The sequence below is a fragment of the Mus pahari genome, chromosome 10 (genome assembly GCF_900095145.1).
Source record: "Mus pahari chromosome 10, PAHARI_EIJ_v1.1, whole genome shotgun sequence".
Taxonomy (NCBI): Eukaryota; Metazoa; Chordata; class Mammalia; order Rodentia; family Muridae; genus Mus; species Mus pahari.
Genome location: NC_034599.1, coordinates 78083834 through 78138833, shown reverse-complemented (window position 1 = coordinate 78138833; position 55000 = coordinate 78083834). Strand labels below are relative to the sequence as shown.

General features: G+C 42.1%; 1 protein-coding gene across 1 annotated transcript; it reads left to right on the top strand.

Moving 5' to 3' along the window:
• The first annotated feature begins 11793 nt into the window (after window positions 1-11793).
• On the top strand, window positions 11794-40864 carry Elovl4 (ELOVL fatty acid elongase 4). The gene is made up of 6 exons (XM_021207416.2): window positions 11794-12127; window positions 29746-29933; window positions 31566-31646; window positions 34854-35025; window positions 36301-36428; window positions 38733-40864. The coding sequence occupies exons 1-6, from the start codon at window positions 12028-12030 to the stop codon at window positions 39000-39002; spliced, it is 939 nt and encodes a 312-aa protein (XP_021063075.1). The 5' UTR covers window positions 11794-12027; the 3' UTR covers window positions 39003-40864.
• The last annotated feature ends 14136 nt before the right edge of the window (window positions 40865-55000 follow it).

Sequence of the window (55000 nt, the reverse complement as noted above, 5' to 3'; positions counted from 1 at the left end):
AGAATTCACACACTCATTTATAATTGAACTGATGTATTTTATGGTGGTGCATATGGTTAGTTTATATGCATAAGTAGGTCAAATTCACATACTTACTCATGCTGGACACGGTAGGTAGTGCTCGTTCCAATTAATAAAACAATGTGTGCACCAGCCTACTAGGCAACTGATCCACTTTCCCATGGGTCTCTGGGAGGCCTCTTCCTGTTGTAGTTTAGTTGGCACGTGTTCCTTTTGAAGGACATCACCTCTACATACTCCATACTCCACCCTCTGACCCAGTTTCTATCAAAAACTACTTGGCACCACTAGTATCACATTGCACACACTGCCCGAAAGCTCTGCACTTGTTTAAAGTCTGTCTCAGCAACTTTCAGATGATTTAATTCACCCTAGAGAGAGCTGGAGCGGTGAAACACACTCACAAGGATGCCATCGGGGCCATGCAAGCCTCCATTTAGTTCATTCTTTCCTGCCCAGGACAGGATTGATTCACACAGACCTTCAAGGACCATGGTGGTACTCCCCGTGACAGACCTCCAACGGGCACTTCAGAGGCTCCAGACATGAAGACATTCCAAGAAGAAGAGTCTGTTTAGCGGAGAACTTTCTGGTAACTGTGGGTCCACTTTGTGACTGAAAGAGATTGACCTCTAGCATTTGTGAAGTCTACAAGAAGAGTTGAAAAAGACATGCCCCCCCACACACATTGTGCTTGTTGAAATATTTAAATGTTCGACTAAACATCTGTAAACTAAAATATGCCCCTTTCCCCCTACTGAAACCAAACCGATAAATAATAGTCAAATTATTTTTGACTATTATATTATATTTTGAAGTATATGTTGAAAGTTATGATTTTTATGTCCTGATATTTGGCAAGATATAAGACACATTCAAATGTTATTATTTCTTTATACTTTAGATGTTTTGTTTGCAAGATCAATAACATGAAAGTATATAATTTATAAATGTATTTACAAATTGTCTTTCTTCATAAATTTTTTCTTATTTTCACCAGAAAAATTTCACTCATTAAATTGCTATAAGTAGCCAGGTGTGGTGGTGCATGCCTTTAATCCCAGCACTCGGGAGGCAAAAGCAGGCAGATTTCTGAGTTCGAGGCCAGCCTGGCCTACAAAGTGAGTTCCAGGACAGTCAGGGCTATACAGAGAAACCCTGTCTCAAAAAACTAAAAAAAAAAAATTTTTTGCTATAAGTAAGATTATCACTGGGTCTAGTGGTTCATGCATGCGATAAGTGTGATACCACCACTTGGGAGGTTGACAAAGTAGAATTGCTGTGAGTTTGAGGCCATGGTGAATTGGTGATGACTCACAGTGAGACCCTATCTGAAAACAAACAAACAAATAATGAAACAAAAATAAATGCAAATTTAAAATGGATTTTCACATAATTTAGAATATTAATACAAATGAATATACTTTAAACATGTCTTCAGAAAAATTAAGCATGATTAGAATTATTTTGTACTCAACTTCTAAAACATAATTTTTCTTTAAATGATCTACTAAAAAGAAGAATTACACTCAAGTTAAGGCACATGAAAACTATAATATAAATTATAACTTACTTTTCAAAATATCTAAGTCTAGATTGTATTATGTCTTCACTGGTATTGTCTAATAAGGATTAGTGCAAACTTTTTTTCATATTTTATGTTAAAAACTTTACCGATATTTAGAAATGTAAAAGTATAGTGCAGTCACTGCAGAAGTGAACAATTTTAATGTTTTATCTAGTCCTATATGGCTAAAATATTATTTGAACTTATGATCAATATAAAACTATCAAGTCTTTTATAGTCTTTTCACACTAAGTCTTAAGAAGTTTTTTTGAAGGGCCTTGTCGGTGGTGTTTACACTGATCACGCTATCAGGTGGGTGAGTCACATTTCAGACGCTCAACAGCAACAGTTTCTTAACATGGCAAGTATTCTCTGGCTGCCTGTGTGCAATTGTTGCAGATATTGCACTCAACAGTGAAGCTTGCAGATCCATGAACTGTGGCATGAAAAAAAAGCAAGAAAATGAGTTTGCACTATGTATGGGAATGACTGTGAACAGAACTCAGCATGTCCTTTTCTCCGCATTTCCTCTTAACCAGCCTCCTTTTTACCGTGGCACGGCTTTGAGCAGTATCCACTGTCCACACAGATAGTGGCAGCGTCCCTAGGCTTTCGTGGGTGTAGGAATTTTTGTCTAAAAAGACAGGATTTTTTTTTCCTTTATTCTTAAGATGAATAGGTTTGAAGTAGGTTTCAAGTTTATTTCCGTTTTTGTTTGTTTGTTTGTTTGCTATTTAAGTACAAAGCTAAGCCACAAACAGGTACAACCAAGACATTTTTATCTCACAGTTACACCCTCCTGTAGGAGTCTCCTGCAAGTCTGACCACTGACTGGGCTAGCAAAGGGTGCGGGGAGGACTTTCTTAGGGAGCACCATCACGAGTCTGGGAGACGGGGGTGTTGGGGACAAGAGTAGGTTCTTATACCTGGCTCCTGAACCCCAGGCCAATGGACTGAAGGTGAATGGTGAGTCTTCCTCGGGGAGGGAGAAGGAAGCCACCCACTCTTGCTCTCACAGGTCAAAACTGAAGCATCCTCCTGGTTCTCTGCCGGCTGCCAGGTACCCTAGTGCCAAACACATCTGGTGCCTGATGCTCACAGGGGTCCTAGACTGATAGCTGACAGCATCTTAATGGGATATCAGGGGCTCTGCCTTGACAGCAGGTAGAGAACTTCCCACGCAGCAGAACCGGGGTTGGGGAGAGGGTGCAGGCTTAGTAATTTCTGGTCCTACTACAAAACCTCACTTTTGAGTAGAATAGAGTACCATCACAAATCTTTCTACACAGACCAACTAGCTGAGCCAAAAAGGAAAACAAAACAAAACAAAACAAAAAACAAAACAAAACAAAAAACAGAAGAAAAGAAAACCGCAAAACCTATAGACATGTTAAGTTGTTTTCTGTGGGATTTTTTTCCCCATTTTTTTCTTTTCTTGATTTTTTTTTTTGTTGTTATTTTTGTTTTGTTTTGTTTTCGAGATAGGGTTTCTTTGTATAGCCCTGGCTGTCCTGGAACTCACTTTGTAGACCAGACTGGCCTCGAACTCAGAAATCCGCCTGCCTCTGCCTCCCAAGTGCTGGGATTAAAGGTGTGCACCACCACCACCTGGCTTCTTTTCTTGATTTTTTAAAAATGTTTTGTTCTTACTATTTTTTCAAATAAATTCAGTGTTTACATTTCTGTCAAGAACTAACGCAGTTTCAGGAGACCTGCCGTTCTTGAGCAGGAGAACAGTGCTTTTCCCAGCCCGCTTCTAGTCTGACTGTCCACCCTGGTGCTTCAAGGTGCCTGGAAAAGCCGCAAGCTTGTGGAAGAGGTTTTTTTCCTGGCCGGGCCTCCGAGCCCCGGGCTCAGTAAGCTTTGGAGAAAGCGAGAGAGGAAGACTAGCCTACTGTGAAACTTTTGCTAAAAAATATTCATACACGTCAGTGTGTACGCCTGTCAGGATGCTGAGGAGAACAAGAGCTTGGAGACATCCCGTCCAGGCTGTGCGTGGGGAAGCAGCACCCTTACACCAGTCTGTCCTTGGACGTGGGGTACGGGGGAGTTCTGGCTTTCATCGTGGGCAGAGCCCGGCTTCCTAGTTCATGTTCAACTCTATTCTCTAAAACCTGTGCCCAGTCTTACACTGTGTGGGAAGCGTGGACGTTCAGCTTGTATGCAAAAAGGTACAAAANCAACTAGAATATAAAAGTTTTGGTAATATAAGGTCATCTGTTTAAGTCTGCCTTGGAAACCGGTAACATATATGTAAATACTATGTAAGACAAAAAGACCCAGGACAGGAATTTTGAAAAAAACTGTCTTGGGGCCATGAAAGTTTCTATTTAAGTATTTTAAGCCTCACTGTGTATAACTGAACACCAGCTAACGAACGAACAGTGGAGATCCTTGTGTGTGCTAATTTACAGGTTGGCGTGTTTGTGTAAGACAGAGCCCTGTGTTTATTTTCATAGGTATGAAGGAGGATCAGAATCAGGGCACATGAGAACAGGAAATGACTGAGATGAGCCAGTCCTCTCAGGACTGTGCTAGAGGACAGTAGAGGAGCTGGGCTTTGAACCTTTTCATAGCAAGAGCAGTATTCCAAGCCTGAAGTGAATGGCAGGGCAAGGTGGAAAAGAGCCTGTCCCCTTTGGCATGGCTGGGAAACTCATGATTTGGGCTGCATGGGATCCATTAACGACTGTTGGTCTAGTTCTTTCACAGTACTCAAATGTCAAAATAAAGATAGAAATGATTTCAGTGGCTGACTTCATCTAAACATCTCAGAGTGCTAATTCTATAGCTAACATTTCCAAGCCTACATTAAGATATATCATAGCTATTTCTTCAGAATAAATTCCCAGAAGTAACAAAATTACCTCAAAAGGTCATATTTTTCACTTTTTATTTATTATTTAAAATGACTTATCAGTTAGAAGAGTTTAAGACTTATGTAGTGGGTTTGGCGAGTTGGCCTGGAAGTTAAGTTTGCTTCCTAATCTAGAGGACGTGGTTCCCAGGACCCACATCAGATGGCTCCAGGGGATCACATACCGTCTTCTGGCTTCCATAGGCACTGTCACACTCGTGGTGTGTGTTCACACAGACACACATGTATAAATAAAAACAATAAAAGTAAAAATATTAGCTTTATGTAGTATTTGTAATGATAAATCAAAGTGTTCATATATCCCTTCTCTAGTTTTCCTTATTATCGAGCATGACAATTGTGTTAATGCTTACTAAAAAGATAGAGAGCCTGAACTTTATGATTTACTTGGTTTTACATAAAGATCAGTCACAGCTCATGTCTCTTTTGCTGTCATAAAACACTGACAAAAACAAGTCGGGAAGGGAAAGGGTTTGTTTCATCATGCTATTCTGGTCACAAACCAATCACTGAAGGAAGCTGAGGCAGGAACTCAAGGCAGGAACCTGGAGGCAGGAACTGGAGCAGAGACCATGGAGAAACATTGCTTCCTGGCTTGTTTTCCACGGCTTGCTCAATTGGCTTTCTTATACATCCCAGGCTCACTTGCCCAGGGGTATCACCACCTACAGTGGGCTGGGTCCTCCCACATCAATCAGTAATCAAGCAAATGTCCCACAGACATGCCCATGGGTCAGTCTGATGGAGACAATCCCTCAATTTAGGTTACTTTTCCCCAGGTGCCTCTAGCTTGTGCCAGAACATCTGACCTTGTTCAGTTCAAAACACAAATATATCACTGTTAATAAACAATCAATTCTTCCTTGCTTACCCCCAAGATCCCATGCTAATCCACAATATAAAGCATAGCATAACTTTAAAAGTCCCACAAATCTTTAAAAGTTTCAAACACTTTCAAAATTCAAATCTCTTCAAAATATCCAAACTCTCTAACTGTAGATTCCAATAAAATAAAAACTAAAATACAAGTTAAATACTCCTTTACTCCAAAAGGAAGGGCATAGTGGGCACAAGAAAAGTCACACCTAAGCAAAATCAATGTCTAGATGTGTAGCTCCAAATCCTGTGAATTCCCAGGAGGTGATTGGTAAAGGTGCTGCTTCCATTGTAATGGGAATCTGAGCTTATTGGAGAAAGCAATTGTTGTCTCAGGACAACCACCAAAGTTAATGGCAGGTGTGAAGTGGATCCCAACTGAGCCTAGGAGTCCCCGGTGTTGTCCAGATGGCAGAGAAATACTAGTTCCATGTGTTGCAGATTAATTTGCAATCAGAACTTGTCTGCTGTTTCTCACATGATGAGAATTTTGAGGAGCAGGACCAAGAGGCATATTAGGGCAAAGCTTCACATCACCATCCTTATCTGGTTTTAATATTTATCTTTTTCATCACTCTGATTAATGTTATTCTTAATAAAAAAAGTTGCCTTCTTATTTCAGTTCTTCAGTGTTTGGGAAGAAGTCACTATGTATAGGACACACACACTTAAGGAGTGGGTATTATGACTTGAAGATAGGCTACCTACAAAAAATATTCAGAGTTTGTGTGTGTGTGTGTGTGTGTGTGTGTCTGTGATAAAAGGCAGGCAGGGCATCATGCATGCTAAGTGTGTATTCTATTCCTGAGCCCCACATAACAAGTCCATTTATACACAATCATTAATATCTACATTGATCCCCAGATAAGTTTATACTGTGGTGCCAAAATCTAATCTCATGTCACATGATCATCCTGACCTCCTTATGCTTCCCTATAACTTTACTTTTTATAGGGAGACTTGCCTTTTTGTCTTGTGCATCCATTTACTTTATAGTTGAGTTCTAGTGTAAATATATGGGTGTATCAGAATTATTGTTTCATTCCACTGTGGGAAACAGTTGATACTGCATATATGCAGTCAATTTGCCTTAGTATTTTAATGATGTTTTTTATTTTTTTTTTTTGAGAATTTTAAACAGTATAATTTGATCATATTCTTTCCCCTCTCACAACTCCTCTCAGATCCTCTCCTACCTACCCAACAGCATGTTATCTCTCAACAAAACAAAACAACTAAAACCAAGAGTGTGTGTGCACGCAATCATGGAGTTCAATAGGTGCTGACCCCCTTACTCCTGAAAATGGAGTCTGTCCTGAGTGTGGTTAATAGACCTAGTATTACTTCAATCAAGAAAACTGATTTGTCTTTCTCAGAAACTATCGATTGTTAATTAGATTCTTGGCTAGGTGGAGGACTTTGTGCCCTCCTCCCTTTCTTCCACTGTGGGAATTTTAACTGGCTTGAACTTGTGCATATCTTGTGTATACAGTCATTGTCTCTATGAGTTCATATGGACACCTGCCCTGCTGTGTCTGGAACAATATTATTTTATTGAATTTGTCCAACCACCTCTGGCTCTTACAGCCACTCTATTTTCTTTCTACATAGATCCCTGAGACTTGAGGGTAGAGGGATGATGAAGATTTAGGGTACAGTGCTCCAAGATCTCTCACTCTCTACACATTGTCTATTCATAGGTCTCTGTGTTAATTATCATCTACCATACAAAGAAGTGTTTCTGATGAGGGTTCAGCAATGCACTCATCTATGGGTATAGACACACATCTTTAAGAGTAGTTCTGGCCGGGAGGTGGTGGCGCACGCTTTTAATCCCAGCACTCGGGAGGCAGAGGCAGGCGGATTTCTGAGTTCGAAGCCAGCCTGGTCTACAAAGTGAGTTCCAGGACAGCCAGGGCTGTACAGAGAAACCCTGTCTGGAAAAACCAAAAAAAAAAAAAAAAAAAAAAAAAAAGAGTAGTTCTGTTCGGGTGTTCATTTAGCAGGACGAATTGTAGTAGGCACTCCCCTACCTACTAGACCTATTAACATTTTCAGGTATGAGCTCTACCTCATAGTGGGCTTTAAATACAAATTAAAAGGGTATTGGTTATCCCAATTGTGCCATTGAGCCAGTGGACATATCTTGCAGGCAGGTTGCTATCCAGCTCTCAGGCTTCACAGCTGAGTGAGATGGACCACTACTTTTCTACAATAGTATCATGAATAGCATCCTCGAGCACTATAAGCACTAGCCAGTAGGGGTGGGGGGGTGAGGCTTGTGGTTGAGTACCAGCTTGAGTTCTCTGTGTCCCTTTACATTAAGTACGTGTAGTCTTCATCAATAGGGTCTTACCATCAGCCGTGCAGGCTGACAGCAATGCCACTTTGTCAGTTTTACTGACTATTCACGTTGGTCAGCAAATGATACTCTGATCCCATTCCATCAGGGTTTTCTGAGATAAAGAGGACAAGGAGTTAAGTATGAGATAACCGAGAAAGGTTTTATAGTGATGACTATGTCTCCTGGTTAGATAAAAAATTAGATGTTGGCCTGGCAGTGGTGGCTCATGCCTTTATCCCCAGCACTCAGAAGGTAGAGGTAGGTATATCTCTGAGTTCAAGGTTAGCCTGGCCTACAGAGGGCGTTCTAGGAAAGTCAGGGCCACACAGAGAATCCATGTTTTGAAAACAGCAAGCAAACAAATAAATATTAACTAAGTAAATAAATAAATAGCTAGATAGATAAGTTATGTGTGAAGAAAAGAAAAAGAATTCCAGCTGGATGTAGTCAGATGTGTCTGACAAAAAATGCTTTATTATGGCTAAATATCCTTGAATGTGCAATTAGGTTCTTCTTGATATATTCAAAATAAGGGTACTAGGGAACTTTCCAAATTGACATACATGCACACTAGTGAGTTTGTTTGACATCCCTACCCTATTGTAGCAGTTCAAGGGGATTATGGGAAGAATTAGTTTAAAAGAGTAATAATCCATCATGATTAGTAAATATGCTACCCACCTCAGAAATATTCTTATAGGATACTTCTTAAAATTCCACAATGCATTTGAGGTCAGTCTGGTCCCGTGTTATATGGAGTGTAGTATTTCTTGGATTTGTCCTGCTTTGTTAAATAAGCTACTACTGAAACTGTGTCTTCTCTGTATTCTTTCTTTTAAGAAGAACCAGAGGAAATGGTTTCCAAGTTCTAAGTATTTTGTCACATAGTTAGATTCTCTTGTGGCAGTCTGTCTTTATTTATTTATCTATTAAGGGACATTTTGGCTGTTTACAACATACAGTGATTATAAGTAAAACTGCTACAAATACCAGTGGGAAGGATAAATATACTTTTATTTATCTAACTTTCCATTAGCTTGAATATTTGAAGGTACATTATCACATGCATTCTGGGTTCACTTGTCTAAGCAGAAATGGTGCTTGTAATTTGATATAAAATTACCACTGATTCTTGGGAGTTAGTCAATTATAAGAAAGTTACCTTTCTCCAGCTTGGTCTCTTTCTGGGTGGTTTGCTACCAAGTGTCACAGTGCTACTGTGTCATTCTTTCCTTTGACACATAATTGTATCTCTTGGTCAAATTAGATTTAGTTTCATTTGAGAATAAATAACTTAAATTTTAAAAAGAGCTGAATACTCTTGTTGGCTCTGGAGAATTTACACATATCTTCTCCCCTCCCTCCACCCCCTCCACCAAAAAAATACCCAGCCTTGAACCACAACTTTCCAGACAGACCTAAGATCCTTTTAAAAGTCCTTGTCCCAGAAGGCCTCTGTGGGTTTTGAGAAGGAGGAAAGAGCCATAAAGATATTTGCAGGTTTTGGGATAGACATAGGTGTTAAGTCAGGCGAGTTGCTAGGTCTCTCACATTTAATGAATCCAACTAAAAGCAATTGCTACCATCGTTTGGTTTGAAAATTCTTCTACCATCCATCTACTTCAGCTCATCACTCCTAATCTGCTTCCAGACATCCTTGGGCATGGGCACAGTCTAGCCAATTTCACTTTACTTCAGTTTTCAGTGCTGTTCTTATTTCCCTCTGCAGCGTCATCAGAAAATCCCATACTGTCTGTGTTTCTACTGCTGGTGACCTCTTGGGTATAAAGATATGCAGTCTTTCTTTCCCAAGTTCTCTCTGTTGCTCCAACAGTTCCTGGGAAATCTCGATTTTATAGTTAGTTAATCCTTGAAGCTCTTCCAGTCCCAACCCATTACCCTACTTCAAAGCTGCTTCTATTCAAAAGACTAAGTAACTTGTAGAGAATACAGATTTATTTCTTACAGTGCTGAAAACTAGGAAGCCTGTGTTCAAGGCACTAGATCTAGTGAGGCTGCTTTTGTTTCCTGCATCATTCCATGGTAAAAAGTAGACAACTAAGAAGTATTTATTCTGAGAGACCAAACTCACAATTCAAAATGCTTTGCTCTGGGCAGTGGTGACTCATGCCTTTAATCCCTGTCTCGAAAAACCAACACACACACACACACACACACACACACACACACACACACACACACCAAACCAAACCAAAAAAACCTAAAAACTTTGCAACTTAATCTATTCATGAAAGTGGAGTCCTCATGATTCACACCACTCCAAGTCGGTCTCACCCCTCTACCTTGCTGTATTGGGGATTAAGATCCAACACATGAACTTCCAGGGATGTTTTCAAACTATAGAAGCAAGCTTTGGTTCTCTATGATCATTGGTATCTGTAAATCACTTGTGAATTAAGTAATATTAAGTAATGGACTGTAATCTTCACACCAAGTAATAGAGCTCAAGGGTGGATACATCCTAAGACTGCTTATGCGCTTGAACAGCTCATAAGTATAAATAAAAATGACTATGCCCCCAAGTAAGGCAGACAAAATGTTAACATATAGTTGCCATTTCTAACTTAACATTGATGGGGCTCATCTGTGATTTCCTTATGTGACAGGCGCCCCCTAGTGAACAAGGAACTCAAACTGACCTCCACTGCAGAAGAGAGGCACCAAGGAAATTCTTGAATAAAGCTGCCTTAACGATTTCACATTATATTAAATAAGCAAAGACAATGACATTTTTGTGAGGTGAGGGTAGGAATCTGTTCTCCATAAAAACATCCAAGACTCCAAGACAATAGAGAGGTAGCAATCAATATCATAAGCAAAGAGAAACCTGACTCATACTCACATTATCAAAGGAAACGAGATTTGACTAGAATTCTTTATAGTTACTAGATTCACAACTAGGAATTGAGCTGTAAGAAATTTTTTAATCTGAGAAACTTCATTCTGGCAAGCAGATTTGACAAATTAATAAATCATATATCATTTGGTTGACTTCAGAATAAAGCATGTAAAGAAGGCTATGGTGGTCTGAGTTACACAACAAATCAGTTATTTTCAATTACCCTTTCTCGCCTAAGCTCTTTCTACTTAAACAACTCCCACTATGCTCTGAAGTGATGTGCATTATAATTTTGTCACCATAAATATTTATGACTTGCTATTTATAGCACAGAGTTAGGGCTCAGGTAGTACTCGTGTTAACAGTGTTGGGCATTTGACTCAGTGACCTTTAAAATAAGCATTCTAAATTAGCCAAGTGGAGAAAAAAGGCTGAAACAAAAGTAGATGGCACATCTGAATAAAAAGCAGATGAACTTGTTATTGGACCATTCACTGAAATCTTGCTTTATGTCAGAAACTATAAAAATTGCATAGTGTGATTTTGTTGCTGTTGTTACTATTCATAGGGACAGCTCTCTTCTCACAAGTCAATTGCGCCTCAGCATCACCCTTTCAGATTGACCTGAATCTCATCTGGCATAAGCGGACTCTTTAACCTATTCTTATGGCTCCATCTTCTCTGAACTACCAGTAGCCTAATTTGGTAAAATTATATTGCTTTGATCGGCCAGTGTCCGTTGAGAACGCTGTTTTCAGTACTCACAGGATTTAACTACATGCTAATATTATTTATGGGGTGACCACAGACTACTCTTCTTTGCCGCTGCTTAAGACAAATGACATTCCTTTACAGTGAAACCACCCGCGTTTCCTTGTCTGGGTGACAAGCACGTGCTACAGGCGAAGACAGCAAAAGCACAAGTGATGGAGGTGAATGACAGGCAAGGACCAGAAATGCCTCGCGTACTTCATCTTTGCCCACAAACTCCCACTTTTCTCCGTCCGGTTTCCCACGTTGCGTCCGGCAGAGCAGAGGTAACCGTGGGCAGGAGGGCAGGGGAGGAGGACTGGGTATGAGGTGTCCCCCTGCGGCGTTCCTGTGGCCCAGGTGGTGGCCTGGGGCTGGCCTTAGCGCGCCTGCGCAAGCCGGCCACCACTCGCGACCGCAGCATCCCCGCGCCCCGGGCGAGAGGAGGCGCCGCCCCGCCCCGCGCGGCCACGTGATGCGGGCGAGGGGATTGGAGCTGCCGCAGCGCGCGGCGACAGAGAGGAGCAGCGCTGGGCGCTCGTGGCTGGTCCTCCTCCTCCGCCCTCGGGCTTCTTGTCTCTGCTGCTCGCCGCTGCTCGCCGCCTGCATCCCCAGTCTCGGCGCCTGGAGGAGGAGGAGGAGACGCGACTGCCAGCAGGGTTCCCGCCGCAGTCGCCCACGGTCCATCGGAGCCTCTCTTCTAGCCGCTGCTCGCACCTCTCCGCGCCAAGATGGGGCTGCTGGACTCAGAGCCCGGCAGCGTCCTGAACGCGATGTCCACCGCATTCAACGACACCGTGGAGTTCTATCGCTGGACCTGGACCATCGCAGGTACAGGCGAGGGGCCTCACCCATTTCCTCTCCTCTGGGTGCTCCTTGGGCTGCCCACAGCTCAGACGCCAGTCCCCGGCCTCAGCGCTAGGCAAGGCCCTGCGCCCCTTACCCAGCGCCTTGAGGCTGTTGGGGGCGCCCGGGTCCCCGCAGATGAGGCGGCGCGGGCGCCGTGGTTGTGCACTGGTTAATCGGATGAGAACGTCAAGGCGTCCTTCTCCCCCCCCCCCCATCCCCCCCAACACTCCCATCTCTTCAGCTCCGCGGATGCAGGAGCTGAGTTAACCAGATGCTACCAGTGCAGCCGAGGAACCACCCCGCCCTGACGCCCGCGTTTCCCGAGCTCGCCTATTCTCTTATGTACTGGTACTCCTTATAGCGAGATAGAGAGGCCTGGAGGCGGACGAGAGCTGCGGACTATACCTGTCTCTCCGCTACTTCAGCTTCCTTGAAGGCTTTGACAAACCACTCATTATCTTCTTCCATTTAGCTAACCTCTTTGCAGTATAATTTCGACTGAAAAGTGAAATAGCATTGTTTAGCTTCTTGAAGAACGTTAGTTTTTTGTGGTTCCCCAGTAGCAAATCTGTTAGGCTACCCTCTGCGAGGGCTTTGCGCAGTGCAGTGCCGTCAGGGGGAGGGGAAAGAAGGCAGGCTTTGGGCTGGGGTCTCCGCAGCAACACCTAGAGGTTGACCCAGAAGCCTGCATTAAAGTACAGTGTACTGAAATTAGCGAACTTTCCCTTCAGCTGTTGAGTTTGCTGAACAGGGCTGTCACTGAGTGACTTAGGTAGTTTTCCTAGCAGAAGTAATTGTAACATAAATGTTCACGTTTTAACATTTCTTCACTTGCTTTGTTGTTTTAAAAAGTTTCCGAGACCTTAAATGTTAAGTTTAAAAGATCTTAGGGGATAGTTTGGGGCTTTAAGTTTGTGTTGTGTGTTTGCAGTGTGACCCTGTATTCTAGCAAAGGAGGGTGTTAACAATATAGGTTATGATGGCTGTCTTCTTTAGAAGTGAAAAGTTTCTTCTGTAGTTTTTGTGTGTGTGTGTGTGTGTGTGTGTGTGTGTGTGTTTTGTTGCTAGGGCAAACGAGACAGTGGGTTATATATAGCGTGATACAGAATGAAATTTGATGTATGTGCTGTGGACAAAATGCTTGCTGGAATTGTTTCTGTATGAGACAAATGCTTTTTCGACAATGGAGGCTTCATTGACTTGTTTTAAAAAGTCAAGTGATATTTCTCAGGAGCTCACACATCTGACTGTAGGAGAGCTGTTCCCAAGCCCCGCAGCTGGCAGTGGTTTAAAGGCAGTTGTCAAGGGACGACTCTTCCTTGAGCTTTACTTTAATGCTATCACACTGATACCTGCAATACCTGGGGAAGAAGCACCCTTCCCTTCATCTCTGTGATACTGCTGTGAACATTGCATCAGAACTTCCCCTTACACAACTGCACAGAGCTGAACATCAGACAAGCTGGCTGGCAGGTGGCGATGCGGTTGAGGTTCTCCAGCTACCTTGCATCCAGAGCCACACCTAGGCGTTCTCGGTCCTGTCTCTCTCGGCTCCTTCCCATTCAGTAGTGTTCTCATCTCTCCAGAGCCTCAGAAAGAAGAGTTGAGAGCAATGCTAGAATGTAACCTCCTGTGGTGGTTCATTCCTTCCGAATGATTCTGAAAAAGACAGTGAATGGAGTTGGGGGTTTGTGTGAATGGAGTTGGGGGTTTGTGTGTTCACTCATGTGAAAGCTTGCACCTACACTTCTGAGGGGCACATAAAATAATACACAATGATGGGCCAAGCTTGAGAAATGAGTAGATGCAGGGACACTCAGGTGACCTCTTACTAGCAGGTCAGTGGGAAGGTATTTATCCATGTTCTAAACTATCCACTTACGAAACCTGAGACTGCTTCCTTACCTCTGCCTAGAGCTGCCGTGTGCAGGCAGAGCCACTTCTTAATCCACCAGCAGCTCAGGGGCTAGAGTCTGGGCCTTGCTGCAGTGGAAGGAGGACCATTGTTCATGTCTGTTTGTTTGTTTTTGAACACACCCGGACCCAGAGCTCCTGTCCTTCCTCCCTTTACGTGTGTGTGTGTGTGTGTGTGTGTGTGTGTGTGTGTGTGTGTGTGTCACTCCGTGTTCCTTCTGAGAGGCAGGTCACACTGCTCCTCTTCCATGAGCACTTGCAGTATCTGAAAACCTGGCTAAGGGGGCTGCAGAGCAGAAAGGGAGGTTTCTTCAGCATCGCTGAAGAAAAGTGGATGAGTCAGATGTTTGGAAAGAGGGAAATAAAACTGGGTGGGAGACAGAGGTACTCTTGGGAAATGGTTGTGACGAAAGAATACAATTATTCAGGAAAAGCAAGCTGAGCTAGGCGCCGTGCCCCAAGCGCCTCGCTGTAGGTGGATGCTGACTTCTCTCCTTTTTACTGGTTCCTTGGGTTTTTCTCCCCTGGAAGTTCCTACCAGAGCACAAGTAAAGTAATTTAGTTTGGATTATCTTAATAAGAAGGTTCCAGGTTTGTAGAGTGCATTGGACAGCCTGAGACTTTTTTTTTAAAGCCTTAAAACAAATATAATTTCAAACTCTGCCATCAAATATTGCTGCTTAAGAAAACACAGCCAAAGGGAGATCTAGGAACCTGACTTCTTTTCAACAGCACACACACACACACACAGAGCAAATAATGAATTTGTTCACTTGTAGGAACAAGTCACCTTTATTGTGTCATTGACACTTTATATTTTGAAATGTAAGATCTAAAGGACTGTGCTTTTAGAAAAAATAAATAAAAATGAATTTGACTTTCCTAAACTAAGCACTTAGACACTTGCAACAAGAAAGCTGCTTTTGCTGCTGGGTATCTCAGAGTTAGCCTGAGGCCCCTGCATTTGCTTTTTCTTTTCTTCTCTGGTTTTACTCTGTATGTGTGAACAGGATTAGACTTAAAAAGTAACGAATTAAGCTCTCTGTATAAAAATTTAAGCTGACACATCTAAATAGATTCCCCCCTCTGATAATCGCTACATTGTCCACTTTATCCACTGTGACCATTTTTCTTCTGGCTGCTTAGTTCCTTCCTGGAACATGGGTACATGCTTATGAGTCCCTGAAGTTAGAGGCTTAAACAGCAGAGTTATCTGGGTTCTTGAGTTTGCTTTGGAAGAGGCAGAAGGGAAAGAGGATGAGACCAGTGGTATAGGAGGGAGGGTGTCTCCTATATGATGAGGACAGACTTCAGAAGCCAGACTTGTATAAGTTAACTGCAGGTAGGTCACGTTTAGTTCTCTAGTTCAAAAATGTACTTGCCAGGTGAAATCCAGGTCAGGGACAGAGAGAATAGGAGGTCACTAGGTCAAAGCTCACCAAGCTCTAAGGGAGTCACTGGCATTCTGTTTCCATTTGAAATTCTGGATGGAGGGCCTGGGGACAATCAAGAGAGTCCTTCTCTACTGTCGTCTCAGTGGCCTCTCCCTGTGAGTCCGTGGCAAAATCAGCAGCCGACTGACTAGCTCTGGTTTCTGATCATTAGCAATTTCTCCCAGGCCCCTTACCCCAGCAGTGAGCGAGCTGATGGGAGACTAGGGCAAAGGTGCCAAAGGTAAAGAGGGCAGGGGCTGAACTGGGGACTGAACCAGGAAACTGGGACTTTGAATGGGCCAGTGAGTCACTTGGACCTGCTGTAGGCGGGGATGCTTAATTCAGCTGTACCAAGCTGGAGTCAGGGGAGGTTTACCATATGACTTGCCAGGCTGTAGAGGAGGAAGGCAGGTTTTAAGTGGTCTACAGCATGTTGATATTCATTTTATTTGACATAGTTAATGTGTAGCTTTTATTTGTGTTAATTTCTAAAATAGGTTTTGTTTGGATTAGATGGGAAATCTGTCTGTCTGTCTGTCTGTCTGTCTGTCTGTCTGTCTGTCTCTCTCTCTCTCTCTCTCAGCAAGGATTAGGGTTTGAGGTAGGGTCATGATGTGTGAAACCAGCCAGCTCTGAGCTCACCGTGTAGCCAAGGCTAACCCTAAGATCTTTAAGGCTTCACCTCCCAGTACTGTGATTGCAGGTGCACACACTAGCCCAAAAACAAACGTGTGGGGAAATAGCCAGCTTTTAGGCCCTCCCATGGTCAGTGTTGTTACTGACCACGTCTTGTCTCAGTCTCTCGGAAGCTTCTGTGAGGTCCAGACAACTTTAAGGGGGTTGCTCTGTTGATATTTTCCCTCTACCTCAGTCTGACTTGAGATAGCACATACCCTTGGACTTCAATGGCTAGTTCTCCCATACCCTCACCATCCACAGCATATAACAGAACACCTTTCATGGTCAGATTGTAGTGGGGCAGACAGAGTTCTTAGATTGGTGTCATTTGCTTAGAGAGACAGGTTTTAAGATTATAAAGGTCTTAGACAAGAGTTTTGTCATCTTGTAAGGTACAAAGCACTTGGTCATCCTTTTTAAAATTCAAAGTTTTACTTTTCTCCAGTCATAAAAATAATAATGCCACATGATATTATTACATATGATTTCACATACATCCTAAATAATGTGGATGACTTTACATGAGTATGGTTTCCCCCCCGGAGCCACTATTCTTGGATTGAGTGTATGTATCCTCTCAGAGAAGAGTTATTTAATGAAGTGTGTCTTTCCTCACGTTCTATGCCTCCTTTTCCCTCAGATATTACAATCTTTTGTTTATAAAATAAACCAAGGTTTTTCTGTATCAGATATTATTTAAAAGTCATGGATTTCCAGAATCTGCTTCTGGATTAGCTTCCTAATGTGCTCAGGCAATGCTCCTCTGCCCACAGTACTCTACCTGTAGCTCCAACTAGCTTGGGTAAGTTCCTGTTCCTCCAGTAAAGGCAATGTTTGCCTACCACTCTGTCCTTAACAGTGTTCCCTTTCTAGTTTCCCTTTTTTTACTTCTTCAGATACCATATAGCTCTGCTTCCCAGACCATTGCTTACATGGTAGGCTAAAGCAACTGCAAGTCCCCTGACATCAAACCTCATGTTTAGCAATTACTTATCTTGTGCCATTTTAAAAAAAAATGACTCTAGTCCTAAATTATATAAACCATCATTATGATCTGCCTCTTCATTTTATGGTTTCTTCCTCAACATACCCAAGAGGATCTCTCTCTCTCTCTTCCTCTTACGCAAATGGCGAGAGATGATTTGCTGACTCTAGCTTTGGTTTTCAGTTTTGAAAGAGAGTCTCACTGATACAGTCCAGTCCTTGAACTTGTGAGTTTCCTGACTGCTGACACTATAGTCAGGTACCACCACTCCCGGCCATCTTGCATAATTTTGATTAGCGATTGATGTCTTGGGGTAATAAAGTTTTAGATGACACTAAATTGCAGATGGGTGCCCCACCCCTTTTTGTGGGGGGGGGCGGGATTGAACTTCAGGCCTTCACACATGCTAAGCAAGCAGCATTCTAAGCATTTTACTATTAAGTGGTTTTTTGTTTGTTTTTGTTTGTTTTGTTTTATATTTAGCCCTGTAGAAAGTTGGGTATTTTTGTTTTTTTAATTATCCTTATCGGTCATAATTTCAGTTGGTGCCCACTAAACCTAATGGATCAACTATCAAATAATTTAGTCACTCATGACAGAGGTACATAGTCAGATAATTACTGTTTGTCTTTCATACCTGAACAAGCATTGTGAGGTGGGGATTGAGGGTAGCAGGGCACTGTGGGTGGAAAGACTTAGGGTCTGAGAATCGGGTGGCCTGGCTTCAGTCATGAGGCCACTGCTACCGAGAGTGAGAGCTTGAACAGGTCCCTTTCTCCAAAAGTCCTCAACATTATTCTCCTGTAAATCCAGGCAACTTAATTATGTAATAGTCTTTAGGATCTTCCTGGATCCATAGTTCTATTGTGTAGACCCGGCTGGCCTTGAACTCACAGAGATCCACCTGCCTCTGCCTCCTGAGTATTGAGATTAAAAACATGTGCCACCACTGCCCTGCTTGATCCATAGTTCTGTATAGATGCAACTCTTCTGTTCTTTGAATAGAGAGAGAGCAATTTCAGTGACATATATGTCAGTCATTAATTTGAAAATCTTTTTTTTATGGTTTAAATGCTTTCTAAAACCTCCTTAGTACCTCCCCATTAGTAAAAATAGTACATTTGTTATTAGCCATTTTTTTTTTTTTTGCTTGGTCTTGCCTGTTCTGCAAGAGTCATGTAGAGGAATAGTGAAATAAAGGATAGAGACACTGGGCAGTTGCCTGAAACAGCACCGTGTGATGCTACATCACCAGCGCTGTGTAATTATCTCAGTATTCCTTGAATAACCACAAGTGAGCTAACTTGCTAAAAACGGGAGCAGAAACAGAAAAAGTATAAATGATTTCAATTACATAGTAATTCTATCATGTGATGTGCAGCTTCTAAAGATGGCTTCTTACGAAGTCTGGGCAAGTTATCAGTAGTTGTGTCTCTTTTCTTAAGGATTTTATTTTTACTTGTGTGAGTAAAGTGTGTGTGTGTGTGTGTGTGTGTGTGTGTGTGTGTATACACGAGTCTATAAAGTATATCTTTGGAAGCCAGAGAGGGCACCAGAGCCATTGGAACTGGAGTTACAGATGGTAATAAGCTACACATTTGTCTTAATTAGGTTTTGATTGTGGTGAAAAGATACCTTGACCAAGGCAACTTTTATAAGGACAACATTTAATTGGGGCTGGCTTACAAGTCCAGAGGTTCAGTCCATTATCATCAAAGTGGGAGTATGGCACTTTGGTGCATAGCAGGCATGGCATGGTGCAAGAGGAGCTGAGGGTTCTATATCTTTTCTGAAAGCCATTAGGAGAAGATTGACTCTCATGTGGTTAGGAGGAGAGTCTGACTGCACACTCCCACAATGACACACATCCTCTAACAAGGCCACACCTCCTAATAGCGCCACTCCCTGGGCCAAGCAGATTCAAACCACCACTTCTAAGTACTGGAAATCAACTTGGTTCCTGTACAAGAGCAGCAAGTGCTCCTAGCAACTGCCATCTCTTCAGCCCCAGGTCTCTTGCTGCTGTCTGTACCATGTGAAAACTTAACTATAAGTACATGCCATCCACCATCAGCTCCTCTGTGTAATCTGCTTAGCAAATTTTCATAGAACAATAACTTAAATATAAGTCTAAACTTAACGTTATTCGCTTTATTTTTTTCTTTAGGAAGACACCTACTTTTCTATATCATTATTAAACTTTTCAATGATAGATATTTTCTATTTGATAATGTCCAACAAGTTTGGAAAGCTTGGCTTAAGATACTTATAAAACTGCTACCATATGTATGCCTCACAGGAAGGGGAAAGCAAAAGAAACTAAATGTTTTTGATATAAGCGTGTGCCTCAATGTATCACTCTACTTATTTAAAAACACTTCTGTCTTTTTCCCACAGAAGGTTGTCATTGCTAAGCAAATATCTTAGTGTGGTGTTTCCTGTTTTATTTGTATCTTGGGGTTTAATAAGATGAAATTCATCAGTTCCACTGAAGGAATCACTTTCTACCTGATGAAGCCTGTGTGATTCTAAACGGGAACATTTGAAGGAGTCCACATTTCTGTTTTCATTTTTATTTATCAAATGTAGACTCAGGCACACATCTGTATGTTAATGCATTTCGTGTGTGTGTGTGTGTGTGTGTGTTAATACATCTCATAAGTGTGTGTTAATACATCTCACATCTTGGTCATTCCTGTTGATCGTTGCATTGCACCATAGTCAAGAGGTAGAAACAGCTGGACTATGCCCGCTGATGAATGAGCTGGTGAACACAGTAGAACATGAAGATATAAGAATACTTTTCAGTGTGGAAGGAAATTTCTACACTGTATGCGGATGACCCCAGGGGGCATTGAGCTCCAACACAACAGGACAAAGCTGTGTCATCTTAGTCACATGGGCTTTCTAAAGTAATTAATAGAAACAGAAATTAAAACCATGTTTGGCAGGGCTGGAAAGAGAACCAACCGGCTGGGGAATTGGTGTTTAAGAGGTTTGAAGTTTCCGTTTTGCAATGAGACACTGGTTGTGGAGATTGGCTGTACAACTCTCTAAGTGTGCTTGCGAGTGCCAGCTTGTGTAGTTAATGCACTTACAGTGGTAAACCTCATGCTTCACACTGAGGAAAACTCGTTGGGACATACACACACGCACATGCACATGCACATGCACACACACAAAGACATTATGAAAAGGGAGTGGGGACCTGTGGAAGTGAGAAGTAGGGACTAGAGAGGGAATGGGGGGCTGTAATTAAAGTGTATCATATGCATGTATGAAGGAATCAAAATGAAACCCATTATTATGTATAACATAGCAAGAAGCCCACGTACTGTAAAATTAATATAATGGCATTCCTAAACTTGATCTTTCTTCAGTTTTGGTTGTTTCTTCAGTTTGGTTGTTTTTCATCTTAATGTGAAACAGCTTTATACAGAGAAGACAGTGCGCCATCACCCGACCTGACAAAGTGCCTGCTTGGCCAGCAAGCGGTGAACAAGGAGGCAGAAAGATTCGGCTTTGCTTTTTGCTCTAGTTTTACAGAACTCCTGGAAGACAGGCTTGAGACATCTTATTTCCTTCCATCCACTTACAAATCCTCGAGGTTCACAGAAGTGAGGGAATGGGCTGTGTCAGTCCTAGGCTCATTTCATCCTCACACCAGCCAAGAAAGAAGCCTTCAGGCCCCTCGCTTAGGCATCTTTCCAGTGGATCTTTCTCACTGCCACCTGACCTACATAGCATGACTACATTCTTATGCCTGCGAGATACTAAATCTGACCCAAATCATAATACTGACAACGATAACAAAAAAAAAGGCAATGAAGTGCTCAAAGATGCTATGAGGGCTAGTGTATAAAATTAAACTAGTGGGCTAGAGATGCACCGCAGTTAAGAGTCTTGTTGCTCTTTTAGAGGGCTGAGGTACAATTCCCTAGCACCTATATGGCATCTCATAACCATTATAATTCCAGTTCCAGGGCATCCAATGCCTGCTTCTGGTCTCCATAGGCACCAGCCATTTGTGCCATGTACAGACATATATGCATACATTTTTTTTGAAAAAGAAACTGAAAAGTGGTATTTTCTTAGGTAAATCTGTATGTTGACACTACATATGGGAGTATATATTTAAGATATAAGACATGTGTGTCCTAAGATGAAATTGTTTCCACAAGATAGAGGTGTTGCTTGTTAATTTATTATGTTCAAAACAATTATGAACTTATTTGCCAAATGGCATGAGACAAGAGCTACCAGCTACTGTTAATTAGTGAAAATTCAGGATGGGATAGGATTCTGCCCAGTGAGCATTTAGTTTATAGAAGTATTAAAGACAAAGCGCCCCACCCCATGCACATGCACACATCCATACACACACATGCACACACCCATACACACACATGCACACACCCATACACACACATGCACACACCCATACACACACACACATGCACACACCCATACACACACACACATACACACACCCATACACACACATGCATGCACACACATATGCACACACACATGCACATATCCATCCATACACACACTCAGTGCTACAAGCCCTTTAACAAATGGAAGTGTCTATGTAATTTTCCTAAAGCTTTGAGATCATTGGCAACATTGAGTGTTGTCTGGACTCAAACAAAAGAGAGTTCATGAACCAGAGAGGAGGAAGCTGCTTACCTGCCTCAGGCCTTGACTTGTAGGACACATGGCATCATTCCCGTTTTCCATACCTCTCTGTCGATACAAATGTTTTCCCCACTGCATGTCTCCCTTTCTCTTGAACTGGTTAAGTGGAAGTGCTAGTTCTTTAACTATGAGTCAGGCATCCCTGGCAACCAATGAAGCTCACTGCCATCTGCGAAGTACCTGCTGCGGCTCCCAACGACTCTGTGAGGCTGCAGTAGTTTCCGAATCCCCATAGACTCATTCTTCGTAGCATCCTTTCAGGTTAGGTATTACTTAACTGTCCAGAGATGAAGAAAGGCTTAGAACCACACAGCTAGAGGCACAGAACCGGGGTAGAAGGAAGATCTTTTCACTCCTGTCACGCAGCATTGCCTGCTGTTCATTTATTTGGAGTACCGAGTGGTCACTGATGCTGATGGAGTGCCAGGCGCTGTAGCCAAGGCTTTGACTATCACCACATGTATTTAAGACTTATGTTCTCTGGGTTGTGTGCCATGGTTATCCTCATCTTCTCAGGAGCAAATTCCTAGGTGGTATGCATCAAACACTTAGCCCTCCCAGGTCAGAACTCAGTTTAAGTAGCGTGTATCTTCAAACTCACTCGATCTCCTGACAGTCTTTGGTTTTATCCTCTGCAGCATCCTAAGTCCCCTTTTCTGCTTTCTGCAGGAAACCGCATGTGTTTCCTCCCCTGTAACCTTTACTGTGATAGCTGTTTGGATTCACAACCAACGTACTTTTCTCTCCTCAGTTCACCTCCCCCCCACCATTGGATGACTGGTACATAACTGGGTTAGTACACCAGTTTGAACAGCTCTGAGGTCATCTGCTCCCTCTGGCCATCAGACACTCACCCTACCCCCCCCTTTTTTCATTGATTGATTGATTCATTCATTCATTCATTCACTTTACATCCCTACTGCAGTCCCCCTCCTCTCCTACTCACTCCCTTCCTCCTCTCTCCTCCCCTTTCTCCCCAGAGAAGGGGAGCCACTCCCCACCCCCACCCCCATGTACCAACCTGCCCTGGGACATCAAGTCCCATCAAGACTAAGCACATCCTCTGCCACTGAGGCCAGACAAGGCAGCCAAGCTAGTGGAAAGGGATCCAAAGGCAGGCGACAGAGTCTGAGTCAGAAGGCTCCCATTTCCTAAATAAACTCCCAAGGCTAATCTGGAATCTGGCTAGCAGTTCTTAGACTTGTGTTTTTCTTCTGTTAATTTGCAGATTACACAGATGAGAATGCTGTTAGAAAGCAAAGAGAAAGTGGCTGATTCCTCCAGGTAGAATCAGGGTCCAACTCAAAGAAATCTTGGACGGTGTCTTGGCGGGATGAGGTTTCTGAGTTAGTGCTCCGGGCTAAGAGAGATTCTGTTCCCTACCAGGCCCAGATGATGACACTTCACTGGTCTATGGACCACAGTTTAATAGAAAGGAATAGAGAGAGTATCGCTATTTTCCTTTGTTCAATACTGTAGAAAAGGCAGAACTGTTAAATGGCCTTAAGTTAGTATTAGAATCCAAATAATGGGCCAAGCCTGGAGGTGCATGCCCATAACTCAGCACTTCCCCCGCCCACCCCTGTGTTGCTGATGTTGTCCAGGTTGGCAGGAAATGTGTCACTGTCTTACCTTAGCATCCTGATTAGCTGGTACTATGGGTGTGTGCCACATCCTAGGATCCAGTTCTTGATGTAAGTCTTTTGTCCACATATTCTGTGAACCTTTAAAGCATCATTAGCCACGACTTGTTTCCTCTGCAGACCTGGTTCCATCTATTCTAGGAGTCCAGATATTCTAAAAAGGTTTCGTTTCACTATTTTTTATTTCTGGGATGTGACAGTGCAATTTTACTAGAAAGAAAGTTCATTTTGACTAGTGGAAATCCTGAGCTACAACTACAACCTTTTAGATCAGCCTTTCAGAGAAAAAGTAGACCAATCAGGGTTTCCCAAGGGTTCACTGTGACTACTTGATTATAAGCAGAGGTTACCTGAGCTACTTAAAAACTATGGGGCTACCAGTATCTTATGCTTTATTAAATTTTGTTTTATGTTGCCTTTAAACATGATTTTGAAAATAGCCTTTCAGCATGATTTGAAAATTAAGCTAGTGAGGCCTGGGCAGGATGGCTCAGCAGGTAATGGGGCTGGCTTTGCACGGCAGGCCTGATGACCTGGGTTCAATTCCTGGATCCCATGTATAAAGGTGGAAGGAGAGAACTGACTTCCCAGGGTTGTCTTCTGACCTCCACATACATGGCATGGCACATGTGCGTGTACTGAAAAGGAGGGAGGGACTTTATAGCATCCTTATGGGCTGGGAACACTGTAGCTCATTAAATCTTCCCTTATCAACCCTCAAGGTAATGAGCTCCTCAAAGAAAGAAGGAAGGGACAGAGGGAAGGAGGGCAGGCTGGCGGGCACAGTTGATTCCAGTGTCTGGCTATTTTCTCTCCCTCACCTCCGAGGCTGGTTTGGTGTTCTTTCACCCAGGGTGACTCCAGGCACAGACTTTTTTTGCTTTTTTCTCTCACTCTGTGCACTTGAATTGCTTATGACCTGATGTGAGTCTCATGGCTCCTGTCTCCTGTCTCCTGCCCAGGCGGTCCCTCTGCATCCCTGATGCCTCCTGGCTGCCTCACCTAGGGACCACTTGGGTACATCACACAGGGATGTTTAAACATTTCCTGATCACTTTCTCCTGGGCCTTCTTGCTGGTGTAGTCTACACTGTCCTGACTTTCCCAGTGGCTTCCTGGCAGGAATCCTGAGCCATTTCCCTTTTTTTTCTCTCGAGTCTGTACCTTTTTCCAGATCTATAGCACTTCCCCATGCGACTTTCCTGTTGTCTCCTATCTAGAGCAACACCTGGAGCCTGGGACTCCATCACACCATGCATCACAGCACCGAGAAACATCAGTCTCAGTTGGACCCCAGCTGCAGAGGTGTCAGTTTAGATCGTGGGATGGGCCTGGGAATCAGAGCATTAAATAGCATGTGGCCCTCATGTCTCCAGTAGAGATGGACCTGATGTGGTTCCCATGCTCCCTTACAATCCTCTTCCCCACAGTCTATCCTTCACTGCTACCAGAGTCCTATCAAACAAGGAGAGGAGCTCTGGGTCAGTTTCTCTTATTCCCTTCTCTGAAACAGGATTTCTCTGCCTTCCTGTCTGCCTGGCATATATTCTTTTTCATTGAGTAAAAGTTTAGATGCCTGTAGTTGAGCCATATCTTGTCCACTTTCCCGTCCTGTTGCTCAACTTGGACACTTATCCTGCAGCAGAGCAGTCTGTCCCTCCCTCCTATAAATGATAAACTTTGATATGTCAGTGATGCTCTTGCATGCGCGCACACACACACACAAAGGTAGAATTGTTGTCTTCAGTGCTGTGCGATCATAAGGTACAAAGGGAATTAGAAACAAAACTGTGTCCATGGCATGAAAGCTCATCTGCTGGGTGTGCTGGCACACATCATAACTCTAGCAGTGAGGAAGTAGAGGCAGAAGGATCTCTGTGAGTTCAAGGCAATTGTGCTGTGCACAGGGAATTCCAGGCTAGCAAGAGATATACAGTGAGACACAGTCTCAATAAATAAGTAAGTATGTTTCAGATGGACATATCCCTAGGTTTTTTTTTTATACAGTTAACATTTTGAAAGTTTTGACAATGTGGTTGATTACCTCTGTATGAATTTTTAGCATAGGTAAAATGTGATTATTGTCCAAGCTGACACCAATAAACAGATTGGTCCAGCTTGCTGTGAGCCTCTTGAAACAGTAAGTATGTTTCAGATAGAAACCATTTTAACCTTTAAGAATGAGGCTTGAAGACAGATGCCTGCCATTCCAAACCCAAGATGTTGAGGTGAGAGAATCAGGCTGTGAGACTTTGTCTCAAAAACAAAACAACAAAGTGCACACACTTATTGGGAGTAATACATGAGAATATGAAGAATCCCAGACACATAGAAAGTGCAGCGTCCTTTGAAACGGGCTGCAGCATTGACCAAAGCATCAGTGTGCGTGTCAACTATTCCTGGAGCTTGCTGCTGTTTTAACAAGGCTGGAGAATCACTAATCTAACTCACCTTCTCACCTCCCCTATTCTAGATGAAGGAAACATAGGGGGATTGTGCTATAGCATCCTGTGCACCGTGGCAGGGCCAGTGCTGGAGCTGTCAATCACTGGCCGAGTCCTATATGTTCCATTATTTCTTACTGTTCTCTGGCTTCTTAACTGGGTCTCAGTCTCCCTCGGTGCTTGATAGTGTAGAGCCTTCAGCTTGTGATTTCCCCTCTCTGTCCTTGATAGCCCTCTTAAGTGCCATTGCTTAACGAGAGAATGAGGCAGTTTACCAGCACTGCAAGCTAGACATAGTGGGACACCCTGAGTTCTAGCTACTATTTGGGAGGTGGAGGCAGAAGAGTCAATCTGAACTCAAATGTTCAAGTACAGGCTGGATATCAGAGTGAGACCCCCTACCTTTGTCTCAAAAATATTGAAGAAATGCATTATTTACTCTTAATTGTTGGCTAGTTTTCGTGGCTGGTTTTCTTTGTTTTGTATTTGTCTGTTTGTATAAGCTAATGTGTGTATATGTATTCATATATGTGTGTGTGTGTGTGTGTGTGTGTGTGTGTGTGTTGTAGGCAAGAAGTTGATACTAGGTGTCTTAAATGCTTGACACCTCGATTTTTTGAGACTGGTCCTCTTGGATGGGACTAGATTGGCTGTCCAGCAAGCTCCAGGGGTACGTCTGTCTCTGCCTCTCCAGCACTTGGATGATAAGTGGGCATTACCACTCCCAGTTCTCCATGAAGTCTAGGGATCAGATTCAGGTCCTCACACTTGGATGGCAAGTATTTTATTGACTGAGCCTTCTCTCCAGCCCCTGACCCTGTTTTTTCTAATTTTTTCTTTTTGTACTTTGCTGCTCAGAACTGTCTTTGAAGTCAATAGGAATCTTTTGTGTGGTGAGATAAAAGGGGATACAGAATCCAGGATCTTAGACATTAAGGTCTCTTTACAGCAGAGTTCGTTTTCCTCTCTGTGCCAGGCTGACTAACCCATTAATAATGCATTGGCTCTTGACCTCCATCAGGTAGGTCAGTTTTTGCCCTAACATTTGTGGAGAACAGGACCCTAGAACAACTCTGCTGGGACCTAGAGCAAGACTTTAAGCTTCTGGAGTTTGTCTCCTTCAGGGAAGACCTAAGTTGACGAGCATCCTGTGTTTTATGTGGTGGCTTCTGACAGGGAACCATTGTGTTTATAGGAAGATAATTATCATTGAAGGATAACATGTCTTTGAAACCCCAAACAACTGTGACAGCCATGTGTCCTTTGACAAATATCAGCACAAGTCAACATGATTTAAGCCTCTTATTTTTTAGTTGAAGTCTGGTGGTATTTGACTTGATCAGAATAATCACAGTTACATAAACAGTAGACTTCCTTTGTAAAGTATGAAATAAAATCTGATTGCAGTATTTCCTGGTCCCATGTATGTTCTTCTTAAATTAATGATATCTCCTTTCCCCTTTTTACAAATATATTTTTAACATTATATAGACTTATATCATTTCTCTCTTCCCCTTCCCCCTCCACACTGTCTCATGTGCTCTCCTCTCTTTGTCTTCAAATTCACCATTATATTGTTTTTCCTAACTGGTAGTGGTGGTGGTGGTGGTGGTGGTGGTGGTGGTGGTGGTGGTGGTGGCGGCGGCAGCGATGTGTGTGTGTATATTCCCTGTACGGATGTTTTCAGCGCTGACCATTTGATATTGGGTAACCAATTGTGTTCTTTCCTGGGGAAGGCTATTTCTCTCACTCTCAGCATCCTTAGTTATCTCTAGTTCTTTGCGTAGCATTCAGACCTCATGAACTCCCCCCCCCCCACCATGTTATTATGCCCCTGGGTATCATCCTTGTTCGGGTCATCTTTAGGCCACAATATTGGTGAGACTTCATGGGTATAGCTTCTGTCATTTCTAAGAGCCATCGTTTCACAACTATTATGATCTTTCTGCTCCCTTCTTCTGCAATGATTCCTGAGTCTTGGGTAATAAACACACACACACACACACACACACACACACACACACACACACACACACGCACTTTGGGACTGGGCTCTACAACTACATTTTTATCTGCTGTGGTTTTCTACAATGGCCTCTGTCTTTGGCAAAGAAAAGTTTCTTTGATATGGGGTGAGAACTATGCATATGTATCCAGCCAGACCCTAGAGAAGAGTGTCCCTTTCTTTGTTTTGTTGAGGCAGGGTATTGCTTTTAATTTAGTAGATTGGCTCAAACTCAGTCCTCCTACTTGAATGCTCCCCTACCCCTCTCATCTTTTTGTCAAGTTATTTCATTGAAACTGTAGTAATTATGGCACTTCCTGACTTGAAGGATTATTTAATGAAATTTAATATTTTGTGTCTTATTTTCACCAGACAGTATATAGAAATAGATTAGTGTGTGTTTATGCATTTATAGAGATGTGTGTGCATGTGTATATATACACACAGCTACAAAGGGAGATCCTTTCTTTACCTCTGAGCCACACCCCAGCATGATTAGTATGCTTTAAAACAGTATTCTAATATTTAGTTATCTAATTCAGAACAATTTTGCATATATAGTTGTAGTAAACAAGTCCGTTTTAATTGAGGTTACTGTAATTAACAATGCATTACATTCATTAAGGATGGATTCTAGGAACTGACTAAAGACCGTTTTTCTTTATTTTAGAAATAAACTATGCTGAAAATAGAATGCTAATGTGTTTTGTATTGTCATAGTAGATATTTGATTATAAAAGATAAAGTAGATATTTGATTATAAAAAATGAAATTCTGTTTAACATTAGAAATGTAAGTTTAAATCTTAATATACTTTATATAAAAATAGATTTTTCTCAATCTATTAATTCATTATCATTTCTTATGTAATCAATGTTTTTGTTTTAAAATATTACATTAGCCAGGCTGAGGTGGCGCACGCCTTTAATCCCAGCACTTGGGAGGCAGAGGCAGGTAGATTTCTGAGTTTGAGGACAGCCAGGTCTACAGAGTGAGTTCCAGGACAGCCAGGGCTACACAGAGAAACCCTGTCTCATAAAACCAAAAATAAATAAATAAATAAAAATAATCGCATTATAAAACGAATTGATGATTGCATATTTAAATATTGTAGGCAATCAGTTTACTTTAAATGAAATTACTTGTTCTATGTATATTTACACATATATGAATAAATTAAGTTAAGCATAAAACTGATTTTTCATAGATAATAAAATTGATAACACATTATCAATGGGAAAGTAGCAAACCCATCTTGAATATGGCTACCATTTAGAGAAATTAAAATGGTAAAGAGATTAACTTAATTCCTCAAGTGTGATTGCATGGTAACTCCCCTTTCTAGACCTATTCTAGCTCCTGGTTTCCGTTCCCTCGAACCTCATCAGTCTGATTTGTGCCTAGGTGTGGATATAAAGCACAGTACCACACTGCCTGTTAAATCTCATTTGCTTCGTGCAGAAAATTAGTGTTTCCTTGAAATAATTATTTTTACGCTATGAGGTCTTCACTTCGCTTTCAACTCAAGTTATCTTCTATGTATTTAGTGTATTTCTTGTCTTTGTTTCTTTAATTCTCTGTAAAACGTACCATGTGATTAAGTAAAGAAGTGATTTTCCATCAATGCTTGCAGGACTCAACTGCTTCTGTATTTGTTTTATATACCGGTGTGTTTTCATGGGCACAGTGATCTGTGCTTCCTCCAATTATGGAATTTAGGAATTTTTAATTCCTAAAAGAATTTTGTTTTGTAAAACGTGCATTGCTCAGTAAATTGCATGTTTGATTGTCTCCGCAGATAAACGCGTAGCAGACTGGCCGCTGATGCAGTCTCCATGGCCAACGATAAGCATAAGCACGCTCTATCTCCTGTTCGTGTGGCTGGGCCCAAAGTGGATGAAAGACCGCGAGCCGTTCCAAATGCGCTTAGTACTCATAATCTATAATTTTGGCATGGTTTTGCTTAACCTTTTCATCTTCAGAGAGGTAGGTTTGTTAACGGCACTCTAATAATTCCCCAGGGTTGTTGGAAATCATTTTAAAATGAAACTACCATTGCAGCCTTGCACGGAGTGGAAGCTGTTTAGATAGGACTCCGAAGCAAGTACAGTGTGGCTCTCTCTATACTCCTAGTAACTGCTTTGGCATGGCAACATGCATGCCAAGTGAGGAAGGCTGTCATTAGAGGTGAGAAAGGTGTGTTTCTAGGATGTTTGGCACATGTTCAACATTTAGTGAGCCACAGGAGCTACCCAGAACCCTTCTTCATCAGTTTCAGGACTGACAACCTGATCAAAAACACTTGTAAGTGTGAGTTTCACATTGAATTATGTCTTATGTAATTTGCCGTATTATGTGCTGGAGCTGTTACACAGGTATGGCTGCTAATCACCACACTTTTCTGGACATCAGCAAATTCTCCAGGATATTTTGAAAGAAATCCTGGAGGCTGGAATTGGCACAGTCTTTTCAAGTTGCTAAAGTCTAAGGGATTTGTTCCTAAGAGACTTAGTAAAATTCTGTGTGGGCTGATAGCTAACCAGAGGTATTGAGTACATGAACTCTTCTTTAAAAAAAGCCTCCCAAAGACAACTTAACCTATTGACTCTCAACTTTGTAGCCACTCTCATTTGCTTTATTTGAATACCTTAGTTTAATAGTGACACACCACTTTCGATCAAGATACAGATCAGTAAAGGCAGGACAGCTTTTGACTCAGTTCAAACAGTTTATCTCATCTTACACTCCCAGGTAGCAATTCAGGCAAAGAGAAGTCAGGGTAGGAACTCAAGGCAGGAACCTGGAGGCAGGAACAGAAGCAGAAGGCACAGAGGAACATTGCTTACTGGCTTGCTCGCCGGTAGCTTGCTCAGCCAGCTTTGTTACAGCACTCGAGACAAACTGCCCACAGTGAGCAGACCCTCCCATGCCAACCATCAGTCAATAAAGTGATCTGTATGCTTGCTCACAGGGCTTTCTGGTAGGGGTATTTTCTGAATTGACATTCCTTCTTCCCAAATGACTTAATTTGTATCAAGTTGGCAAAAAACTAGCAAGCACAGCTGCTGTAAAAATTTCTCTTTTACTGAGTTGGATGGAATAGAACTTGCATCCATACTAGTTTAGAAACATTAAATGTATCTTTCCAATAATGTATTATGCTAAATATGTAAGGTCTTGCCTATGCAAGTTTAATTATAGGAACTAATAAAACTAATAAGCTATTATCTAAATAATGAAAAAATATTATCTATTTGATCAGGTGATGTCTTGTTGAAAAAGAGTATGCTTGCTTCTTAGATAGTCTTTATTAAAAGTATAGTAAAGATATCACACAATGGATTTTAGAACATTACATGTCAGTTCAGGGCTGGAAATGAGAAACCCTGTCTCAAATGCAATCATACAGCGTTTGCCCTGTGCATGTGAAGTACCAAGCTTGAACCTCAGCACCACAAACGAACAAGAAAATAACTTTAAAATGTTTAATGCACGTGAGATGTTTTTAAAGAAAATAACTGCTTTCACAATACTTGGAAAGAGTGTGAGTCAAATCTACTATTTTCAATGCTGTGTTTACTAAACCTTCACTCCAAATGTTAATCTTTTTGTCTTCAGCTATTCATGGGATCATACAACGCAGGATACAGCTATATTTGCCAGTCAGTGGATTATTCTAATGACGTTAATGAAGTCAGGGTGAGTAAACCAGGGAAAACCGTTGATGATAACAGTCTAACTTTACAGGTTCTCAGGCCATAAAAAAAATACAGTGTTGTGTGGGAGCGACATGTGTTGAGTGGGGAAGAGAAAGCTCTGCTTTCCTTTAAAACACATAATTGAAAAATCTGTTTTTATCTCTCCAGTGTGCTGTTTCATTGGGTGTTGTAAGAATGAACCTGACTGAATTGCTAGTGTACAATACAGTTCTTTAAAAATAGGTCATTTAAGTGGAGAGGCGGTGGTTTATACCTTTAATCCCAGCAGTTAGGAGGCAGAGACAGGCAATTCTCTGAAACTGAGGCCAGCCTGGTCTACAGAGTGAGTTCCAGGGCAGCCTAGGCTACACAGAGAAACCCTGACTCAAAAAGATAAACACACACACACACATACACACACACACACACACACAAATACACACACACACACACACACACACACACACCAGTCATTCCATATTTGATGTTATTTTTTATTTTTGCCAGGCATGGTAGTACATGCCTTTAATCTTCGTACCGGGGATAAAGAGGCAGGCAGATTTCTGTGAGTTCAAGGCCAACCCAGTTCTTTAGCAAGATCCATGCCAGTTAGAGCTACTGCATGAGACTGTGTCTTTAATTTTGTTTTTAAACTTTTGTGTCAAAAATAGAAACTCAGAAAGAAAGCTAACTTATTTGAAGAAAATATTTTAATTATATAATACTTAGGAAGGCATAAGATAACCCACAGGAGTATGAAATTGGTCTTTATTAAGTTTGTAAAATACAATATAATGCTCCATTTTTCCCAGTCACCTATATTAGTAAAATTATCATTTAACTTAAGTAGAAGCAAATTGTTAAGTATTTAGTGAACTCTTAAGTCTATGGTTCCTATACAGATTATATACAACAAACGCAGTTTGCATAACATATGTGTGTTTTGTATGTCCTATGTATTTGTTTTATATATGTGTATGTATTAATGCTATATATATATGTAATAGTATCCACTGGGAAAAATAATGTAGCATCAATTGTAGGGAATGTAACCAAATTGTTCTAATGTACTTAAGACTTAATGTCCATAGCATTTCCCAGTCACCCAGGTTGCTTGCCACGTTGACTTAATTTGCCCACCTCATGTGTGTGGAGCCTGCATTTGTATGTATATAGTGGCAGGGCCTGGCCTGGACCATAGAAGTAAAACGACAGATTAAGTCTCTGCCTGCAAAGAGCTGCCGTTCTGCCGCAGCATGGAAGGAAGGCAGGTAGTCAGAATGTCAAGAAACAGTTAAGAAAGTAAAGCCCGGGGTGTGGCTGAGAGACTGAACAAGGTTGCTTCATTCAGACTCATAGGAGATAATAACTGTATTGCCAAAGAATCTCCTCAGTGGAGAGCTGGCTTCCTGTTAAAGGTGGGAGAAGGAGAAGGGCTGGCCTTAGCCTTCTTTCAGGAATACACTAAGGAAGAGCCCTGGGGAAGGCAGTGTGTTCATATTATTAGGGTAAAGCCTCAACATTACCGGCCTGCTGATTGTGAATCCACTCTGCTGACACACTCAGACTTCACCCGCTTCCATGAATGGATATCCCACTCTGTCAAATTCAACAGCACTCTTGCAGTAGAAAAAGGGGCTGTTGTGAAAAACACACCCAGGACCAAAGATTAAAAAATAAATACATACATTCTGGTGACTGAGCAGATTGCATTTAGGGTCTTCCCTCTACCCGCCTCACCCGTCTTAAGAGTGACATGGTGAAATAAACGTTTTTTTTTGTTTTTGTTTTTGTTTTTGTTTTTGTTTTTCGAGACAGAGTTTCTCTGTTTAGCCCTGGCTGTCCTGGAACTCACTTTGTAGACCAGGCTGGCCTCGAACTCAGAAATCNNCCTGCCTCTGCCTCCCNAGTGCTGGGATTAAAGGCTTACGCCACCACGCCCGGCTTGAAATAAACGTTTTTTATTCAGACTCTTTTCTTGTGTGCATTGCACGTACCACAACATGTTGCTCCTTGTTTTGATGTCTCCCATTCACAGACAACTGGCACAGTTTACAGACTAAGCAGAGAAAGCATTATATTTGACCTGGCTAGCTTAGAGGTTTCACATGGAGGAAAAAGAAGACTCTCTTTCTTCCTATTGTGCTAAAGTGGATAGTTACTGTATCTTATAGCAACGTAACCATGGACATTAAATACAGTGTTTTACTATGGGGAAACTGAACTATGTCAAGCAAGTTTTCAGCTAATTTTGTGGTAGATGACAATACTGCTCAGACTGTGTACATGCCTGTCAGCCGATAAATACCAGACTTTATTTTGCTTCTGGCCTTTCTCTTTTTCTTCCTCTATGTTTTAAAATTGTAATGTTAGGGAACGCTTATTCTACGTGATGCCTGATTCTAGACTTGACAGTAATGAATTAAGAACTCCAGATTCCCATGAAGCCCTGGGAATGATTGCAGCCCTTAAAATATATTCTGTCATCGAAAGGTTTATAAATACATTTCAGTTGTGCACTGATTTATTCTTTATCTTTAGCCACAATTATTATCGAAAATCTATACAAAGGTTATATTTTGGTCATTGTTAGAATCAGGTCCTTGCAGAATGATTTAAAACATATTCAGAGGTCACCTCTTCCTGGATCCTTAATCCCTCAGTATGTCACATAATCTTTTCATACCATCTGGTGTCTTAATTAGAGCCTGAGAAAAGACTTACTTGTGTAAACAGGATTATATTTGTGACCTAGGAAATATTTGTTGTTTTTAAATTGATCGTTTTAAAGACTTTTACTAACACAGGCTGCATTGATTAGACACCTTGTTGTATAGTTAAAGGAAAGTGGGAGAAAAATGTTAAGAGACTAGCTGTTATGTAAACTTAGGCTCTATAGGACCATCTAAAATACCCACAGATACGTCGCTTTCTCTACAATCTGCAGAGCATCATAGTGTGAGTGGGACAGTGTTCAGCAGCAGGACTCCGCCTGGCTCTGAGCAAAGAAAGCTTTGGGTTTGTTTGTTTTCTGGGTACACGGTTAGGTCTACCTCGTGGAAGAATGATTGCATGCCTTGTACATTTTGTGGGCGATTGCATGCCTTGTACATTTTGTGCGCTGTGCTCGGCGTTTTTCAACCCTGAGTAGCCACCCACACTGTGGCATGGTTTTCTTTTACAATGTGCCTTTCCTTACCTTTTACAGATAGCCGGCGCCCTGTGGTGGTACTTTGTATCGAAAGGAGTTGAGTATTTGGACACAGTGTTTTTTATCCTGAGGAAGAAAAACAATCAGGTCTCCTTCCTTCACGTGTACCATCACTGCACCATGTTCACTCTGTGGTGGATTGGAATCAAGTGGGTGGCTGGAGGCCAAGGTGAGGGACCCACCTGTCTGTCTGAACCCCCATGTATTTGAGGTGGGAGTGTAGGAGTAGATTTACCTTGCTTTCGTGGTTAATCATCTCCATTCGTGTTCATCTCTCTTCTTACAAACTTCAGCTTTTTAATCTGGGAAGAATTGGATACTTAAAGAGTTGCCCCCATGGTGGGCATAAACCACTAAGCCAAAAGGCCAGAAAACAATACCTCTTTGAGTGGAGAAGGGTGCTGATTGGCAGTTCTGAGCTGATAGAAACTGAGATAGAACACCTCATTTTCAGTCCAAGCCCTCAGCTTACTCCTCCTATGATACAGGCCTTGTATGACCTCATTGCTTCCCATTTAAATGAACTTTTACATAGTCTCATTAGTGCTAAAGAGGATCAGAAGTCACAGCTGGGCAGAGATTTGCTCCAGTCTCTCGGGTGGCTGTAGACTAAGGGTGATATACACAGACTGAGCTGGAAACAGCCCTTTCCTCTGGATGCAGGGTAGTGCCATGTGACTGTTGGCAACCTACACATTCCACATTTAGCATTTGCTAGTAATGTTAAAGTGAAACTCTGAGTTTAAGAGAAAATTTGTAAATCTATGTGTGACTGACCCCTCAGCTCATGTCATGACGAAATGCATTATTGTATACACACTTTAATTAATATTCTAAAGAGAAAGGATGTTGTTGAATTCAACTGAGTGGGGCATCACGAGATCTGTGGAAACTAAAAGGATTGACCGCTCCATGTATGCAATGCTGTCATGTTTAAAACCATGTAGAAAGCTAAGAAATGAAGATTATTTTGCCCCTGGTGTGCATGTTGGTGTCTCTAGAGGCGATAATGTAATGCACAGAAACCCTTAGAAGTTCCATAGCCTCTGCATTAAAACAGGGCAAAGGAGGAGGCAGTGGCCATTTTACATTGTTTGCTGGAGCTTGTTGGAGTTCCTCATTTAATAATTTACCACTTCAAAGACCCTTTGCATTTTAGCAATACACATTTCTATTCATAAATATTTTTTTAAAGAAACCCTCAAACCTAAATTGTGTAAAAAAAAAAAAATCAAGCTTACTTTCAGAAGCTTTGGCTTCTCGTTGAGACTAAAATAGAATCTGTTGCATGTGATGTAAATTCAATAGGAAGCGATGTAGAAAGTATTCTAATATGCTTTAATCATAGTGTACACATCATTTTTATAGCAGGATCACTTTTTAATCTCAGCTTCTTCATTGACCCGTAACCATTTGCTTATGATTGCCTCGTATTTCTTGACAGCGTTTTTCGGGGCCCAGATGAATTCTTTCATCCACGTGATCATGTACTCCTACTATGGGCTGACTGCGTTTGGCCCCTGGATCCAGAAATATCTTTGGTGGAAGCGATACCTGACCATGCTGCAGCTGGTGAGTTCAATGTTTTCAATAGTTATTTTCGGTTGTCGGCAAGAAAAAAAAAAAAATCAAAATAGTTAAAATATTTGAAGTGTATTGTTTGTAAAGTGCCCAGTTGTTTTACGTGGTTTTCCGTCACGAAATCAACTTTATAAGCAAGGTACCAGTGTCAAGACTGAACACTTGTGGGTGGACTGGTCATGGCCACTTGCTTTATAAAACCCTTAAAGACTGGATTCACAACCTGTCCCTTTGAGAGAAAGTCTGTAAAACTAGCTGTGGGAAGAATGATTAAAATGTAACTGTGCCACAAAGTGTATCTCATATATGACTAGAAAAAACTGCTTTCAGTGAGTGACTATTGTTTTTCTACCTTACTATTTTATTCTCTTTTCTTGTTCTTGCTTACATTTCCAGTTTTCCCGTGTGCTGTTTCTGAACAGACCACATACATGTAGCAAAGGAAGGACAAAGCCAAGGAAGGGGAAGGGTGGGGGAAGGGATTGAGTATAAGAAGGAGCACTCTTTCTAGTTCTGAACCATGCGGTGCTTGAACAGCAGAGCCAAGGATTTGAACTCCCAGTGTTCCAGGCAGACCGTTCTCAGGAGCTCCTCCTTGTAGGGCTCCTCATTACACCCCAGTGCCTTCATCAAAGCACTGTACAGAGCTTGGGTGTGGCCTGTAATCAAACTAAAAATGCAAATCCAGGCTGGTCCCTAATTTCTAGGCTTCAGAACATATTCTAATATGCTTTAATCATAGTGCACGCATGATTTTTATCAGTGGGATCTGCATTTGGAAATATCCATCTCTGCTTTGAGTTGCCTCATAGTTGCCCAACCAAACAGGAACCACAGCCTTTGGGGAATGCTGGGTGTGAAGGGTTCACTCGTAAAGAAAAGCTCGAAGAAACATCTTCTGGCGCTGTGGAAGCTCATGGTAGAGTTTGTAGAACTTATTCCTCACACCAAGAGCTAGATGGTCCCAAGTACATGAAGAGGTGACCCAAATCCTCTACAGTATTTAGTCTCTTTCGTCAGGGTTTGCCCCTAGGCTGTCTGTGAGCTACATCATACTCAACTACACCCTATACTCAACACACCCTCTTTCAGTGGTACAGGTTCTAAGAGCCATTGTGAAATTACAAGTTCTGAAAATTTGGCTTTTTGCCATGGGAATTATAAACGTTAATATAAACTGAAGTGTGTAGAACAAATTATCTTAATATTTAATGAAATAAATATATGGATAATGCTATCTTTCTCAGAGAAACTATGGTTGACCGTTAACAGGGTGCTGAACTTGAATTTCTGAGTCAGACTTTCTCCAAACACTTAAATAATATAACAGCTTTACAGAAGTTCACCCTCGGTAATGGGACAGAATTTTTAATTCTATCCTGAGACCATCCAGTGACTAGTACACAATAATTGAAGTTTATTCTTCGAACATTTCTATGTTTTGAATTTTCTCTTCTCCAGAAATCATAAAATTGAAGGTGATTCTTTTTTGCATTTATTGATTTTAATTGGAATATAAGTTTTTAAAGAATGGTGTTTATTCAGATAAACTTGCCCATCCATCCCTTACCTGCAGGAGAAAGATAGTGAGCTGGCTTGATAAGCTTAGATCCATTTTTAGGGTGAATGTCTTTATTTGGTGTGAGAGCAGGAAGAGTATTATTGGGGTGGGGAGAGGGAGACCAGTGGGCATGGCAGGGCTGAGCCAATTACAGTGATATGCATGGATGAGAATATCAGTGAACCCCGATTATTTTGTGTTCCTGTCTAAAGATGTAATTTAAAAAAGCCTATATTGAATGTAGCTGCTTGGTGACAGCCTAAGTAGGAAAAAAAAAAAAAGGAAGAAGAAAAAGACCCTACAAATATCATTGCTTCATCTTTTGCCCGCCATTGGCTTCCTCTCTTTGGATGCCCTTTAGCGAGTATTCAAATGTCCAAATTCTGTGCGTGGGACTCCGGAATGGCCGGTGAGCAAGGCACAGCCCTGCCTCGGGAAACCACAGTAGAGGATGCAGCAGATTCAGGAGTCCGCTTTAGATAGCCATCACACCAATTTACAAACCAACCACGAAGGCCCCATGATGGGCAATGGGTCTGTGGCAATCACTAGAATGCCTTTGCTGAGCAGGTGGCATCTGAACTGTGATCTCAGGGGGAGAGAGAAGCAGAGACCCTCAAACAGTAGAGCATAGCTCGCCCCACGGCAGTCCTGTAGGAGACCGTGATGCCGCTCGCTGGCTGTTAGAAGTCTCTTTCTGCTTTCGTGAAATGTTCCCTGCTTCTGTTTCTCAGGTCCAGTTCCACGTGACCATCGGGCACACAGCACTGTCTCTCTACACCGACTGCCCCTTCCCCAAGTGGATGCACTGGGCTCTGATCGCCTACGCCATCAGCTTCATCTTCCTCTTCCTCAATTTCTACACTCGGACATACAATGAGCCCAAGCAGTCAAAAACAGGAAAGGCGGCCACGAATGGTATCTCAGCGAACGGCGTGAATAAATCAGAGAAAGCGTTAGAAAACGGGAAACCCCAGAAAAACGGGAAGCCAAAAGGAGAGTAAATTGAACTGGGCCTTAACCGGTAGACAGTGAGGAAACTCCTGTGTCATTTAAAAAAGTTCAGGGGCAACAGAAGCAGAGGGTCTGGGGTGGGGAGAAAGGCAGATAGGGTTTTTGCCCTTCAGACTGAGTAAACCTTTCAATATATGGTACCCAGATGTTTTATTTATGAAGTTTTTTATTTTAAACGGTTTTTTTTTTTTTTTTAATTAGCCTTCAGGTTGTCCAGACCAAAGCAATCCCAATGTGACCTTGGAGCCTCTCCTCCTGTTCACATCCACCTGTGCAATGGGTGGAAATTTCTCCTATCTTCCATTTACTCTTTCCTCAGTCTGAACTTTAGATGATCACAGAAACATAATTTTATGAAAAAAAAAATTTTTTTTTCTAAATCACTAGTTTCCTATTGGTTGCAAATCAGTTACCTGACATTTGAATTTGGACCCATTTACTGACCCTTGTGGTCAAACCTTTCCACTTCTAGTCAGAATATTCCTTTTGGGATGTAATTAAATTTGAAAGCTCTGCAAAATCTCTGTAGAATCTTAGAGGCCTGATGAGGACGATGTTGATGATGATGTTGTTGTTGATGATGATGATGTTGATGATGATGATGTTGATGATGGTGTTGGTGAAGATAAGAAAGAATAACAGTAAAATCCTGTCTTGTGATCCAAAGGCCACCATGACTTATGGCACAAATCACTGTGGGAAACAATATATCTCTCTCTCTATTTTTTTGTAATGAGGAAGGTAGCCTTTGAATACTCCTATTATTAGCAGAAATGAATTATGAGAATTAAGATTATTGTACGATTGAAACATGAAAGAAATCATGTCTTTGTTAGTACCATCTAAGGTAGTCACATTTACATGCTCTTAGCACTCCGAGGGTGGATTGATTTTTTTTTTTTTTTTTTTTTTAAATCAGGGCTTTCCTTGTTTTGATTTGTGGCTATTCCTGATTTTTTTTCGTACGTGGACATACACCTACCTCTTCTGTTGGAAAGAACATTTAAAATGAAATTAATTTTACTTAAAAAAAAATCAAGGAGTCCTCTAATGTAAATTTTAATTTTAACTTTCCAATTTACTTTTTATTTTATTTTATTTACAAATAGCTCAACCAAACATTTCTGTGATGTTATCCAGCTCTTTCAGTGTGTCTAATTCTGAGCAATGCTTATGTCCCCTTGTGACTATGTTGCAAAAAAAAAAAAAAACTTCCTTGTTAACTAGAAAAGAAGTGTAAACGCATTTTGGTGCAATATCTTGACTCCTTGGTGCTAATGATTGCAAAATTCAGTGCTTGCCGCTACAAGGTGTTACTTATTAATACAAGATGAGAAAAACTGAGACCAAGTAAGATCTCTCGAGTCCAATGTGGTGTTTACAAAATATGTATCTCACGTCATTGAAACGGCGACCGGAAGACTGCAGAAGAGACGATGTTCCACATTTTTTTTTTTTTTTACACAGATTAATTTGTTATGGGCGTCACAGAGAGATCATATGGAAAGAGAAAATGTGACACACATTAGCATGAATATTTCTAAATCTTCCAACTTGTCAAATCTGCATGTGTGGGATGTCTGCTGTTTGTACAGACTTTCAGAACATTTTGTAAATTATAAAGTATTTATTGTGCGTTGAGATTCCTTCCCCCCCCCCCAAAGGCATGCAGTCATGAACCTTACGGAAACTAGCAGCACAGGCAATAGTGCTGTCTAAGAGGGGCAACACCTTGTTTCTTGCCAGTGTGTAATGACTAGAGATGTGGAAATCTTTGCGAACATTCTGTACTGGCTCCCCAGACCCCTTCACTCCCTGCTCTCCGATTTCAGCACAATAAATACACTACAGCTGTGGGAAAAGTGACTGTCCGTCGTTGATTTGTTTCTGCCTTAATTGATTTCCGGGTGCCTACTTCTTACATAGAGAAGCAATGGGGCTGGCTCTTAGGCTCAGAGCTTCCGGTTCAAAGTCTATTATTTTTGTATGTATTCATTTGTTTATTTTTGAGACAGTCTTGCTATGTAGTTCAGGCTGGCCATGAACTCACTACCCACTGTCCTCTGCATACAGAGTGCTGAGATATAGGTTTTTATGGTAGCATTAGTAGTAGTAGTAGTAGTTCAGTCTGCTTTCAGACATGCAACATATTCTAAATAATTCTGAGGAGGCTCTTGGAGTCCTATACTTCAATCACTCAGTTCTTATAATGAGTTTATGGAATATGACTTTAAGTGCCTAAATGACAGCCTTCCCTAATAGCTTTGATAATTTCTGAATCATCAAAGAACAGTCAACATGGCTTGCTGCTGACGCCCAGGGAGAGCAGGGTTGCGCCTTCTTTGTGTTAAACTTCTTCCATGAAAATGTCTTGAATAGAAAATAGAGAGTTTATTAAACATTTGCACGTTCAAATACTTGACTATAAACTCCTATATATAAAGTATAGTCGAGAGCTGTAGCTGCCCCGCCCCCACCCCATCCCTGTGCTCTTCTTGTATCTGTCCCCTGACGGGCCCTGGCTGGCTGCTAGTTTCACCTTTCAGCATTATAGATTCATTCATTTGTCCATACCACATTCCAGGCATCTGAACATGGTTTAGAACAGATACTGATATTCACATCTTGAAACGTGGGCTCCGCCAGCACCACAGCTCTTGTGAGTTCGTTCTGTTGTCTGTGGCTGAGGGCTCCCTACTTAGAAAGGGACAGGGAGCCACAGTGTCGTCCAAAGGAGTCCTAAGCCAGTTGCAGGAGACTTTTAGGGATTTCAGTGATTCCCCCCCCCCCCCGGCTCTGTCTCCTGAAGAACAGAAAGAAAGAAATCATACACAGCACTTGGTGGCAAGGTGGCTTACTTGTGTCCCTGGGTTCACCAGCTTGAGATAAAAGCCACGGATCACAGAGCCACTGGCTTGTTTCTGTGGACTTCAGAAGGCCACACGCTGCTTGCCAGGCTGGCGTCTGTCTGTTTCAGGTCCTCCCATTTCTGAGGTGATCATGTTCATGAGCCCTAGGCAGGAGAGGTGAGGTAGATGGTGACAGGCAGAGATGGCCTGGCATTCGTGAGACTGTATTTGTCTGACAATGTAGAAGGATTGTCCTAACAAATGCACAAAATGTAATGTCCTGGGACGCAGCAGTGTTGCTGGCTTAGCTTCTTCTCTAGTTTATCATGCATATATTGGACACAGCTAAACTGCAGTCTTTTTCAAATAAAAGATAAGGTGAACTGCTTTAAAAAAAAGAAAAGAAAAGAAAAGAAAAATCTTCATTTACAGATTTGTTCTGTATGTGCCATGCCATTACCCCATGTGAAAACAAACAAACAAACAAACAAACAAAAACAACCTGGAAGTAGAGATTATTTTCTTGTGCTACCTAACTGATACTACACCAATTCAGGCACTATATTTTGACGATTAGAGCACAATGCTTGACACTCTCCATCTCGTAAGAACAGGGTACCTCACACTGAGTTCTCTCAGCTCTTCTCCACTTAGAGTTTGACCTCAGCTGTCTGAATTCTATCCCCTGGTTCCCTCCCTTCCTACTCAGCCTTCCTTCCTTCCTTCCTTCCTTCCTTCCTTCCTTCCTTCCTTCCTTCCTTCCTTCCTTCCTTCCTTCAATTCTCTCCTTCAAGTTTGCCAGGAGGGAGAGGAAGGTGCTACCTAGGATTCTTTTATCACCCGCGATGCATTCGGTTTAACTGAGGCTCTCCTCCCTGTGAAGAAGGGATTCTGTGAACCAGTCTTTCAAGAGTAATGATTGCCTAGCTATTTGGAAATGAGGTTGTGTGGGTAGATGATGAGGCTTCAAGATATGGAAGCATTATGCTAACAAGTCACGCCCCACCTCTCTCTGCTTTTGTTCTAACGTACATGATTTGGGCATCCTGGACAGCACACATTCCACAGGCATATTATATAGTTAAGAGTATTATCTGTTCGTACAGTTTCATTTCGTGTATATTTATATATTTTCTCTCTCTCAGTGATGAGTTTGAAACCAAGGCCTCGTGTATGTTAGGCGAGAGCTCTAGCTGTGAGCTACGTCCCAAGATTTCCATAAATTCTAATTTCAGGTCCGATCAGAAAAATTTTAAAGGCGTTCCATGATCACAAAAGAGAAAGTAACCTCTCTCCAAATTTGCCTTTAGAAAAAAGAAAAGAAAAACGAAGAAAAGGAAGGCTGTAGCTTTGTTAGAAGAACTAGGCCAGCCCTTATAAAAGTGAGATCTAATATTTTCAGCACTAAAAAAATATCCTGGGGGCAACCAGATGAGGCTGAGAAACAGATTTCTTATAGTTGAGATTTTTTTCATCCTAGAAGTTTACCATAAAGACTAATTACCTCATAATTCTAGCTCCATCTTTGTTAGTGTGTTAGGCATTGACTGCCATAAGGAATTCATTCGAGGTGATGCACCCTCTCTTCTCCCTCAGCATTGCAGAGACTGGAAACCCAGATTTCCATTGGACTCCTTTGTGAGCTGTGTTTCTCTGACAACTTTAACTTGTCAACACAAGGGGAAACCTGAAATCTTAAGAAGGCAGAGGACACAGATACACCTTGGAGCAGTCTAGCTAAAGCAGCAGGTTCTTCCAGACAAGTTGGCAGCAGCTGGTCTGTATGCTCCACTGTCTGTATCAATCTTGTAGATGCGGACAGTTGTGATGACAGCCATGGCAGATGCAGTCATACAGGTTGGAAGTCAAAGCTAAAGGTAGTTTTTTGACTTTCATGTTTCCAAGTTTCTAAATAATTTTAACAACATTCAATCCTTTGAGAGGTGTGTGTGTGTGTGTGTGTGTGTGTGTGTGTTTGATACACTTTAAATGGTATCTATTTCATACACTGAATGTTATATAATTCAACCTGTATGAAGCACTAAACACACTGAGAAATGGCTCTAAAGATGATACAGAATTAGCTATCTACCCTGGTTGGGTTTCTAGGGAGCAGTAACCTAATGTTCGGTGAGAAATTCGATACTGTTTTCATGAGGCACATAGCTGAGTTATGACCCTTAGTAGGAATTGTAATTAAAGGCAAGCGTTTGGCAGACCACAGGACTGCTGTATTGTACCATTATCATGCAAATGAGGAAAGTTAAGATCAGTGACCAGGCTGTTCCTGGTCGCAACACAGGGCATACAGAAAGAAAATTAGCTCATGTTTTAAATTCTTGGTTCAGAGGAGGACAAGGAGTTTGTATGACCACCCATCAAAAGCTTTCTTTACTTCGTAGTTGCATACCTGAAATGTCTCCAAACAACGCTTAGCCCTGTGGGTTGCAGAGGCAAAACTTAAGTACACAGCCTTTCTATATGAAAGTTGTAGCATCCATTATAAAAGAATAGGGATCTAAAGAACTGCATTGTGAGTATTTGCGTAGATCTGGATGCATCTGAGAACCTGAATCTCTCAATCCGTTTGACCATGCCTGGCCAACTAAAACAGTCAGGTTATCAACTGACACAGGCCTTTGTTTCATGAAGTCTTACAGTGAGTTTAACAAAGGTAGCTACCTCCCAAGGGAGGCTGAACCTCCCTATGCTCCTTTCTACTCACAGTAGTATTGCATCTAGGAGAATTATATGGCATGTTCCAGGGGAAACCAGCCGGATAGGAGATGGTGAACAATGGTAAGATTTGGCAGATTTTGTCGAGTAATGCATAGGGGTAGATTCTCAGGATGCTAACTAGAGCAGATGAAACATCTGTAAAATGAACTGAAATTGTTGGTAGATGTATAACACACCAGAAATTCTTGAGTTGAAACGCATGCTCACCAGCGAGGATGGGCTTGATGGTTTGTCAATTGTTTAACAGAAGCATGGACTCAGTGGCCTACCTTAAAATGAGATGAAAATCAGAAATGGATTGGAATCACAGGCAAGTGAGAATCAAAAGGCTTATGGAGCTAGTGTGGTTGGGGTTATTGTGTGTGATCCATTTGGCCAGTTCCTTGCTGTTTGATAATGACCTCCAACATGCTTGAAAAGTTGCTTAGTGGCTACTTCCTGTAGGCTGGGGATGATGAGAGGGAGAGAAAGCTGTCTCTGAAGGGGCCCCTTCAGTGAGAATGATAGCATCACCAGTTGGAGAGGCACCTAAGTGCCAGTGATGGTGAGACCGTGGCTGTCATGACAACAGTAGAATCGATATTAGAATGGCTTTGGATAGTATGGTAATGGCAGTTGATTATAATGTGCCTGAGACAGAAATCAATGGGCAACTTACTAAGGTCCTATTGATTGATATAACTGACAAAATCTTGTGAACACAGGCCTGAGTCGCTACAATGGTAAGGAATACACCCCTACCAATTACCATATATGATCCAGAGCACAGACTTGGAGATTCCCTTCTCCCTTCCACCTTCCTTTCTTTCCCTCCTTTCCTTCCTCCCTTCCTCCCTCTTTTTTCTTCTTTCATTTGAAACAGTTTTCACTATATTGCCTAGGCTAGTCTTGAGTTTCTGGGGCCCAGCTTTCCTCCCATCTCAGTCTCCTGAAGGCTGAGACCTAGAGGCCTCCCATCAGACTGCAGAGCTGCCTCAGTGAAGGGAATTTTGATGATCTATTATACATCTTACCTTTCACTGAGAAAGAAGAGAAACTGTTTAGGGGGATTACTGGAACATGGAACATGTCCATCATTAAGCACCCAAGTTAGTACTATGGTAACCAATCAAAATGAGGTGATAGATGGAATTGTGACCCGAATCCAACCCACTGGGACTCATTGACACCCCCCCAACACACACACACCGCCTCCCCAGTTACCACATGTACAGCTGGATCACACACTGTCTTTCTCAGGTCCCACACTGCTTCCCTTACTCATGAGAGGAGAACAGTGGTATGAGAGACCCAGTCAGATCTAGGACATTCCTTCCCAATTGAAGCAGTATGCCAGAAGTCATGAGCGCCCTATTACCTGGTAATGTCAGCTGTTCATGGTGCTTTCCGTGGTCTAAAAGATTCAAGGTAATGTGTTTTTGTTATGTTCCCCCTTAACCGGAGAAACAACGACATCCTGGAGAATACTTCGCCATGACCTAGTCATGCAGCGCCAGGTTCAGCAGCTGTTGCAGATCTCCGCTAATCAGCAAATCAGCATAATTTTGAGAGCTGCTAGCGAACAATGCATTAGACATTTTCCTTTATTTTCAGTATCGGTAAGTCAGGCTTTCACCTGCAGCGTACACTGCGAATCTCACCTCAGGACGAGGCCAGTCATCCCTTTTCACTACGAGGCTACCACAGCAGCCTTGTGTGTCTCCCTATGACACCCGTCACCGTGGTCCGTTGTGTGGATAGCACCATGTTGGTCTGCTGCTGTGCGGAGGAGAAGGTAGCAAATACCATGGTTTCTTTGGCAAATGAAATTGCATGCCAGAAGTCAGAGGGAATGTAAATGCTGAATTCAGGGATCATGTCTTCAATAATGTTTATGGCGGTCCATTGACCTATAGAAGGCTGAGACCCTCCCTCCAGAGCAGGAAAATTGCTGCTGTCTGTCACCCATCACTATTAACACCAGGCGACTGTCATCTTGTTGGCTTTTGAACAGCACACACATCCGAAGGTGCTGCCTTCTCATTTATCAGGCAGGCTATGAGCCTACCAGTTCTGAAGGGGGTCAGAGGCAAGGAAAGGATTTGCAGGTCCCATGCATTGCAGTGCAAGCTACGCTGCTATGTAAGATTGAGGATTGGCCCTATCGATTAACTTGAAGCAGTTCTGGAGGTGACATGTGAAAGCCCTCAAGATGCCGTCCTTTAGGGTTTACGTAAAAGCCGTGACCTAGTCCCCACATTATTGAGAAACAGATCGGAGGTTCTGTCTGGACTTTGGTATGCATTTGTGTATCCGCCAAAGAACATGAAAGGATTCTGCAAACTGAGCTGCTCACCCTGGGCTGGGCGTTAGCTGAACTATGGCCTCCTAAGCTAGAGCAGGTACAACAGTGTTCCCTCATCAAGTGGGAGGTGGTGAAGGCGCAGTTACATGGCCTGAGCTGCCTCCAGAGGACCCGTGTACCTACCCTTACTGCATGCCGCATCTCCCTCATATCGAACGTTCCACCTCATGACAGCTCCACTTAGGACTTTATTCAAATGTTGGCCGACTAGTTGCACATGTTTGATTCGTGTCCTGAAATTCTGAGTCATACAGACTACATCATCTCAGCTACTTTTATGGTTTCAGTGTGCCCCTCAAATCCAAACGTTGATTGAAATTTAAGCCCTGAAGTCACGATTAATGGTATTTGGAGGCGGGACCTTTGGGCTAGAGGGGTTTGTCCCTCATAAATGGATGTAGTGTGGGTCATGTTGAGTGGCATTGTTAAATAAGTGAACTCTCTGGACCGCTTCCTCTGTTGTGTGTTGCCTCGCATCACATCTTAATCCCGTAGGAAGACTCTTTCCAGATGCCAAGCAATCTTCTAAGAGTATAATCTCACAAACCATTTCCCTTTTTAAATACCCATGGTGTTGAATTTTGCAATGACCTCAGGAAATGGAGAAAGGCAGCAAGCCCCCTGGCCAACTGGCCTCCAGCTGATTTCAGTCCAGAGGTCATGAACAGGTGACCTAAAGGTTCCACTGTGCGGACACTGCCTTGTCCTCTCCCTCTCTAACCCAGCCCAGTGTCCCTTCAAAACACAGCCTCTTCACCTTCTATTTCTCACTGAGCTCAAGCGTTTCCCTTCCTGTTCTTGCACTTCCAGGGGAACAGCACCAGATGCTTGCGCATTTCCCTGAACCTCAGTGTTCATTGGTTGCTCCTTTCTCCCTGTGTCCATGTCTACATACGATCCTTTCACTAAACTGTCTTCAGACAAGCCATGTGGAGCCAAATTCTGATTGATGGTGGGCCCCTTCTTGAAAAACTGAAAAAGGAAATAATTAAACACAAAATTACAGATTATTTTTTATGTCACATGGAAAACACAAGTTGCGCATAGACTGTGGCAGTGCTATAACTGAGCTTGCAAGTGTCTGTGAAAAAAGCCATGATGGATAAGAGTATGAGGATATGAATTCAAATGCCCAGCATCCTCATAAAAAGCCAGGTATGGCTATGTATGGATGTAAATCCAGTAGTGGGGTAGGGAAACAGGGGCGTTGCAAAAGCTTGCTGGTCAGCCTGGCCAGCTGAAATAGCCAGATCCCTGTTCTGTGACAGATCCTGATTCAAGACAGTAAGACAGAGAGTGACGACGTGAATAAGGGGAGATTGTAAGTGAAGGGAGAAGGTGGAATCTATAAAATATATTTAAAAAGACACAATAAAATGTCTTTAAGTCAAGTGCCAGGTTGCAGTTGTACCTGTTCCATTTGGAAATTGGCAAAAAACATATTTTATGTCAACTGAACTGGAGTTGCAAATGTGACAAAATACTGATTCTTTTTCAAGAGACTTTAAAATCTGTTTTCTTTTCTTTAAAAAAAATTAACATTTTCCCCAACATTATATTTTAATTAAATATTTGGGAATTTTGTACAGTGTATGCTAATCCTCATTTCCCATCTCTCCCAAGTCCATCCTCCCACCTTCCCACACAACAGCCCCCCCCAAAAAAAACCAGTCCCCCCATCAAGTCCATTTTGTGTTGCTCATATATTATTAATTGGAGCATGATTAAACTCCCTTAAAGAAAACCAAGTCCTTTCCCACGTCCTTCACACATACACCCTTCGCCCACCAGAAGCCATCAACTGTGAAGAGCTACTCTCCAGCATCCTAAACATAGTTGTTGAGAACTCTCTTCAATAGTCTGGACTTTTTCCTTTGGGAAGCCGGGCAGGGACATCACAGAAGACTTCGATGTCTCTTATTCTCTGTCAGGAGTCTGTGGTCACTGAAAAAAGAAGCTTCCTGGCCCATACCAGCCAGTAGCAGCATGGATCACAGACTTCCACATTATTTCTGGCAGCAGTACAATCACCGACTTCACCATGGCTTCCAAGAGGAGCTTGGATCATGGATATCAACCTGGTCCCTGGCAACAGGATGGACCATGGACATCAACCTCGTCCTTGGCAACAGAACAGACTATGGATATCAACATGGCCTGCAAGGGGCAGCATGCACCAAGGACATTAGCATGGTCTCCAGCAGCAGCACAGACCATCTTTGTATCAAACTGAAACCACAGTTACATGTTTTTCACTGTTCATAGGACAGGTGTAGGCAACCTGTCAAAGTGCAAGAATCATTGGCCTTAACTTGAGCTTGTCATAATATTGGTTTCATTTGGAATGCTGGTATGTTTGAACTGTATTGCTAACTTGGTTTTCACCTTAAAGATGCCCATTAATCTTATTTTAAATGAATTATCTAATTCACTAAAAATGCTAAATCTGTAAGCCAGTTATTATTGTCAACTTCTGATGCAAATATTTTTGATACCATAAGGAACTTTGATATTCTGTTGCAATTAATACATTTTCAATATCGGGCCTCAGCTCAGCCACCTAACTTCTGATAATAAATGATGTTGTCACAGTGTCAACATTTTTGAGGAATTCCTGTGATTTAATCTCTTGGCCTTTATGAAATTCAGTCTTAATGACAATTTGCATGATGTTATACATTTTTATACTTCTGCAATACACTTTCCTGGTATGATATAAAATGATACCTCATTAAACATGAGCATTAGATAGCATCTGCATCAATTTCTATCAAGTTTATAAGTTCCTCTTTCTTCTTCATTGTCAATGGGCACCACCAATAACCATACCAGCTATGTTGACAATGGACAAAGAGAATTGCTTTAATGTGCCTATTACTCACTGGTTCACGTACATCTGTGTATCTGTGTCTTTTAATGGCACTAAGTAAGCCATTTATCCAGCATGATTGTATTCATCTGCTCTGCCTTTAGTCATCAGTTGTGAGTCTATGGTGATAACCCACCCATCAAAGTCCTTGCCAAGTGAGTAGGAACACTCATGTTTAACCCAGCATCCATGTAAAAGCCTGGGTATGGTGGCATGTTTCTATAACACAAGTGATGGGAGTGGGGTGGGGGGGGGCGATAGGTCATGGAGATTGGCCAATACCTAGAGCATTCTAGCTAGAAGCCTAGTCTAGTCAGAGAGCTCCACAGCCAAGTGAAAGATCCTGTCTCCAAAACTAAGATGGATGGCTCCCAAGAAACACCACCCGAGAGTGACTGACCTCTGGCTTGCACAGCACATGTGTGCACACCACGTGCACACTCACACATGAATCTCCACCACATAGCTTGGCCCCACAAGCCAAGTGACAAGTTCAGGCTCACCTATAGCATTGGCCCTGTCACTCAAGGCCAAGGCATAAAATTAAAATTAGAGGCTTTGCTCTCTAAACCTCTTTGGATATAGGTTTCTCTGGCAGCTAGTTTGTGAGACAAATGGATTTTAGAAAAATCCTTTCTTTCTTTTGAGAGCATATTGTATCTGCCATGCTCTCTCTACCTCATTTAGTAATTCATCATAAGAAAATGGTTTTGGTTTCTCTTGCCATTAAATATATTACTACATAACAAGAGAACTTTTATGAGCTTAAAAAAAAACAATTTTAATGAGCAAATAGATTTGTCTTTCTTTCCTACTGTTTGATTCTCCTGGTACAGTCTCTGGTAGAAACCAAATTTGGCGGCATGTTTTTGTATCTATTTTCAGATTACAGCCTTTTAAAGCTTGCACAAATTCCCTACAAATTAAGCAGAATGCCTTACAGCTCATCTCAAATAAATAAATAAATAAATAAACAAACAAATAAAAGTAGTCTCCGGCCCACTGAATAATCTTCATTCTTGTGTAACTTTTCTTTTGTGGGTTTCTGCTTCCTCATGAGACATTTTAGAAGCCATATTGCAATAGAAAGTAGCAATTGATAAGGGATTATTTTATTGTTTAAAAATATTTATAGCTCTGTGTCTGAGTGTGAGTACATGCGCACAGGGGCAGCAACTTCAGAGGCAGATCCCCTGGATGCTGGAGTTGCCTATGCTAGGAACTAAAGTTGGATCCTCTGTTAAAGCAGGACTGGCTCCTCTCTGCTGATCCATCTCTCCAGCCCAAGGGCTATTCTTCCTTCTATTATGAAAATTAATTGACAGGCACCTAGAAAGCAAGGTTTGGTTTTGCATCCAGCTTCTGGTGCAGCATGAAGCCGAAAGTAAGTTGTAAAACCCACAGGCAATAACTGAAGTGTGCAGAGATGTAAAAAGTGCCCTTAATCAGCAGGCGAGAATACTCACCTTCCAAAGGTCTTCATTAAAGGCCAACTGATCCCAATAGTGATTAAAACGCTGCTCGAGGTCTGTTTTGCCCATTGAATCACAACAAATGCATGTGACATCTACTGGTACTGGGTCTACAGTGATTTTTAAAGAAGCCATGTAGAAGAAGCTGCACATCACAGGAAAACTGAAGCCATGTGTTTGGACATTCAGCAAGAGCATGTGTGTTTCCTTTCTATGACAATAGGGTGTGAGTTGTGCTTTGCTTAAGAATTCCACAATTGAGTCATAAATTACAACACAGAACTCAGGGTGAAAATAAGTTTTTAATTTTGTGCTGGGTGGACCCCATTCACAGATATCCTGGACCACACGTAGGCTGCATGCCGAGAGTTGGACACACCTGGTTTGTGTGAAAGACAGCCATGGTATGCAAATTTGAACACACATGTGATGATTCTGCTCTGGCTTTTATTTGGAAGACAAACCCTGGGAGGCAGATTGTTGATGGTAGGTAGACTGTGTGGGACATGGTTTATTGACTCTGGCATCTGTTCCTACTCTTCCCTTACTCTTGTTAATTCATCCATGACAAAGGTAGCGATCAACAAATCCCATTCCCAGGAGCATTTAAGGCCAGAGTGCTGGGTCTCCAATATTCTCCATCCTCCATCATCAAAGGTTGAAGGAGTGTGGTTTGTTGTTTGTTTGTTTGTTTTCAGAGGAAAGGGGTAATACAACTTGCTCAGGAAGACTTCGTTGGATCCCATTTTTTTTTTCCTTTTTAAATATATCATCTGCTCCTTTAATATGGGACAGTTTTGACAGCACCAGAACCCAGCAACTGTCTGTACTGCTTCCTGACTTCTGGGCCAATGTGCAATAGCACCATCAGCAAGAAAGCAGAATAAGGAATCCTTGCCTTGTCTTCCTCCCACCTAATGGCTTTATGTAGGCACATAATTTCCTTCCTCTGCTAAACCCTTTCTGCTTAAAAACTCTATTTTCTGCCAGGCAGTGGTGGCACATGCCATTAGTCCCAGTACTCTGGAGGCAGAGGCAGATGGATCCCTGAGTTCAAGAGCAGCTTGGTAAGCAGAGAGACTTCTGGGGTAGCCAACACTAAACAGAAAAACCATGTCCAGAAAAACCAAAACCAAACCAAACCAGAATCTCTAGTTTTAGTTTCTGTTCCCTGCACTCAATAGGCACTTAAATTAGGTGCAATATGATGTAAATTTATGTTACCCTAGGCTGTAACAGCCATGAGAAGTTGAACCTTCTTACCTTTTAATTTTAATTTTTTGTGTTTGCATGTGCTATATGAATGCATATTGTTGGGGATTGGTTCTAATGCTTTAAATTAATCTGGCCCCCCAAATCGGGAATCTGTGTGTCCAAATACTGAAGGTCCTTGTCCCCAATTGGATTTCGATTGATCAATAAAGAGCCAAAGGCTAATGGCTGAGCAGGTAGACTGGGGCAGGCCCTTTAGATTTGCATGGGCTAGGGACTGGGGGAGGGGAAGGAGGGCGATCTCCATGATCTGGAGGGAGATGGATCTGGGTTAGAGCTGCAGAAGGAAAATCATCCGAAATGTCGGTGAGAAGGAGTGTGGCCCCGGAAGGGCTGCCCAGGAGCATCATGGGCAGCAAAGACTAGGGGCCAGGGGTGCGCCCAGAAGGAGCCAGGGCAACAAAGGTAAAATACAGAATTAGAGGGCCTTAAGCCAGGAGTACTGGAGGGAAATGTGTACTAGCAGTGTGGAGGATTAGAACTGCCCAGCCTTTGAGCTAGCCAAGACATGTTAAAATTATCTGGTGTGTGTGTGTGTGTGTGTGTGTGTGTATGTGTGTGTATGCCTTTCACTTGCAAATCCAGATAGCCTTTGGGCAGGTCCATGTGTGCAACCCATAGGGAGCACAAAGCAGAATAGCTAATTCATCACTACACGTATGTCTGTGCATGCTTGTGCATGTGTGTGTGTGTGTGTGTGTGTGCACATGTGCACAAGATCAGAGGCTTACTTTGGGAGTCTTCCTCAATCATTCCTTATTCTTATTGTTTGTGTTCTTTTCCTCCTTTTCAGGAATATGTGTGTTCAAATATGTACACATGCATGTAGGTTGCTATCTGGAACCTCCTTCTATCTTTCTTCCACCTTATTCACGGAGGCAGGCTCTCTCAATCGAGCCTAGAGTTCACTGATATGGCTAGTCTCATACCCGACTTGCTGGGGAGATCTATCTCTGTGGTCCCAGACCAGAATTCTAGGCAAGTTTCCCAGCCCACCTGACGCTTACATGTTTTCTGGGCATCTGAATTCAGGTCCTCTTGCTTGCTTGTACCGACAGGCACTTTAACTGAGGAGCCATACTCCCCAGCCCCGGGTTCACCTTCTCTCTCACTGCACCTGGAGATGAGTGATTTGGTTAGGCTGGCTGGCCAGGTACTTCCAGAGATCTGCCTATCTCTGCCTTCCTGGTGGTGAGATTATAGGCAGGCAGTGCTGTGCTTGGCTTTTGGCATGGTTTCTAAGGATCCAAACTCAGGTTTGCTCAGAAAATACTCTGCTGACTAAGCCATCATCCCAGCTTCATGGATATTATATACACATATATGTGATATACATATATATATATATATATATATATATATATATATATATATATATCATAATATTTTTATTTTAATTTATATATAATTATATAGTTTCTCCTTTCTTTTCCTCCCTCCAACCTCTTCCATATCCTCTTCCTCCAGCCCCTCCCATATCTCCTCCATCGCTCCCTCTCAGATTCGTGGCCGTGGGTGTACACATAAGTATATAAATACAGCCTGATGAGCATGCACACATCCCCCATTTTTATTTGCTTTGTGTGAACTTAGGCTTGGACATGTGCCTTGATGCACGAGTGGAGGTCAGAGGAAACCCCATGAGAATTGCTTCTCTCATTCCACTATGTGTTCCAGGGGTTAAACTCAGGTCTTCAGGCTTAGTGGAATGGACCTTTGCCCGCTAAACCATCTCTCCGCCCTCCTTGGGTGCTGCTGCTGCTGTATGATTACTGTTACACACACACACACACACACACACACACACACACACACACACACACACACACACACACACCTTCCCTTCAGTGTACCGTAGCGCTTTTCTAGACTACTGAAATGGTCCTTAAATCTGGAGCCATGCTAAATAATTGTCCTCAATTACACACTCATATATCTTAGCATAGCCTTGGTTCTAGATTCATGTGTCTTGTTTGTTTTGGGATAGACTCTCTGTAGCCCAGGTATGGCTTAACCCTGGAATCTTCTGCCTCAGTCTCCCAAGTGCTGTGGTTATAAGCCTGGACCACCATGCCTCATTGGGTTTTGTTGTTGTTGTTATTGTTGTTGTTGTTTTCTTTCATTTTGGTTTTTGGGATGTTTTGTTTTGTTTTGTTTCGTTTCTAGAGATTGAGCTGAAAGCTTCATAAATACTACTACTGAGCCATATTCCCAGACTTTTTCTTTTTAGAAAATTTTAATCGTTTTACTTTTATTTATTTACTTACTTTTTCTGAGACAGTATCTCACAGTAGCTCTGGCTGGCCTGGACTTTATTTATGTGGACCATGCCGGCCTCAAACTCAAATCAACTGCCAGCCTCTGCCTCTGCCTCTGCCTCTGCCTCTGCCTCTGCCTCTGCCTCTGCCTCTGCCTCTGCCTCTGCCTCTGCCTCTGCCTCTGC

Bases quoted from the DNA above. Each gene is read 5' to 3' on its own strand.
- Elovl4 (XM_021207416.2), top strand. From the start codon at position 12,028: ATGGGGCTGCTGGACTCAGAGCCCGGCAGCGTCCTGAACGCGATGTCC. The intron at 31,647-34,853 runs GTGAGTAAACCA...TACCTTTTACAG, and splicing joins ATGACGTTAATGAAGTCAGG to ATAGCCGGCGCCCTGTGGTG. The intron at 36,429-38,732 runs GTGAGTTCAATG...TCTGTTTCTCAG, and splicing joins ACCTGACCATGCTGCAGCTG to GTCCAGTTCCACGTGACCAT.